Source organism: Pseudopipra pipra, chromosome 26 (genome assembly GCF_036250125.1).
Source record: "Pseudopipra pipra isolate bDixPip1 chromosome 26, bDixPip1.hap1, whole genome shotgun sequence".
Taxonomy (NCBI): domain Eukaryota; kingdom Metazoa; phylum Chordata; class Aves; order Passeriformes; family Pipridae; genus Pseudopipra; species Pseudopipra pipra.
In genome coordinates, this window is record NC_087574.1 from 3,011,746 (window position 1) to 3,081,072 (window position 69,327).

A 69,327-nucleotide genomic window follows, 5' to 3' on the forward strand; every position below is an offset into this window, starting at 1 on the left:
CAGAGGGAATCTGTTCCCTCCCAGCTGGGCTATGGAGCTGCTGCTGCCTCCTCCTGCCAGGCTGTGCCAGCCCAGCAGCCTCACCACCCTCTGCTGGTTCTCTGGCACAGGGGGGGCATCAGCTTTGCCCCATTGCCTTGGCTGTGGTTTGCAGGGTCATTGCAAAGGGGGTTTTATAGAATCACTGAATATCCTGAGCTGGAAGGGACCCCCAAGGATCATCCAGTGCAACCCCTGGCCCTGCACAGACACCCCAACAATCCCACCCTGTCCCTCAGAGTGTTGTCCAAACCCTCCTGGAGCTCTGGCAGCCTTGGGGCCGTGCCCACTGCCCTGGGGAGCCTGGGCAGTGCCAACCACCCTCTGGATTTCCAGCCCCCTTTAGGATTTTGCAGAGTGGAGAAGCTGAGAGTGACTGAGGGGGTTGAGCACGTGCAGACCCCAGAGCAGAGAGGGAGCCCCAGTGCCCCTCAGTCCCCACACTCCACCCCTGGGGCTCAGGAAATGACCCACAATCTTCCCCAAGGGACTTCCCCTCCAGCCTGGCAGAGAAACATTGAGGTGATGGGCCCAGAACTGCCTCACTCAACTGCTCCCACCATCTCCCTCCCTCCAGGTCTGCACTCTCCCTGCTTCTCCCTTCCTAGCAGCCAGCATTACCTTCACTGGCTTTCCCCCACCCTCAGCCTGCTGATGCCAGAGATGTGGGTCATTCCCTGCTGCAGCCCTACAGAAAAGCCCCACAAGCTGGAGAAAAGCCCTGAGGAGCAGGGCAACCATGGAGCTTTATTGGGAACCATGGAGCTTTTTTGGGAACCATGGAGCTTTATTGGGAGCCACGGAGCTTTTTTTGGGAGCCACTGGCCCTCCTGTCAGCTCCTGCCTGAGGCTCCCAGCCCCTGCTCTCACACATCTCCTACACCTGCTCCCTACTCCACTCCACGGAATCATTGAAGTTGGAAAAGCCCTCTGAGATCATAAAATCCATCCCTGAACCCAGCAGTGACAGGTCCACCCCTAACCCATGGCCCTCAGCACATCTACGTGTTTTTGGAACAGTTCCAGGGCTGGTCATCCCACCACTTGCCTGTGGGCAGCCTGTGCCCCTGCCTGACCACCCTCTCAGTGAAGGAAGGGTGTTCAAGCATTGGAACACTTGGCTCTTCTCCCTCTTCTCCCCTCTCAGGTGTTTCCCAGGATGCTGTGGATGAATCCCACTATTTCTTCCTTTGTTGGGCCTCAGCAAACAGCTGCCAACCCAAATTTCCTGGGAACTTTCTTGGGACACCTTTGTGCCCCTGAAACTACTGAACACGAGCCTGGGGAGCTGGCCCAGTGCCCTGCTCCGAGTTTGCCTCTTCTGCACCAAAAAGCAGAACAAGCCCTTCCTCCTCTTGCGTTTTGGATCCAAAACTTAATTCCCGCTGACAAGAACCTGTTCCCGGTGGAAGTGGCAGCCTTCCGCACGGCACTGCTGCCCTCTCCTGGGCTCTCCAGCAGCCGCCGGGCTCAGAAAACTTCCAGCTGCAGGTGCCAACCTCTGCTTCGAGGCCAGGAAGGTGGGAATCCTTCCCCAAGTCCCCACGTGGCTCTGAAAAAGAAGAGATTTCAGGGCGCACTTTGTCCTGCTCTGTCCTGTATCACCCTGACCCCAGGAGATGCTCTGGCTTCCCAGGGGCTGCTTTTCCTGAGATGGATAAAAAGTGGTATAGGAAGGAAATCAAGTCATTCCTTAGTGCAAGACTGACTGGGAATGTTGCCTCCCACCACATGGTTCCACCTGTGTGGTGGGTTCCCCCCTGCAGCCCCCAAATCCTGCCGGGTCTGGAGCAGCCAGTGCTGCAGAGGTCAGTCAGAAGCCAATCCTTGGCAGCAAAAGAAGTGGTTGTGGCCAGAGCCATTTGGGAAGAAGAACTCAGAGGGAAGAAGGGTCTCCCTCTTCTTCATTGCTGGGTGTTTCAGCCACTGTGAGGTGCTTGGGGACACAACAAAATGGGCAGAGGTGGCTGGAGGGACGCTGGGTCTCAGGAGATCCCCGTCTTCATGTGCCCCTCACCTGCTCCACAGCCCTGCTGCTTTTTTGGGGGGCTGTTTCCTCTCCTACCCCTCTCTTCCCTCACAGGAGCAGAGCCAGGGCCCCCCCTGCCCTGTCCTGCCCTGGCAGCAGGTGGGATCATCCTCCTCCATCCCAAAGGTTTTTGGCAGGGAGCACAGGCTGCTCCCTGGGGATGAAGACACGGGGTCCTTGGCCACAGAAAGAGAGAGAAAATCTGGGGACACATTGGAGGAATTCCAGGGCAGTGCAAAGAACAGGCCTGGAGCCCAGGGGAGAGGAGGGTTGGGAAGCCACTGGGACAGGCTGGGAACCTGGGTGGCACATGGATGGACCCAGCCCCACCCGGGACCATCCTACGGGAGGACTTGAGGTTGTCGAGGTGCTTAGAGGACAGAAAATGCCAGGAGCTGTTGGAATAAGAGGCAGGAGGTGAGGCTGTGGTGAGCAGGGCTGGTGGAGAGCACAGAGTGGGACACCTCTGCTCCTGTTGGTGTGACTGGGAAGCCACATCCTCTGCCCAGGTCACTGGCAGAGTGGGCAGAGAGGGGAGGGTTCTCTCAGCAGCACCTGGACACAGGCTGGATGTGGAGAGCTCCTCACCCAGGAGAGAGGGGCTGTGGGTCAGGGAGGTGCAGCAGGAGAGCTCTGCAGGTCTCAGCCCTTGGTGTCCCCAGCTGGAGCTGCCTGGCAGGTCCCCAGGCAGGGGCAGTGGCTCTCCCAGGGGCACAGCAGAGGGGCAGTGCTCAGGCTCAGCTCAGAGGGTCCTCACCTCACTCCAGCTCCTCTCCAAGGCTCCCATCACCCTCCAAGGAGTCAGAGCAGGACACATCCTGGGTCCCCCCGAGGTCTGGGAGCACGTGGAGCATCCTGCCCCTCTGCACAGCGTGGAGCATCCTGTCCCCATGGCAACGAGGAATCTGCTGCTTCTCCCTGTCACCTCAGGGATGCCACCAGGCTGGGCAGCCTCGGGGCCCTGCCCACCTCGGTCACACCCACCAGGTCTGGGCTTTGAAGGAAACGTGGCCCTGGGAGGGATCTGGGAAGAGGGAATACAGCTGGGGATGTCCAGGTAGGAGAGGTGTGGTGGGAGGGATGATCAGAAGGGTGGAAAAGGGTGTGAGTGCTATTCAGGGATTTTTTGTGGCAATCCCAGCAGACCAAGAGACAGGGAAAACCCAGAAAGCCTGGATTGAAGGGGAATTTGCCTCTCAACTCCAGAGGGAAACTCCAGGGTCTCCAGCTGGGGAGGGTGCCTTGAACTCACTGTGGGTCATCTGTGAAAAATTAAGAACATGATGGAGAAAACAGGGAATTACACTCACCAAAATCCCAGAGGGAAAAATGACAGAAGCTTCTGAGCAAAGAGCAAGATGTGGCCACTGAGCAGGGAGGACTTTCTGCCAGCTTGGGTTTATCCTGAGAGCACAGCAGGAAGTTTGGATTCCAGCCTGGGATACTTCAGGCAGTCACTTGGTTCAGATCAGAATCTCTTTTAAAAAGGGTGTGTTTCCTTAATGTTCCTGTTTGTCCTGGAAAGGGGGTTCGAGTTCCTACGATTGTCCATTGAGAACTGAAAGAGAGCAGTTAAAATACGGAGACAGCCAGAAACCTGGGAAGGGTAAAGCTAAAAAACTCCTTCTCACTTGTACTGGGGGGTAACAGAAACCTGGGAAGGGTAAAGCTAAAAAACTCCTTCTCACTTGTACTGGGGGGTAACAGAAACCTGGGAAGGGTAAAGCTAAAAAACTCCTTCTCACTTGTACTGGGGGGTAACAGAAACCTGGGAAGGGTAAAGCTAAAAAACTCCTTCTCACTTGTACTGGGGGGTAACAGAAACCTGGGAAGGGTAAAGCTAAAAAACTCCTTCTCACTTGTACTGGGGGGTAACAGAAACCTGGGAAGGGTAAAGCTATAAAAACTCCTTTTCACTCGTAGCAGAGTTTCTGGAGGAGGAGTGTGGGGGGAGGGAGAAGTGCTTTCAAGGTAAATGTGTTCAGATCGTCCTGCTGGCTTGTTAAAAAAAAAATGTGTGCATGAGAAAACAGCACAAGGGAGAGGAAAGAAAAGCAGAGAAATCTGAAAACACCCACCACTTCATTTGAGATACAACAGAAATGTGGTGCACACAACAACTCAGAGACAGCAGGACACACCAACAATTATTCTTGGGGAAAATCGTGCCAAGCTAAGGCAGCTCTTCCCCCCTTTCTCCCTCCCTCCTGCTCTCTCTCCTCCCAGAATGAGGAAATAATGAGAAAATCCATGAAAAGCCTTGCACTTCCCAGCCCTGGGGCCGGGAGGGGTGGGGACCAGAGAGCAGGGCAGCCTGACCCCTCATCCTGGCAGGAGCCAAAGGAAAGGGCAGGGCTGAGGAAGTGTCTCCCGAGGCTCTTTGTTTTCCAGGCTGTGCCTGTGGAGAAAACTTGGCCCTGGTGAAAAATGGAATGAATGAATCCCTCGTGTCTCTTTAAAAAGCAAAAAAAAAAAAATAAATAATATAAAATCCCACTGCACCCCAGCTCTCAAGTGTTTTTCTGACAGTTTTAGCACAAATAAAGCAAGTCTGGTCTGCAATGGCTTGGGGTAACACCAGGCAGCAGGAGGGGGAAGGTTTCCTTGCAGTTTGGGGCACAGGGATGTGCATCCCTGGTGCAGGCTGAGCCGTGGGGATCCCCCTGATCACTTCTTCTTCCTGAACATTCAGGAACTTGATGGTATCTTTGAGTTCTCCATCAGATTGGAGTGAAACTCGTGTCCAAATCTATCCTGAAGAGGCAGCCAGCCAGGCCAGGCTCTGAATGACTCCCCAGAGCTCATTTCCTGAGGGAACCAGGCTAAAAATATATATATGATCTGAGGCAGGTGCAAGATTTCTGAAATTCCCTGGCTTTGCATTCATTTGAACTCCTCAGCTCATTAAGGGATTTGTTTGTGAGTCCTCAGCAGATGAGTTCAGCAGTCACTGAACACGTGCTGTGCTGGCAGGAGGAGGGATCCCCTTCCCACACAGCCAAGAGTTTGGAGCCCTGCTGGAAATGCAGAATTCCAGCTCACGTGGGAAGCTGAGCTTGGGCCATCCCACAGTAAAATGGCAAGAATACAGATTCACTTCCTTAGCACATTATAATGTTTGTTATTCCTGTGCTTCCCTTGGAGTGACACAACCACTGCCTCAGGAAGTACATGGGAAGATCATCCCTGTGTTGCTCTGACTGGGAATTAACCCCCCTGTCATGTGAGGTGCCCCCATGTGCAAACTCCATTTGCAAGTAAGAACTGATCCAGGAGCAGTTTGTGCATCCCTACACAGCTGGAAATGAGGGATTTGGGCTTGGGGGGGGTGTTTTGCATCGAGGAGGTTTCATTTTCCTTTGGCTTTTAGGAACTGCAGCAGTGCCCAGGGATGGGGGAGCATCTTGTGCTGTACAGACACAGAGCTGCTCCCTGCCCCTGGCACTGCCCCCCTGTGTCCTGCTGGCACATCTCACAGGGTCTCAGTCTCACACTGGTCCCCTAAAATTTTCTGGGGGTACCTGGACTTCCAGGAATTGATTTAAACCTGGCTAAGTTAATGTACATCCAAGCCCAGGTTCCCAAGGAGACAGAGGTGCCCACGTTTGATGCCTGGTGAAGATTCAAGCTGTCAAACAAAACAGTCCCCAGGTTCAGCTTGGAGTGAGGAGGTGCCCCAGTCCCTTGGGAGGTCCCAGTGGCACCCAGGGAACCACTGCAGGAGCACCAGGGGAATGGGAGCTTTATGGACCTGGCTGGCTCCCAGCTGAGAGATCCTGAGCCTTGTGCCCCTTCCTGCAGCCCAGGAGGGCCCAGGGAAGCCAGAGCTGGATCTCCTGACAACGTGATGCCTCCTGAAGAGATCCTTTGTGCTCTCACTGTCCCAGAGCAGCTCCCAGTCTGGATCCCAGAGGTGGCACCAGAGCTGCTGGGTCACTTGGTTTCAGAGTAGGACTGATGATGTGGTGACTCCATCCTGCCCTGGAGAGAAAGCCAAAGGAAAATGAAACTTCCCTGATGCAAAACAGCCCCCCAAGCCCAGATCCCTCCTTTCCAGCCGTGTAGGGATGCACAAACTGCTCCTGGATCAATTCTTACTTGTAAATGGAGTTTGCACGTGGGGGCACCTCACATTACAGGGGGGTTAATTCCCAGTCAGAGCAACACAGGGATGATCTTTCCATGTACTTCCTGAGGCAGTGGTTGTGTCTCTCCAAGGGAAGCACAGGAATAACAAACAAACTCTCTGATCAAGGCAGCAACTCTGGTTGTTGTAGGTGAGCAGCAAGTTGTGTTCCCAGTGCAGGCTCAGGTTTACCTCCCTGTGAAACCCCCATCCCTCGGGAATTCACACTTCAGATCCCAGCAGGAGCCAGCTGAACATGGCTCATTAGGAAGGAATTATGCTCTGATCTCTCTTCTGGTGACAAATAATGGTGGTGGTGATAAATGTTCAACAGGGGCACAAAAGCACCGAGGCTGGCATTTATCCCTTGGCTTGTTTTACCCTGGGAAGGGGCAAGGGCTGTTAATAAAGGCCCCTGATAACACCCAGGATTAACCCTGGTGATGCCAGACCGTTTCCTGAGCCCTGCAGAAGGGTTTTGATGTCTGGTGAAGAGCTCCCATGGGCTGGTTCATGTTCATGAGCAACACGGAGGGGCAGCAAAAGGGAGGGACAGGAATAGGGGGAGCTGAAAGAAGAGTGTGACAGAGCAGCCTGAGGGGTGGAGGGCAGCACAGCTCCCCTGTGGTTTGGATATTATAACACCTGGGAGATGGTCTGAGCGGTCTGGGGGAGCAGATGGTTGAGGGGGGCTCAGCCCGAAGGCGCCTGGGAAGGCTGAGCGTCCTGTGATGGTGATGATGCCCCCGTGGCAGGTGACACGGGGACAAGAAGGAGGGAGGGAAGAGCGGTGGCCGCTGCCAGAGGGAGGTGAAATAGCGGTGGCAGGACAGCAGAGGGTAGCAAAAGCCTGGATTCCTCTGCCGGGCTCGGCTGGGTGCAGATGCGGAGCGCACATCTGGGCAGGTTTTGTTTGAAAAGAAAAGAGGGAGCGAGGCGTTTTGATGAGATAGAGATGTTCCCGCCACAAAGGCTCGTTCTGAAAGAACGTCTCCTTTAGAAATTTCCTGCCGAGATATCCCCGGTGACCCCGGCGCTGCCAGGGGGAAGGCGAGGCAGAACGGGAGGCTTTGATTAGAATCAGAGGAGGTTTTCACCGAACGAAAAGGAACTTCTCTCCGCGCGGGGATTTCATTGCAGCGACGCTGCATCTTGGCTGCTCTTTGGGCAGCTGCTTCTTGACTTTTTAAGGTCTGAGCTTCGCCCAGCTCTGCTGTGCCTGTGGATTGTGAGGATGGAGATGCCCATTCCCGTTCCTGGGCAGCCCCCGAAGGTCACTCTGCTCTCACTGGTTCAGAGGGAAAACAAGTTTCCTTTCAGACAAAGCCAGGTACAGAACCAAAACTCCAGCAGTACTTTGCACTCATACTGGGGGACCTGAAGCCTTAATCCTTCTTAAAATCTTCCCATTGCAAACCAGCCCAGCTGGTCCTGCTGGTGCTTCACCCCCAGCAGGTTTTCTGCTGCCCTTTGCCTACTGCAGGTTCCCCATTTAACACAGGGGACTGGGCAGAGGGTGATCCTGAATGCTCTGAGTGTCTCTGGCAGCCCAGGGCTGATCACTGGGCTGCCTCCCTCCTTCCCTGTGGATTCAGACTCTCCATGGCAGGCTCAGTGCTTTCCTTTGCCCTTCAAGCAGCTGGGACATGGCCCCAGCTGCTGGCTCGTGTCACCACATCAAATAGGATCATTCATCTTCATGAGGGAGCTGGCTGTGTGTGCCAGGCCGTTCCCAGGCTCTGGCTGGGCAGGGATTGTGATTTTTAGATGGTGGAAAAGGGCACAGAGCCCTGGGGGGGGAACAGCTGCAGCAGCTGGTCCTGGGGGGTGTCCCAGAGCAGAGCTAAGGCTGCTCCCTGCTCTTCACAGGGCAGCTTTTAATCCTCACTGAGTTATTTTAGGAAGCCTGTGGATGTCTCTGCCGAGTGAAGGAGCAAGGCTTTCTCATTAAGTTTGATAAAATCACTTTTCAGGCTCGTGTCATCTGCCCAAGAGGCTCTTGCAGAGACACAAGAGCAGAATCTTCTGTGTTCATGGGTGGCACTTGAAGAGATTCCCCACAGCTCAGTGCTGGGATGAGTCCTTAGCACAGCAAATGAGTTCCAGATGGGAGAGGAGCACTTGGGAGGAAGCCTCTTCCACGCTGCTCCCCTCACTACAAGGCTCCACTTAAATTCCTGGGGTCTGGTGTGTCAGGCACACGGAGCAGGAGGGAGGTCCCAAATCAGAGAGCAACTGGGACGTGCATTTGGGGCTTTAGAGGGTCCATATTCCCCATTTAGGCTCGAGATTTACCATCCTGCCCTCCCTGCACAGGAACCCACGAGCCAAACACGACCCCCTGGCCTTGGGATATGGGAAAGTGTCATCTTGAAACATCACCTGAGGCAGGAAAACAACTGTGCAGGTGATTTTCAGAGCTGGTTTATCCATTTTCTGATTTACACACCCCATTTTACACCCCAACAGCACCAAGTATGAGCACTTAGAGGGAGACAGTGATAGGGCTGGGACCAGGTACTCAGGAATATTTTCTCTGCAGTTTTTGCTCTGAATTCAATCTAATATTGCAGAGCTTTCAGTTCTGTTTTAAAGACAGATACATCTCTTTTTCCCCTTGAACAAAGGAAGAGATTTTCCCCTTGGTTTTGTATTTCTGAGTCATTCCACACTGTAGCAAATCACTGGCAAAGCTGCAGTTATGGCTAAATGGTCACTTAAAATTTAAGTCTCCCTTCCAGCAGCTTTATGCCTTTTTTAAAGCAAACAATTGCTCTTCTGGGATGAAAATTTCTCCTCATTTGGTCTCACTCTGATGTCAAAATATTCTGGAACAGGGGAAGAAAAATGGCCCTGAATCCCTGACATAGCTGATAACACCTTTTCCTTTGCAGCTGCTTTCCCCAGTGCTGGTGGCTGAAGAAGACACAGCTCCTCTAATTTCAGTTGTAATTAGGGGTAATTTAGCCTCCCTCTGAAAGCCAGAGCAAACAGAACCACAGTGGTTGGCAGAGTGGGATGGTGGGACAGGGCTGGGAAGGGGGATTTTCCATCTCTGCTGGGCTTCACACGACCTGGATGGTTCCAAGCAAAGTCACTTTGCTGTGTCAGTCCCTCCCTCCACAGGGTGGGGGTGAGGGTCCCGTGTTCTGCCAAAGCCAAGCACCAAATCCTGCCCTTGGGGCCAGTCCAAGGTGCAGCAACCCCCAGGGAGGGGGGAGAGGAAGACTTTGGCCCCAGCAGCCCAGAGAGGGGCAGGGGGCAGTGGTGCCACTGGTTCTCAGACCTTCCCCTGCCCAAAGGAGGGATGGGAAGATGGGGAAGGATCTGGAGGGGCCACAGGAGGAGCAGCTGAGGGCACTTGGTGTGTTCAGCTGGAGAGGAGCAGACTGAGGTCAGACCTCACCAGGGGCTGCAGCTCCTCCCAAGGGGCAGCTCCAGCTCTGGGTGAGCAGGGACAGGACCAGGGAAGGGCTGGAGCTGTGCCAGGGCAGGCTCAGGTTGGATCTCAGGGAAAGGTTCTTCCCCCAGAGGGTGGTTGGCACTGCCCAGGCTCCCCAGGGCAGTGGGCACAGCTGGAGCTGTGCCAGGGCAGGGTCAGGTTGGATCTCAGGGAAAGGTTCTTCCCCCAGAGGGTGGTTGGCACTGCCCAAGCTCCCCAGGGCAGTGGGCACAGCACCAAGGCTGCCAGAGCTCCAGGAGGGTTTGGACAATGCTCTGAGGGACAGGGTGGGATTGTTGGGGTGCCTGGGCAGGGCCAGGGGCTGGACTGAATGGTCCCTGTGGGTCCCTCCCAGCTCAAGATATTCTATAAGTCTGTGACCTTCCCACATTCCACCTCCCAGGCAGCCCCCAAACCTCTGGCTCCAGGCACAGCAGGAGGGGATGGAGCCATCCCAGCTGCAGGAGAACACCTGGAAGGTGCAGAGAATGTGGTGCAGCCCAGGGACAGCGAGGTGGAGGAGTCCCAGCAGAGTGGCAGCAGTTTTATAGCCCAGAGAGGACCAACAGCCTGTGCTTTCCCCAGCAGGGAGCTGCAGGTGGATCTGGGAGCAGTGGGAGGGCTCTGCCCAGCTCAGCAGAGTTGCAGTGAAGCTTCTTTCCTTCTGTTGCTTTTTTTTGGGAGGGAAGTTGGCAGCCCAGCAAAGGGCATCTTCTCCTCCTCTGCTCCCTGCAGGCCCAGCAGTCAGGACCTGAGTCTCTCATTTCCCTGCCTTTGGATGGGGAGGCTTTTCCTCTGCAAAGACTTTTCACATCTGGCAGTGCCCAGCCCATGCCAGCCTCCCTGCTGCCCACCCCAGAACTGCTGTTGCAGTCCTTGAGCTGTTCAGGGAAAGCTTTGGAATTCATTTTCTGGCTCCTGACAGGCACATCTCCAAGCTCCTCTGGGAATTTCTGGCTCTCCCTTTCCTTCCCTGCTCTTTTTTTACCCATTGCCCTGATAACACAGTGGTGCCAGGGCAGGAGTGGTGCCAGACAGCTTCCTGTGCCCTGGAACAGTCAGGGTTGGAGGTTCCTGCAGGCAGGGGCAGTGCTGGGATGGCTGTGCCCCAGGGACACAACGTGGGGCAGCCTGGGAGGGGGATGCAAAGGCTCTCCCTGCTCATCCCAGGGACCACAATGTGCATCTCCAGGGTGGGCTGAGAGCTGGGCAGGCAGGTGACAGTGGCAATCTGGACCTTGGGGCCCTTCCTCCATGCTCTGCTGTGAGGTTTGGAGCCGGGTGAGCTCACAGCAGGTTCCAGGTGTGTCGCTTCCCTGGCAGCTTCTCTGGGGCAAAGGTTTGCTCAGGATTTTTTTCCAGATGACCAACTCCAAAGCTGTTCAACCCCCAGAGCTGCTCCTCCATGTTACACCTTCCAAGGGGCTGCTGGTGCTTTTAATGACCCCTGTGCTGAGCACAGGGCAGGCAATGTCAGCTTGTCCCCAGAGCACTGCCTGGATCCCTCACTGCCAGGAGCGCTCCTGGATTCCATCAGACCACGGAAAAAAGGGATGAGCCCAGCACTGCTCCAGTTAATGAGTCTCTGGAGGTCAGCAGGGCTCAGTTTGGGCCCCTGCAGCCCCCAGCCAAGCCCCTGGGGCTCTCTGGAGGGCAACAGGTCCCTTTACAGGTGGTTGCAGGGTGACCTCTCCCAGCTCCTGCCTGGTTTCAGTGTGTCCCCTTCCAGCCATTCCATGTCTTGCCACAGCTTTGCTCTTCTGGATAAAAAAAGCTTTTCAGAATCTGGTATTTTCCCCTTTGAAGATGCTCATTTGCTGTGTGCAAGTCCCCTCTTTGTCTTCTGTGACAACTAAATTGTCTGAATCACAACGCCTGGAACCAAAGCACTTCTGCTCCTGACAACAGGTACAGACCCATCGCTCTCCTGCACCTCCTGAGCTCTCCCAGGGGCAAGGGGTGACAACAGATTCATGATGGGCTCAGTCCCACCTGTACTTTATTCCACAGCCCTGCTTTTGATGATCTTCCTTGGCTGCTTCCTCGCTGGGGTCTGAGAGGTCTGTGAGCCCTGGCAGAGCTGGAAGGGTCGGGCCAGATGGATCCGTGGAGGTTTGCAGATATTCTGGGTGGTTTGTAAGGTACTTGTGTGCTAATAAAGTGAAAGTCAGGTAAAATGCAGTATTTTGTGAACTTTGAGCATCTCCTGTTGTCAGTGGTTGTGGCTGTTCTGGGTGGGTGACAACAGCAGTGACTGGGAGATGGAAGCTGGTGCCAGGCTGTCATTACACAGTGAGCAGAAATGCTTTTGCTGGATGCTACAGTCAGATCCTTTGTCCCACAGCATGGATTTAAAACACTCCTTTTCTTCCCTCTGGAAAAGGAAAAAATCCCAGTGGGTGAGTGCTGATGCTCTGGGTGGGATGGGATTCATCCTCAGGCTCCCCAGGGCTGCCAGAGCTCCAGGAGGGTTTGGACAACGCTCTGAGGGACAGGGTGGGATTGTTGGGGTGTCTGTGCAGGGCCAGGGGTTGGCCTGGATGGTCCTTGTGGGTCCTTCCCAGCTCAGGGTATTCCATGATTCCGTGGTGTCCCCAGACCCCTCTGCTGCCGGGGCAGATCCAGGCAATGGATCTCTCCCGAGTTTTACCCACTAAACAGGTCAGAGGAGCACACAGGTGCCATGGACCTGTTGTACAGGGATCCTTGGGATGGGGGGACCCTGCAACTGCCCTCAGTGCTGAGAATTTGACTATCAGGGACTCAGTATTTCCCTGAATCCCCCTCCCTTTCTTCAGAGAAGTGTCCCACGCACAAAGCTGTGCTCACTGTTCTGTGCTCCTGAGGGTCCAGCAGCACAGCCAAACCCAAACCTTGCCCTGGAGAAGAGCCCAGCACCAGCACACCCCGCTCTGCGTGACATTTGCTCGCTTGGCATCACCTTCCCAGGTGCTTTAAAGCCCTTTTTTTGCACAACGGAGACATCTCGGATTTCCTTGGATTTGTTTGTGGAGCTTTTATTTGTGGAGCTTCCCTTTGAGCTGCTGCAGCTCGTGAGCACCTGTCAGCCCATTGCCAGGGGCTGATGGGTGCCAGCTTGGTTGTGCACAGGGTATTTTTAGCTCCTAGACACCCAAAGGATGGCAAAGCTGGCAGCTGAGATGCTTCCAGTGGGATCGAGAGGCAAACTCCCTCAGGGGTATTTTCTCCCTGGAGAATGGTGCCAGCCAAAAAAAAAAAATCAAAAAAAAAATCTCCTCCTTGGAGGATTTGTTTGCTAAAAAAAAAAAAAAGAATAGTTTAAATAACCTTCAGCTGAAAGTTTGTGCTGGAAATCACATCCCCAGGCTGCAGTTGCTGGTGGTGGAGCAGCAGGACAGGACCCCTGGGCTCTGAGAACCAGCTGGTCTCCAGTGCCAGGAGTCAGAGAGAAAAAAAACCACCTTTAATATCCTGCTTTCCAGCTTTGCCAGCCCCACACTCACACCCATCACACCCTTTGCTTCCCATGTCCAACCTGGAGCTGAAGTTTTCAGGAGCTCGAAGAAAAAACAGATGAAAACTTTGGGTGAAGTTCATGTTTGTTTGGTTTTTTTTTACTGCAGAATCAATAAAGGCAGAGAGAGAGAGCCCTGTTATTGTACAAAGCCTCACCTAAGCTCGAGTCATTTTCAGTTCATTTTTGGAACTTCCTGCAGGAAATAATTGAATTCTTTTCAGTCTTCAGCCTGTCCTCAGACAACCTGCTGTGCTGCTGGCCACCCAGCTGCAGCCAGGGTGGGACTGGGGGTGCTGGGGAGGGGAGAGGGGCATTCCCACCCCCCTGCTGCCAAAAGCACCACACCACCAGTTTGGTGACACTGCAACAGGAGCAGGGGCTGCCTTAAAATCCCTTTTGGGGGTGGGTGAGAGAAAAGGATGTGGGGAATGACAAGGGTGGGTGGCTGGGATTGGATCATTGTCAGCATCTGAGCCAGCTTGGACAGGGATGTGAAGTCTTGGCTGCCTTATTTGGGGCAGTTTCTGTCTTTAAGTCCAAGCTCAGCCTCGAGGAACAGGGTGGGAGTCCAGGTTCATCCTCATCCAGGCCAGCAGTGACAGAAGTTATTGCCACCTGCCAGTGCCTTCTAAGCTGCGTGAAATGAGTTTGGTGGAGCTCAGTGACCCTTTAAATGAGTTCCTGGACAGCACACAAAGAGCCACTGCACTATTTGGCCTTGGACAGCACAGGGTGGTGGCCAGAGAGGACTATCTGGGGGTACCAGGGTGTGTTGGGTGCTCTGCCCTTGGACCTGCCCCACAGCAGCTGGAAACGGTTCAACAACCCACCAGTGAGGGAAAAACACACCCCAAGGAGAGCAACTGAGGGCTGGAGGAGAGAGACTGCAAATAAACCATCATCCCATGAATAAGTGATTATAAAAACATGGAATGGTTTGGGTTGGAAGGGATCTTAAAGCCCATCCAGTGCCACCCCCTGCCATGGGCAGGGACACCTTCCACCAGCCCAGGTTGCTCCAAGCCCCGTCCAACCTGGCCTTGGACACTTCCAGGGATCCAGAGGCAGCCACAGCTTCTCTGGGCAACCTGTGCCAGGGCCTCCCCACCCTCCCAGGGAAGGATTTCTTCCCAATATCCCATCTAGCCCTGCCCTCTGGCAGTTTGAAGCCGTTAATCCACCAGTTTAAAGTCCTTGATCCACCCTTGTGCCTGCACAGAGATGGACATTCCAGCCCTCCAGGGTTTTGTGTTCCTGATCCCTCCTTGGGGACTGAGGTGGTGCTTGGGGGCAATTCCCCACCTCTCTCTCTCCCTTTATCCCTCCCCATGGCTGCACAGGGTCATGCCAAACTTCTCCTTTCTCCACAGCTCTCCTGCTTTCTGGGTGTTGTGTGTGAGCACCTGAGAGCTGCAAACTCTGGGTCTCGGTGCTCTTTGCTCTGGGGGGTGTTTGTCCCCTCACCCTCGTGGCTGTCTGGTGGTGCAGGAGCAGAGCAATCCAGGGGAAGGTTTGTGGGCACAATATTGCTGAGGAGGACTTGGTTGCATCAGCAGATTTGATCCTGAAGAGGCACTTCCACCCTGGGAGTGTTTTTCCTTAATGGAAGGTGATGAACTGAAATGTTCCTGTTGAATGAACTCCCCTTTGCTGCCGAGACTCCTGCAAATAAAAACCAGGAGAGGCCCCTGATGTGGCTTTGATTTGGTGACTTTTGCAGTGTCCTTGCACTGAGGGAAGTCAGGGAGGTCATTCTTCATGTGCATCACAAAAATCCCCCTCTTTCCATAACTGTGTTTCCTTCAGATGTTGTAAATCTTGTTGTCCTGTGCCAGGAAACCCTAAGGAAGGGGCAGGACAGACCAGGAGCTGGTGAGGATCAACTGCACCATTGGCATGAGCTGGGAAATGCTGATTTATTGCTGTGGTTTCCAGGAGTGCAGGGAGGAAAGCTCCACACAAAAATAAAATTCAAAGTGAGTGCAGCACTTTTAACAAGGAGCAGCTGCTGCTGAACAACCTCCAACTTTATTGCCCAGGCAGGTAAATAAAGCAGAACCTCCTGCCATAAAGAGCCCAATCCCCAGCAGCTGTTTGCTGGGAGCAGCTCTGGGTCCACAGGAGGGTGTTCACATTTAAACAACTGTTCAGTGCAGAGGGCAGACTTTGCAAATGCAAGATTTCAGTGAAACTTTGCAGCTTTTCCTCTTGCTGATCCCTGCCCACGGCAGAGAGCTGGAACTGGAGGACCTGGAAGGTCCTTTCCCACCCAAACCATTCTGGGATCTTCCAGTCCTAAGGAGGAGGAAATGTTAATTTTGAGCAGGGGACAGCAGGTGAGCTGGGGTGGAGTCAGCTCAGGGCTTTGGAGGCTGGTTTTCCTGGGAGCAGCCTGATGGAAGGACCAGAATGGTTTCCACTGACAGGAGCTCTTATTCTGAACCCTGTTAACCCCCTTGGTTTATCAGGGAGTTGTCACTGGTGCACACTCCTGTGAAGACTTGTCCACCAGCTTCCTGCAGTGCTTCTGGAGCTGCATAGAGGAGCAGGAAGGACAGGGACACACAGGGATGTTGTAACCCATGTGCAAAGTGCTGGAGGGCTGGGGGAGAAGCTGTGGTGTGGAAATGGTGTGACAGGAGCCAGGGAGGGAGCAGAGGTTGTGCAGGGCTGGAGATGGACAGGGCAGAGCAGGAGAGGCTGGAGGGGCTTGTCCAGACTGGTTGGGTGACCTGGTGTTTTCCTGCCCCAGTTCCTGGTGTCACACTGGGGCAGCTCCCAAAGTCACCCTTGCAGAGTGGCCCTGCAGAGCTCGAGGGTGAGGATGGTCCTGCCAAGCTCTCCTGGCTCAGAGCCTGCCCAGAGAGTTCCAGGTCAAACCAGGGGTTTGCTCACTTCCCCACAGCACCTGCTCACCCCCTTGGGGTGTCCAACGGGGCTCCTTCTCAGCTCGGGACAAGCTGGTCACCAGCAGCAGGAGAGCTCATCACTGCCCATTGGCATCCTGGCTCCCTCCAGGCTCCCACCTGGTGCAGGCTGGCAGAGCAGGATGTTTGGGATCCACAGGCAATCCCCAGCCCCATTCCCGGCTCCAGGGCTGAGCAGGGAGCAGATTTCAGGGTGCTGCTCTCAGCCTCACATCCAGCTGCCCCCTCTCACCCTCGGTTTGTGATTCACGAGCCCCCCCTGCCCTCCTCCCCCTCCTCCCCGTCGCTTTGTTACCACCGAACTGTTTCCATGCAGATTTGATTGATGTCAAAGGCAGGCTCGGGATCCTTCTGCTCCTGCTCCTCACCATCTCCAGCAAGAGAAGAAAGATTGATCCTGTCTGTCTGAGTTATTACCCTGATGCCTGAAGGGCCATTAACAGCGGGAGGGGGGTGCTGCTGTCACCCCTGAGCCTCCACAGCGCTGTCAGAGATGCTCCTGCATCCCCTTCCTCCAGCAAACACGGGCTGCAGTGACTCCTGCAGCGACTCCTGCAGCCACACAGCTCCAGCCTGGCTTTGGGATTGAGCTGAGCTTTGGGACTGAGCCAAACTCCAGCTTGGCTTTGGGATTGAGCTGAGCCAGGAGCTCGGGTTGCAGTTTTGGTCCTGCCCAGTGTCAGAACACCCTCAGGGGTCACACTGCAGCTCCTTCCCACACGGCTGGGGGGGAAAGCAAGTGCTGGGGGAAGAGCAGCAGCACGCTGAGGGGTGTTCCTGGCCCCCAGCTGTTCGTGGTTTAGGGATTGGTGAGGCAGAGGGGCTTTCTCTGTGCAATGACTCCGCAGTTTTCCCTTCCACGTGGTTTTCTGGTCCCCTCACACTCCCACGGCCGCAGCTGCATCTCCTCGCAGGAGCTCTTGGGGACACCCCCCTGCCCTCCCCCCCACACCGACAGACTGCAGGACACACATTTGATGAGATAAAACCGAGCTTAAGCTCTGTGCGAGGCTTTGCCCTCGGGGGCACCGGTCTCCTCTTTGGCAAAACCTTGGTTTTCCAGCCGGCAAAGCCCGGTCCCTCCCGGCCCCTGCAGCCACCCCTTGGCAGCGGGCGAGCAGGGTCCCCGAACGGAGAGCAGCAGGTCCTGGAAGGCAATAACACCGGGGAGGGTCTGGGTTAGGCAGGGGTTTAGCCAAGATCAGCTGTGGGAACCAAATCCTTCATTCAGCCCCGCAGAGAATTCCCTCGGGCTGCGATCTCGGGGCGGGAACGGGGCTGGCTGAGCAAGGGGCTCGCTCGGGTTCCTGGACACGGTTTGTGGTGTTTTGAGACCCCTAAAAATCCAATTTCCGAGTCCAAGCCCCCCTCCCACATCTCACCCCAGTGTGAGAGGGGTTTTCCAGACACAACACAAGACTCAGTATGGGGGGAAGGGAATTATATTACAATCACTACACAAATAAATATTATAATACATTATACACACAATCTTAACTATTTTTCCTATGGCAAAGCAATATTTACAATGGATCAAATCTCTTCTCCCTCCCATAAAAGTCCAGAAGGGAAGAAGGAAAAGATCCTTTCCACTCTCAGAGCAGCAGTGTCTCTCCTCTTCCATGCAGCAGCTGTACCTGGATTGTTGTAGGTGGAGGTTTTCAGAAGCACGTTCAGCTGATTTTGGAGCTGAGCACCAGGAACTGGAGCCCCTCCCAGAGGCAAATCCCACAGCTTTGAAATCAATTCCCGCTGAAGTTCATGGAATACTGGGAAATGGGCCAAGGCAGCTGTTTGGAGTTGAACACCTGCACATGTGACTCTTTAAGTGGAGCTTGTCTGTAGCAAGATATTTTGGTGCAATTATTTAAAAGCAGCCTCTGTCCAGGGGCTGGGGGCTGAGGCCTCATCCCAGGGACCAGGGGAAGGCTCTGTGCCTTCTCCAAAGGATAAAACACCCCAAACACTGTCCCTGCCTCCTTCCCACCACTCCATGGATTTTAAATGCATTTTTTTCTGAAGTAACTCACATCCTACGTCAGGGCACGACTGGAGCTCTGTCTTCAAGCAGCAGCTCCTCTGGCCACGGAAAAATCATTATTTAAGTGGGACAGTCCTGGACAACTTAACCTTGGAAGCATCACATGTGCTATGAATTCCTGGGTATTTACTGCTGTGGGATTCCTTGATGGACCTTTGGGAGTGGAGGAAAAGGGGAAGAAGGAGTAGAAGTAGTAACAGGAGGAAGAAGAAGAAGAGAAAGACCAAGGGAAATGCTTGGACTTGATGATCTAAAGGGTCTTTTCCAACCTAAATAATTCTATGATTACTCTTGTGGAATCAATTCCAGTTTAATCCAATTTGTGAGCAGCTGGTGGGCCCTTTGTACCCTCAGTGAAAAACAGGTAACAGGGCACAAATTAGGTAGGAGCAGTTATTTTAATTAACATAGAAAGTATAGCCAGGGAAGCACACTCCTGACAGAGAGGAAGATAAGGGCAAATTAAATCTCTTCAGCCTGCTGCTGCTCACCTGCTGGAAAAGGAATTGGCACTGCATTAAATGTGTTTGGGGTTGTAGCAGATGAGGATTTTTTTATGGGTTTATAATTGAACAAAGACTCAAAGGAGAAAAAGAATGTGTAAGTCAGGAAGAAGTTCATGCTTGGGTCTAAATCCAACCTCTGGAAGTGTCCAAGGCCAGGTTGGACAGGGCTTGGAGCAACCTGGGCTAGTGGAAGGTGTCCCTGCCCATGGCAGGGGGTGGCACTGGATGGTCCTGTGATTTTTATGACTCTAAATCATTTGCATCCCAGGCAGGAGAGGGACAGCAGCCTTGGGAAGGGCATTTCTCTGGTCACACTGTGTTCCTGCTCCTTCTCCATCCTGGTTAGCATCTGCCTGAAGGGTCTGGCTGAGCATGTTTTAAAGATAAACTTCAGCTGGGAGGAATGGGCTGGGCTTTAAGGTCCCTTCCAAACCAAACCATTCTATGGTTTTGTAATCCCTGGTACATGGGATGAGGGTTTATTTGCAGTCTCTCCTCCAGTCCTCAGTATCTGTCCTTTGGAATTGGAAATGAGCAGGGGTAGTAAGTTAATAAATTCAGTAATTACTAGAGGAAGCTAAAGGGAGCAGTAAAATGTCCTCAGGATCCTGCTGTGCATTCTGAGCCTGGCTTTCTGCTCCAGCTCCTATTTATCACTCGCCTAAGAGGTGTTTTAATGCTCTGTCACACTCACCCATATCTCTCTGCAGGCCAAGAAATCCTCCACCCATACAACATAAATTCCCAAATGGCTTTTCACAGGTTTTGCTTTCAAGCAATGGCAGGGCTCCATTTGCAGATCCCTGCAATTTGTTATATTTAACCTGCTGTTAAAGACCCTGCAGCCTCCCGGGCTTCTCCTGCCTCGGGGAAGGGAAAAGCCAACACAGAACAGCCCAGCAATAAACCCTGTGCTGGCCCTGGGCAAACACCAGCACTTGCTGCAGCAGCAGCTTTTCTCAGCTGTCAGCAAAGTTGTCACAGTCAAAGGAGGGGATTGTCCCTCTCTGCTCTGCTCTCATCTCGAGCCCTGGGGGCAGTTTTGGGTGCCACGATATAGGAAGGATGTAAAGCTATTACAGAGTGACTAAAAGGGGGACAGGAAGATGGTGAAGGGTCTGGAGGGACCATAAAGGTCCCAAAAAGGGGGGGAGACTGAGGTCAGACCTCACTTCCTCAGGAGGGGCAGCTCCATCTCTGCTCTGTGTGAGCAGGGACAGGACCCAGGGAACGGCTGGAGCCAGGGCATCAAAGGATATTATTGTATATTGTGGTATTGTACATGAATATTATTGAACTGCTGAAAAAAACCCACTCCTCTGGGTAAAGGAAGAGTTCAGGTGCTTTTCAAAGTGCCTCTCTTTGGAAGCAGGATGGGCTGTTGAGGGGAGCAGGGGGTATTAGGGACAGGCACAGGGAACATCAGCCAAACCCCTAAGTCCACATTCATAAAAGCTCCTACATAAATACACATGACAGGTATTGATTTTCCTTTGCAAGCTGAGTGCTTTCCCCCGGCTAATGAAATGCAGCCCCTTCCTTAGCCAGAGGTCACAAAGTGGTGCAGCCACGAAGGTTTAACGGGTGGGAAAATAAATGATGCTCCTCCGAGGGAAAACTGCTCTGCTCGGGTTGTACCCGCTGGAAAATGTCTCTTCCAGCCTGGAAATATGAGTTCAGACAACAGCATTTTGTGTTCTGAGCAGTGCTGGCACACACCGGGGTGTGTGGGGCTTCTGGTGGAACTTGTCAGCCTCCCCTAAAATCCAGAATGTCCTTCAAGCTTGAAATGTTTCTCCGTGATATTTCAAAATTACATGTTATGGATCCCTTCCAGAAGATTGATTTGGGTGGAAATTTACTTCAAAGCCTTCCCCCTCCCCCCCCCCCTTTTTTTTTTTGGACAGCTGCTCTCATCCAGTAAGGAATTCCTAACCCCAAAACAGATTCAGTGCTGGGGAAGGGGGGGGAAAAATGCTTTACTTGACTCAGCAACCTGGTCTAGTGTAAGGTGTCCCTGCCCAGGCAGGTGGAACAGGATGGTCTCTGAGGTCCCTTCCCCCCGAACCATTCTGATATTCCGTGATTCTGTGATTCTACAACTTCCTGCCCCTCTTCTGAACCCCGGGTGTGTTCTCTCGTGTTCGGCAGCATCGTTCCTGCCCCGAGACAAAACCCGCTGCCTCCGCCCCGGCCGTGCCCCTTCCCGCAGTGCCCGTTCCCCGGGAGGGATGCTGAGCTGACAAACGCTGCCGCAGCTGCTGCTGTGCCATTAAAATTCCTCTCACGCCCCGCGATCGCCCTCTCCGAGCGCGCTGCGAGCCCGGCAGGGCTTTTTCTCCGCAGCCCCGGCTGCTCTGCCCGCGGTGCTGCTGCTGGTGTTTGATGGAGAACCCCCCTCTCCTGTGGGTGATTATCCTCCTCCCGCTCTCGTTTTGCTGTGATACATCTCACATTTATCGTGCCCCGTGCCCTGGGAAGAGCCTTGTCCAGCCCCTTCCTCAGCGCATCTTTGCCCCCATCAGATTTAACTAAACACGGTCTCCAATTGTCTGAAAATGGTACCTCTGAATGCAGCTTCCCCCTCCTTCCCAAGCACATTTGACTTTCTCAAACAGGCTCCCCGGTTATCTGAAAATGTTACCTCTAAACCCAGTTTTCCCCTCCTTCCCAAGCACATCTGACTTTTTCAAACAGGCTCCCCAGTTACCTGAAAATGTTACCTCTAAACCCAGTTTTCCCCTCCTTCCCAAGCACATTTGACTTTCTCAAACGCTCTGTCCCATCACGGGGCAGAGTTGAGGGTGTTCTGCTGCTTTGATGGGCTGATAACGGTGTCTATCAAGACACAAACATCCCCCGAGTGACTCCGCGCGGTGCCACGGGCGGGGAAACGACCTTAAATTCATCCCAAAGCCCGAGAATGTGACTCAGTCGCTCGCGGCTGCGTTTTGAAGCCACGCGTCCTGACACGCGGCTGCTTCCAGCTCCCCCTCCCTGTGCCAAAGCTGCTGGAGTTTCTCACACCCATAAGATAAGAGGCACTAATTCCCCTCCAGCGAGGCGGAGACGGGCTCAGAGCCCGCGGGGAAGAGCCCGGTGTCCGTCCTGCTTAGCACCGGGCTGTGACACTGCTCGGGGAACAGCAGCCGTGCGAATTTTCCGGCTCAGTTTTCCTGTGCCCGGGGCAGGAGCTGCGGGAGCCCCAAGGGAAGGGTGTTAGCGAGTGGTTGTGAAGCGCAGGGAGCGCGGGGCCGGGAATCGGGAATGGGAACACGGTGCAAAACTCGGCCTGGCAGCACCCGAGCAGCCCCCGAACGGGGTCAGTGCCTCCCCCAGCTCCTGCTTGCTCCTTCCAGGCAGGAATAACCCGTTTCCTACATTCCTACGTGTCCTCAGGGTGTACCCACTGCCTCTGGTCGCACCCAGGGTGCTGGTGCCCTAGGACAGGGCAAGACCCCGATGGACACTGGCAGCACCTTCCCCAGGGGTGATCTGGGTACACAGTCACCTCTGCCACCCAAACACACCTCCCTGCCACGCGAGAGGCTTCATTTGCCTCGGGAAGAGTCAGCTGAGGCACGAGGGGGCTATTCCTGCTGGGGGTTGGGAGCAGACATATTCAAGACCACACCGTGGTTCACCTCCGCCCGCCCCGAGAGCCCCGGGGCTGCCACAGGGATGATCCCGGGATCAGCAGAATGCTCCTGGGATCAGCAGGATGCTCCCGGCATGAGCAGGATGCTCCCGGGATCAGCAGGATGCTCCCGGGATCAGCAGGATGCTCCCGGCATGAGCAGGATGCTCCCGGGATGAGCAGGATGCTCCAGGGATGAGCAGGATGCTCCCAGGATCAGCAGGATGCTCCCGGGGTCAGCAGGATGCTCCCGGGATGAGCAGGATGCTCCAGGGATGAGCAGGATGCTCCCGGGATCAGCAGGATGCTCCCGGGGTCAGCAGGATGCTCCAGGGATCAGCAGGATGCTCCCGGGATCAGCAGGATGCTCCCGAGATCAGCAGGATGCTCCCGGGATCAGCAGGATGCTCCAGGGATGAGCAGGATGCTCCCGGGATCACCAGGACCTGCTCCTCGGAGCCGGCCAGCTCCGCACGGCGCACGGTGTCACTGCAGAGTAATTAGCTGCCGCTTATCTCCGTTAGGTGTGCGATTAGTCTCTCATTAATGCAATTAGCGCCGTGGCGCCCGTGGAAGGCTGTAATTGGCACCGAGGCAGCTGCGGCTCAGCTGCTGAGCACCGAACGGCGCCTCTTTGGGGTTTATTTGAGCCAGTGGTCACCTCCCCAAGGGCTGGTTTTTGTGTGCAGCCCTGGCTGGGCACCCACAGCCGCTCCCCGCTCGCTTCAGCCGCGATAAAAAGTGATTTTCTACCGTCTGTTTTTTCTTCAACCCCCCCGAGCTGGTTCAGGGAGGTGATGAGGGGTGTCCCGGCTGCTCCCCAGCGCTGCGGGGCGGAGGGAGCTGCGGTTTATCCTTTTAGGGGCTCAGAGGACCAGGTCAGACCTTGGCTGGATGCAGGTCCTTCCCAAAGCCTTTTACTCTCCGTGCCAGAGGTGCCCATCCACCCGATCCGTGCCGGGGGGGTGAGGGTGGGCAGGGGGAGCAATCCCGGGGATGAGAAATAAAAATATGATTTTTTTATAGGCGTATGGTGAAGCTGTAAGATATTCAAGTCCCAGACTGGGGCTGGGTCTCAGGGACTTTTTCGGCTGGATAAGGGAAAATATAAAAATTCCTAAAAAGTAAAATATTTCGGGGCCGTGTAAGGTTTTGGTACACAGGTTTCTTTTCTCCCTTTGGGCTAAGAACAAAGGAAGATCCATCACTTTTGACAGAGGATGGCCAGTGGCCAATTAGAAAGAAGGGAAAGCCCCTTTTCCCATAAAAGTAACCTTTTTAGGCGAAAATGAATATATTAAGCTTATCTGAAAAAGGCGAGATTTTGTAATACTATAAAATACACGAAATTTAAACCCACGGGGTCTTTTCTCCCCGAAGAACTCGGTGTGAGCCCGGACCCAGTGCGCTGAATAAATTCTTATAAATCCTTTCTTTTTGTTTCGTGACTTTTTGCCGTCTTTCTAAATTCGAGGGAGACATTTTTTTTTCGCATTCCCGACCAGGAGTGTGAAACCCCCCCAGCCCTTTTCTGGAAAACCCACCACCCCACGTCCCTCCTGCAGCCAGCGCTCGGTGGCTGAGCAGAGGAAACCGCGGCACGAGTTCCCTGCCAGCCCTGGCTCCTGCCTTTGGCTTTGGGAGAGCTCCTGACAATCCTGATTAACAACCTCTCCATCCATTCACCGGTGATAAGCCCCGGGAGCTCTGGGCCGTTGCAGCTCTATAATCGAGACGGTTTGAAAGCAGCGATTTTCTCCTCCCGCAGCCCCGGTTAATTCTCTTTTAATTGCTTCCCATTCTGCCCCGATTTCCCCTGGATTGGCTCCGCTGCTTCCTCCTCTCCAGCGGTGCTTGACTCGCGCCTTGGTTTTGCCAGGCTGGGATTTGGGATGGTTTGGGTCGTGCCAGAGCCTTCCAATCCCTCCCTGCAATTTCGGTGGAACGTGCCCTGAAATGCAGCTTTTAGAGGAGCAAATCTCTGAGGACTGGGCTGGTTGTTGCTATTACACAGCGTGTGTGAGCACTGCTCTTGGAAAAAGAGATGGAAAAGCACGGGAATTAGACACAGATGGGCAATTTTAGTGGCAGGACAAACACACACCTTCTTTACAAAAAAACCAACCAACCAAGCAGAATTTAATGTTTAAGCAAAATTGTTTACCCAGAGGCGAAAAGAGATGGATGAAGCCTTTGTAAGCTGAATTAAAATATGTAGGTTTGGTCCTTTTTCAAGGTGGGTTTGAAGCCATTCCCTGTGTCCTGTCTCTCCATCCCTTGTCCCCAGTCCCTCTCCAGCTCTCCTGGAGCCCCTTTAGGCCCTGGAAGGGGCTCTCAGCTCATCCTGGAGCCTTCTCTTCCCCAGGTGAACCCCCCAGCTCTCCCAGCCTGGCTCCAGAGCTGAGGGGCTCCAGCCCTTGGAGCATCTTTGTGGCCTCCTCAGGACTCTTCCCAGCAGCTCCACATCCTTCCAGTGCTGGAGGAGCTGGATGCAGCACTCCCTGTGTGCAAAGCTCCATGGAACGAGCCACACCTCGCTGGGGAAAAAACCCAAACTACTTTATGTGCTTAGTCAGTCTGTGTCTCTAAGCACATCTGAATCACAGTAATGCAGTAAAACACAGCTCCCATCAGCCACCCAAATAATTGTCATCAGAAACCTGAGCATTTCTATTACCATGGCTTTGGGTTAGTGGTGGAGCATCAGCCACACTTCAGTCAAGACTGAACCCTTCCAGCCTGTAATCCAGGGCTTTTCCTGAATATCTGGTTTCCCCTCAAACCATCAGGCACAGTCACTCTGCTTTTTCCTGGCTTCTGCTGAGCTCCCACTTGTGTTTGCTGCTTGTTTCATTCGCAGGTGATTTGCAGGCAGCAGTTTTCCCTCTTTGTGTCCCTGCAGGTCTCTGGCTCCTGCTGTGCCAACAATTGTCCCTCTGCAACTGCTGCAAGTGCTTAACCCGGGGCTTCCCTTTTCATCCCATATTTCACACCCCCACAGGCTTCTCCAGAGCCACCAGTTCCCTGGGATTCTCCAGCCTCCCCACTGAAGTCATGCTGCTGCAAGAAGGGCCTCACCCAGCCTCCAAGACCTCACCCAGCACCCCCAGAGCTGCAAGCACGGGACAGGAGACTCTCTTAATTGCAACATCCCTGGATCATCTACTCTTTCAAAGGCTGGTTTCATCCCAAAAAGCTGACTTGGAGATGCTAATAGGCCCTGGCAGCCACAGAAGATCCCTTGGGACCGAGCCAGGAGCTCTGACACCTCGAGCCAGGAGCTCTGACACCTCGTGCTGGGGGCTCAGCCACACTCAGCACACAAACCCTGAAGACTCTGTGCTGGCTGAGCTGTGCCAGCCCTGTCACCCACCCCATGGGCTGGGAAGGGCAGGGAAGGACATGTCCTGGGGGATTTGCCTCCCTGGAAAACGGGGAGGCAGCAAATGAAGCAGCCAGGGAAGGAGCAGGAGAGGAGCTGGGCATCTGCCTCTCAGGCACTTGCCACTGGCAGTGCCCAGCTGGGTGTTTGGGCCCCATGGGGGAAGCTGTGACTCTTCTGCTGCACCCAAAATGAGGGTGTCCTGCTGTGAGGGGCTGGCAGGGCAGCTGGAGCAGGAATCTGGCTGGAAATGGATGTTCCTTGGAGCAGAAAGCAGTCGTGTTTGAGGGGTGGTTGGCTGGGTCGGGGTGGGGTGCTGGGCACATTCCCAGGGGCAGAAGGAGGCTGTGAGCTGCTGAGGAGGGTCCTGAGCCCCCAGTCACACTGATGGCTCCTGAAACAGGTCTCAGAGCTGCAGGATGTCTGGCAGGGTGGTGCTCAGCCAGCAGAGCCCAACATCTCCCTGTCCACCACGGAGCAAATCCGTGCCTCTGCTTCCCCTGCTAGCAGGAGGCTCCGGGTGGATTTGAGCAGCCTCAAAGCACCACTTTCCCAGGGAAACTTTGGCCTAACAGGGTTGGGCTGGTTTGCAAGGGGCTCTCCTGGGAGCAGGTGGTTGGGAACTGCAACTACTTCCAAAGAAACCTGGAAAACCTGGGCAGCCCTGGGTGCACATCCCCGTGGGAGCATCACCGAGGGCTCCAGCAGGAGGATGGGTTTGGAGGCTGGTGGCCACAATCAGCTTTTGGTTGTGGGATTAACCCACCCCTGCTCCTTGCAGGAGCCAACTCCAGCTCTTGTGTGATTCCCACACCTCTGCTGCCTCGGGGCTCCTCGAGGAGCCTTTTTCTCCAGGGCTGGATGGAATCACTTGTGTTCTCTGAGCTTTAGTTTTCCTCCAAATTGGAAAAATAGCCCTTTGAAATTTTCATGAGGGTGGCAGGGAGCTGCCCATGAAAGCCACTTAATGTGACTGCAGTGACAAATGTCAGTGGGAGGCTCGTGCTGGGGGGAGGGCAGCGAGGGAGAGGGCACTGGAATTAAAGGATGAAATATTTATTTGGGAGTTTGGCAGCACTGGAAGGGCAACACACCACGGGCCAGAGGCACCTTGGGGCAGACAGAGCTGGGAGCCACAAATGGGCTGTAAAATGCCACCAGATTTCCTCTCCCTCCCCACCTCCCACCCCTTCCAGGGTCGTTGCCAGCCTGGGAAGGCACAAAGGGGGTTAAACATCCAGGACTGGCCCAAAGCTGTGGACAAGCAGGCAGAGATGTGGGGTGTGAGCCAAGGTGGAGGATGGGGAGGGATGGTCTGGCTTGGCTGTAAATCCCAGCTCTGACTGAGGGCTGGAGCCTCATCCCTGGAACTGGGAGCTCCTGGCTCTGGCAGGGGGGGTTGGCACAGGGCAGCCTGGCTGGAAGGTGGGATGAAAGCTCAGCTCAGCTCCCTCCCCAGGGAATCAGGATCATGAGCTTTCCTCTGCCTCCAGTCAGGCTCTGCATGGGAGATTTTCTCCTCAGGACCCCCAAACTGTGACCCTGGGGGTGACCAGGGCTGGGGACAACCCCCCTGGTGGGCTGGATGTGTTAACCAAATAAAGCAGCTCAATAAAAATCCATCTCTGTGGGCTGGAGAGGCCCCTGGGAGTCCCCTCATCCCACTGGGATGTCCCACAGCACCACGAGGTCCCATCCCTGGGGTCCCACTCTGCTTTTCCCAGCCCTGAGAGGGGCCAGAATAACATCAAGGGTTAACCCACAACGATCTCAAGAGGCTACAGCCTCGTGGAGAGCACAGGATTGGCAGGTCATTAATCTCAGAGTTACTTGATAACTTCAAATACAATCATGTAATCAGCAGGAACCTGTAATTATTATTTATGTGCACGGTGCTTACTAAATTACAGCTCTCTCCAAGGCTCTGTGTGATGAACAAATTAATTCTGCATCGGAAGAGCTTGACCAGAAATCTGTTTGTGTCTGAATTTCACTTGTAAACATTGATGTATGAAATGAAATCCGGGTTTAATTGGCCCTCCCTCCTGCTGAGAAGCACATTATGTTTTTATTCTGCGTTAGCTGAGCTGGGGAGGGGGAAAATTTGGAGGAGTTTCTGCAGCCCTGATGGTGGTACTTGTGTGGGAGACCCGTGTGGGATGGTCCTCACGTCCCTGAGGTGAGATGTTGTTGATCTCCATGCCCTGGGCCTGTGGATTTGGGGTGGAAAGGAGACCAAAAAAGCCCCCAGGTGCCTCTGGAGCAGTGGGATGCTGAGCCCACTGCAGGGTGAGGATGATGCCGTGGAAACCTGGGCAGGGTTGACTTTTCCAAAAGATAAACGTGCCCCAAAAAGTCCTTGTGAGAGGAATCCAAGTAGTTTTAATCAAACAAGACCGAGAACACACACACACACGTTTCTCCAGCTACGGAAAGCAAAGTCACATCAGTCAGAGCAAACCACCCAGAGGAGAAGGGAAAACCAGGGGTGTGAACACAGGTGCTTCTGTTTGGGTTTCTTTCTTTGGTTTTTCGATTTCCAGCTTCTTTCCCCCCCCAGATGTGGACCTTGGCTCTAGAAAAATCCAAATTGAACACGTAGCACATCATTTTTTTTTGGCACCATCACTTGTGGGGACGATGAAAAAAAAACTCCCTGGGGCATTTCCCCTTCTTCAGACCCAGCAGATCTTTATTAACCTGCCAGAGCACCCAGCAGAGAAACCAAGATAGGAGAGAAGACACAAGTCTGCTCCTTGTAGGAGCATCTGCAGAACTGGGAGGTGCCACTTTTCCCACTGCATAACTCTGGGGGGGTCTTTTTCTCGCCCATATGTTGGATTAAGGGCAGTTTTTGGGACTGTTGGTGATGGATGAAGTTGTACTAAGCCTAAAACCCGCCCCATGTGCAGGGTGTGGCCCTCACGTGGTCACTGGGTCATACTGGGAGCTGTTGCTTCTCCCAGTGCATCCCTGGGGGCAGTGGGATATTTCTGGTTTAGCTGCACTGGGGACATGCAGGTGGGAAACCAAAGCAGGAGGGAAACATGAGGAATTTGCTTCAGACTCCTGAACTCAAGAAAGATCTAGAGGTTTTTTTTTTTTCCCCTATGATTTCCTTTAAAGAAAACAAACAAACAAACAAAAAAACCACAAAAAAAAAGGGAAAGATTTTTCCTCCTTTCTGGTGGTGTATCCTGAGGAAATCACAGAGCACTGCATTTTCAAAGCTGCTTAAATCTCCCCAGGGCAGGACACACTTAGGCCTGTTCTTTATTGGGGGGAAACTGAGGCACAGAAGTGTGAAGGGGCTCCCACCACATCCTGGAGGGCCCCTGCTGGAAAAATCCCTGGGATGCAGAGAGCAGACTGGTCCCATGATGCCCTCCTGGCATCTGTCCCTCAAACCAGGCATCCCCAGACCTCATATGGGGCAAGGAAAATGTGGCTCCAAGGAGGTCAAGGCAAACCCCAAAGCCCTCCACTGGCATGGGCCTCTCTGCTCAGCTGCTTTCAGTGAGCACATGGAACAGGGAGTGGGATCAGGGACAAGCTGGAGTCTCCAGCGTGGGAAGGGAGGGAGGCAGGGATGGAGGGAGGGATGGAGGCAGGGAAGGATGGAGGCTGCTGCTCCTCCAAGGCACTTAACCCCAGCCTGGGGATGGTTTGGTGCCATCCCCTGTGCCAGAGCAAGGAGCAGCTTTGGCACTGGGCCCACCTGGCACGGGGAGAAGCAGGGCAGGGGGAAGGGGAGCAGAGCCACAGCGTGTCCCTGTCATAGCTGCCTTTGGGGACCTCAGCCACCCCTCCACCACAGGGCTCCCCCAGCTTTCCCCCCCTGAGCAGGGACACGGGGTCAGCCTGAGGGGCAGGGGCTGTGCAGGGACCTGGGGATCCCTCTGGGCTGCATCACACCACAGTTACCTCACTCCTGTGCCTCCCTTCAGCCCAAACCCCTCTGTGGGGCTGTTCAGAGTCCCTGGCACCACCCCTGTGCTCTGTGTGGTTCCCTCCCCTCTCCCACCCCCCATCCTTGGGGTCAAGGTGAGCAGTGACCTGGTCACACCAAGCAGCAGGTACAGGACATCTGAGGACCCAGCACGGGGCAGGGGAAGGGCTCCAGTTATCCCAGTGGCAGAGATGACCCCAGGGCTCAACTGAGAGCCCCCTCAGGGCTTGAGTGACCCCAGTGGTACAAAAACACAGCCACATAAAGCAACGTCTGCCATCAGTCCAGGGCTCTCCATCCACCCCCTGCCAACACAGAGGGCTTTGGCCCCTCCGGAGGGTTTTCCCACACCAGCAGCATCCCAGCAGGTGCTCACTGGAAGGGCTGACCCAGCTTCCCAGGGATTAGCCCCATCAGCTGTCCCAGTAGTGTCCTGGTGTCCTGTCAGCTCAAAGCTGTGTCAGCTCACAACTCAAGCCGGGCAGCGACGAGGGGCATCATGCCCAGGCTGGAGCAGGCAGGGAGGCTGCTGCGACCTCTCCAGCTTCCTCTGGCTCCTTCTTCCATCCCAGCAGGTCACAGCAGTGCCAGGGAGACGACCAAGCAGCCTCTCAGCTGTGCTGTCCCGCAGGTCCAGGCAGGAGCTGGGCAGGTCTCCCGTGGCTCCCGGGCGGCGCGGGCAGGACCTGCCCTGTGCTGTGCCCCCTCGGGGCAGGGCCATCACCTCCCTCAGCCCCTGCAGGCCGTGTCCTGGGGCTCTCCTGGCTCACACAGCCGTGGATTGCTTGATGCTGTGGAAGCTGACCCTGGTGGGGGAGGTGGGGATGGACATGGCCCGGGCCACGCGGGCGCGGATGGAGTGTTTGTCCTGCCAGCGGTGCCAGCGCTTCCGCACGGCCGAGCGCACCTGGGGGCACGGGGAGAGAAATCATCTGGGTTTATTACAAGCAAAATGAATTTAGTGGGAAACACAGAGGGTGCTGGGATTTGCTTAGGCGCCTCGGGGAGGCTGTGAGGTGGGAAGGCCCCGTCCGGGCCTGGCGCCAGGGAAACGTCGCGGTCGGGAGAGGGAAAAATATAAACATGGAAAAATATCCCCTGGCCACATGGCTGGCCTTTGTACATTACAGGGGGTCATCAATCAATCAGGAGGGAGGGTGACACCCCCTCCTGGGTTCGAAAAATTACCTTTTAATGAAAAATACCTGTCACCTGTTGAATATTTAACAGAGAGTACAAAAAGAGCGCGTTTTTCAATGGGATGGTGCTTTTTCCAGGCCATGGGACTTGGGGTTGCACCCAGCGCTGCAATAAAGAATTTCTTGCTGCAGTTTTCCTTGTCCTGCAGGTGTTTTTTGCTGTCTCATAAATTGAAAGCAAGGGTTTTTTCCGGCAGTCACCACACAGCCATCCAGAGCCACCAGCCACCCTCAGCCCCAGGGCTTCCCACCAAAAATGCTGCTGAAACCCTGCTCAGCCACCCCTGGGGGTCCCAGGAACCCCTGTCACCTACCCAGGGCACCCAGACTTCTTTGGTGCTGGTGAAATGCAGCCCTTGCACCAACCAAGGGAGATGAACCCATTAATTGTATTAATTAACACAGCCTTAAGCTGTGCTAGGGGAGGTTTAGGTTGAACAGAGGAAGGAATTTTTTCCAGAGAGAGTGATCAGGCATTGGAATGGGCTGCCCAGGGGGGTGGTGGAGTCACTGTCCCTGGAGGTGTTTAAGAAGAGAATGGATTTGGCATCAGTGCCATGGGCTGAGTCACTGTCACATGGGTGACAGGGTTGGACTCAATAATCTCAGGGGTCTTTTCCAACCTGGTCGATCCTGTGATTCTGTAACATCAACTATTAAGAGAGATGGTGCCTTTGAGCTTAAAATGGAAACAAGAGGGAGAAATAAATCTGAGCCAGGGGCTCTGTGGGAGAGGCAGCAGCTCACACCTGCATTGGTGCTGTGAGGGGCTGGCAGAGCTACAGGAGCAGTCAGGGAGGTTTAATGGCTTGTCTGGTTCGTGCCAGTGGCATTCCTTGGACATTAATGCCACCCTCCAGCAGCCCAAGTGCTTTGTGTGGCAGGTAAATGGTGAAGAAAGGCCTGGGATGGCCCTGGGAAATGGGGGCTGAGGCTGAGGTTGGGTGAGCACCACAGTCCCCAGAGGTGAAGGACCATGGTGTGATGTGTTCCTGGGTCACCAGCCAGCCCTGCTCCACTCCCTTTTCCTCCTGCATCAATTAGATGTGATTTGGTACCAAAACAAGCTCATCTGGGGCAAACTCTCCTGAGCCAGCAAAGGTGCAGGAGGGTTTGGAGGAGACAGAGGAAAGAGGTGCCCAAATAACTGGCTGCAGGATCAGCCTCTGCTCTCAGCTCCTTGGCTTTCTGCTGCCTGTGTTTTGGGTCAGAGCCCAGGAGGTGCCCTCACCCAGGAGCTGGGTACCCACCTGTGTTTATGGGGTCACCCTGGGGATGGAAGCCCAGGACTGGCAAAGCTGAGCTGTTTTCCAGTGCAATCCCCAAGGGACTGGGCTGGTTGGAGCACTGAGCACCTGCTGTGGTTCCTCCAGCCAGAAAAGGGCAGTGGAGAGCAGAGGCCTGACCTCGAGCTGGTGTGAAGTGGTTGGGAAGGATTCCCCAGGGATGAGGGGACCCTTGGCTCTGCTGCACCAAATCCCACAGGGGCACCCTGAGAGCATCTGTTCTGGGGGGGTGGATTTTCCTCCTCCAAAGGCAGGGGCTGACAGCTGCCATTCCCATCTGGGGCTGCAGATGTGCCTGGGGCTGGAGGTGAGGCACTGACTCTGCTCTCCTTCAGCTGGGGAATTGGGGACCAGCACCCTCCAAACCCTGGGCAGGGGCAGAGCCTCAGGCTGAGCTCGTGTCTGCAGACCCCCCAAGCACCCCCCAGCCCCCAGTGCTCACCTCACTGTTCAGGAAGCAGTAGAAGACAGAGACAAAGAAGCCCTGGAAGGAGACAAACAGCAGAGTCACCTCCAGCAGGCACCCCAGGACTGGGAGCTTCGGAGCAGCCCTGGGGTCTGGGGGTCTCTGTTTTTGGGAGGGGGCAGAAGCTGGGGGAGGCATCAGCCCCATCCCTTGGTGGGGGGACTGGGATGAAAGCCAGTGCTGAGGACCATACCTGGAAGGACTCCAGGAAGGAGTTGAAGTAGATGAAGACTATCCTGGAGATCTCATCCTCCCCTGGGTTGACGAAGAACAGCATGTAGGTGATCCCCAGCAAGGGCAGCAGCACCAGCGTGGCCTTGACTGCTTTCCTGGGGAGAAAACATGGACCTGAGCTGCTGCAGGGCAGCCCTGGGCACGAGGACTCTGCCCATCCCACTCTCAGCACCAGCATGGCTGGGACTGGCCTGCCTGGGACTGGTAAACCAGGGGAGGACAGAGCAAAGCTGAGCTGTTTTCCAGTGCAATTCCCAAGGGCCTGGGCTGGTTGGAGCACTGGGACTTGCTGTGCTTCTCCATCCAGAAAAAGGGCAGTGGAGAGCAGGGGCCTGACCTTGAGCTGGCGTGAAATGATTGCTTGGCTGATGCAGGGCTCGATTAAAAAGGAATTAAGGAGGGTGTAATAATTCATGCCCTTCAACGTGGGTTTATGAAAACCTCATCTCAGGTAATTAATTTGCTATCTTGACTTGATGAGATTACAAGTGTGGTTTGTGAAGAGCCAAAGTGCTGATGCAGGGAGTGTGGGAAGGCCCAGGGCTTGGCATTCCTGTGGATCAGGGGACAAGAACAGTGCCAAGCCATCGCTTTTTGCTTAAACATCCTGTTAATGGACAGATTCCAACAGTAGCTGAGATGGGAAAGTCTTCCCTGGTTGGTCTGGGCTGGGTCTGTGTTACATCCCAGACCTGGAGCAGAGCACAGCCCCTGACACAAATGGGCTGATGACGTGGAGGAACTGGAGGAAACTGAGGACAGGAGCATCTTCAGGCTGGAAAACAATGGGAAACCACGTTCTTCTCATGGGAGCAGCCATGGCAGCATGGAATCCATTCATTTTTTTTACCAAAAGCCATCATCTAAGGTGAGCAGGAGCCCCCTCCAGGGCTGTCCCTTGCTGGTTTAAGCAGGACTGCACAGTTTAGAACCTACCAAATTCTCCAGGTTTTCTTGTCCCTTGAAATATTTCTGGGAAATGAACACGTTCTCCTGCCCAATGGTGAAAAACCTTCCCTGCCAAAATCAGGCAAATACCAGAAAACCAAAAGTCTCTCGAAATTGCTGGCTGAGGCCAACCAGCCTTTCTCAAGAACCTTTCTCTTTGCTCAGCCCCAGCTGAACCATCCAGCCCAGCTCAACACTCCGTGAGGAGGAAAGCTGGTATTTCCTCATAACCCAACCAAAACTTTTCCATTCTTGGCTGAAAAAGCCCCCCCTCCACCCCAAACCTGTTTCTCTTGAACCAGCACTCGCTGAGATCCCCCAGTCCCTGGCCACAGAATGCTCCAGAGAGAAGCACTGATGAAGAGCAAGGTGTCTTCTCCTCTTCCAGGCACTTTGGAGAGCTGCTCTGACCACACACCTCCCAAGCTGCCTGCAAAACATTCCCCAGCAGGGAAGGAAGGGTTAAAATCCTCCTGCCTTGTGCTGTGGGAGTGCTGCCTTCTTCTTCACAAGGAGGTGTCGGGGTGGCATCGATTCCTCACTCCTTCCTCAGCCTCTGCTCTGCTGTCAAGCAGCGATTTAATTCTCACCTCCGTGCCAGGATTTGCAGCTCCGAGCCTGGAGAGCTCATCAGGTCCCACCAGGACAGGCTTTTTTATTTTTGCAAAGAGACTCAAATCCCAAGGGCTCCCTTCCAAGGCAGATCCAGCCATCCACGTTCTCCCTCAGCAGGTTCTCACTGATTTAATGGCCGTGTGCCTCCAAAGAGCGTTTGAGGTGCTCTTGGGTGTCTCCCCGTGCTCCCATCACCTCAATGCCCGGCTGCTGGGGTTGTTCCCATCTCCCCTGATCCTGGGGGAAGCCAGGTCTTGCTGCAGGGTTGCTCATGCCCTTTCTTACCTGTACTGGATGGTCTCTGAGGTGGTGGAAGCTCGGAGCTTCGTCATGAGGATTCGGACGATGTTGAACAGAAAGATGAAGTTGATCTGGAAGGAGGAGGGTCACTGCTTAGTGTCTGCTGCCCCAACATTCCCTCCCATTTCCTCAGCTGTGCCAGGGGAAATGGGAATGTTTCCTCCTGCACCTGATCTACTGCCTTCCCTGTCCTGTCCCAGGCATGCGCATTTATTGTTTTTAAAGCACTTCAGCAACAAGATTTAGGAGTTTGCTCAAGGGATCAGGGCAGCAGGGCACGCCAGGAGACTGGTGAGGCAGGACAAGTGTTAGAGGAAGGGCTGAAGGTGAAAAAGTTGGAGGGAGAGGAGGAATACAAGGCTGGGAGTTGCTGCCAGCAGCTGCTTGGCCACTCTCCCTCTGCAGAATCACTAATGAGGGCACGGGAAGGTGGCCCTGGAGCTGAGCACAAATGACATTTATTAGCAGTGGCCTGGCTACCTGACAGGCTGGGAAGTGGGAAGCAGGATCAATTGTTCCAGGAGGCTGGTGATCAGTCCTCCCTTGGGTGGTTTCAGCACTAGGCAAGCAGGGAGGGATGGTTTTGGGACCTCGTGCATGGCTGTCCCCCTGCAAACACAGGTTGGACCCCCAGGTTGTGACCTGCCACCACTGCTCTCCTTTGTCCCTTCCCAAAAGGACAAAGTCCCAGCAAACTGTGCTCCCTGTGACCCCTCAGTCAAGCATCACTGCTCAGCCAGGAGCAAAGAGAGGTGGCTCTGGGAATGGAGTTGAGGTTCCCAGGCTTCTGCAAGTGCAGAGCACCCCCCTGCACCCAACCAGTGCCAGGGTAGGGATGGAGGGGCTTCCTGATACACGTGGGAGTCTGCTGATGGGACATCCCTGTCAGAGTGAGGTCTCCAGGCACATTTGCAGCCCATCCCAAGCCCAGATTTTCTCAGGGGGCAGTCTGGGTGAGGGCAGTGCTGCTGTGGGGCAGCAGAACCAGCCACAGCAGAGTGAAGCTAAAGGAGGGGGCCAAGCCCTGGGCAGGAGCAGCTGCATCCCACCTGCAGCTGGAAGGACTCTGTTCAGCCCAGGAGGTCACTTTGCTCTTACCAGCAGCACCAGGATCATGGGGCCTTGGTAAATGTAGTCAGTGTAGACTCCTGCTCGCTTCCCAAACCAGCACCTGCAAGGCAAGGACAAAGATAAGCAGTGGTGGGGACAAGCCTGACATGGGGGTGACCTGGAACCCAGGAAAAGGAGGTGCCAAGGGTTTGTGGGGGTGGTAACAGGCCCCATATGGATGTGGGAACTGGTTATTGTAGGATAAGCAGGGACTGACCCCTTCATGAAGGAGGGGATTGTCCCTCTCTGCTCTGGTGTGGCCTCGCCTGGAGTCTCAGGGGCAATTCTGGGCATCACAATATAAGAAAGGTCTAAAGCTCCTAAAGTAGGGACAGGAGGATGGGGAAGGGTCTGGAGGGGCCACCCGAGGAGCAGCTGAGGGCACTTGGTGTGTTCAGCTGGAGAGGAGCAGACTGAGGTCAGACCTCACCAGGGGCTGCAGCTCCTCCCCAGGGGCAGCTCCAGCTCTGGGTGAGCAGGGACAGGACCAGGGAAGGGCTGGAGCTGTGCCAGGGCAGGGTCAGGATGGATCTCAGGGAAAGGTTCTTCCCCCAGAGGGTGGTTGGCACTGCCCAGGCTCCCCAGGGCAGTGGGCACGGCCCCAAGGCTGCCAGAGCTCCAGGAGGGTTTGGTCAATGCTCTGAGGGACAGGGTGGGATTGTTGGGGTGTCTGTGCAGGGCCAGGGGTTGGATGGATGATCCTTGGGGGTCCCTCCCAGCTCAGGATATTCTGTGACCTTGCCCAGGTCTGGGTTGGCTCTGCTCCCAGCAAACCCTCTGGGGTCCCTGTCCTGGGAACACCTTGCTGGGGTTGTTAAACCAGTGCTGTGTGAGTAGCACAGGGCTGCTGAAACTGGGGAGCAGAAAACCAGCTGTGGAAAACAGGACAGGCTGCCTTTCATCTCAACAGGCTCCTTTTAACTCCCCAGTCCAAGGTATGAACTCTCAGGTGCCTGCTAAGACCTTCCTTTGCAGGTGCCTGTGAAAATGGCCCAGGTGGGGGTAGTTCAGATCTCTGCTGGTTCAATCCCAGCTCCATTTGGCAAACCCATTGTAGGAGCTGTGGCTTAATCTTGCCTTTTTTTCCCCCTTAAAAAAGATCTCATTTGCCTTTTGAGAAGAAACAAGCAGGGGCAGGGCTGCAGAGAGACCAAAGGCGGGATAAAAGAAAGAATGGAAGAAGAACATCCTTTTTTTCCTCCCTGCCAGAGCCCCTGGCACAAGTGATCTCTGGGGATTTGGGACAGAGAAGGGAAAGGGGGACAAAAGCAATCAGGCTCACTTCTCGTTGTCGTAGTAGAGCTTCCCAATGGCCCAGGCCACGATGATGGGGAAGGGGATACCTGCAAGGGAACACCCAGGTGAGTCTCAGGGGGTGTCAGGGTTGACAGCAAACCTGTCAGCAGCCTGGCATTTATCAGTGAAGCAGTGGACACCAACAGGATTACAGCACAACCCTGAAAGGAGGAGAACACAGCATGCAGAGGAATGTGGGCAACTTTCAGAAAGGAAGAAGATGGAAGGCAGGAATGGACCTCCTGTACTTTTTACAAGTCAGGATGACTTGACAAAATCTGTGTTTGTTAGTTTGCAACCAATCCTGGTGTGGGTATACATGAAAGTACCAATGGCAGGTTGACATGTGGATGGCCTGATGGCCTGATCTATGTGTACCAATAGCAGGGTGACATGTATGTGACCTGATCTATGTGTACCAATAACGGGATGACACGTATGTGACCTGATCTATGTGTACCAACAGGAGGGTGACATGTATGTGACCTGATCTATGTGTACCAATAACAGGGTGACATGTGTATGGCCCGATCTGTGTGTACCAATGGCAGGATGACATGTGTGTGACCTGATCTGTGTGTACCAATAGCAGGGTGACATGTATGTGACCTGATCTGTGTGTACCAACAGGAGGATGACATGTATGTGACCTGATCTGTGTGTACCAACAGCAGGGTGACATGTGTGTGACCTGATCTGTGTGTACCAACAGGAGGATGACATGTGTGTGACCTGATCTGTGTGTACCAATAGCAGGGTGACATGTGTGTGACCTGATCTATGAAGGCACCGATAGAAAGTTGACATGTGTGATGTGTGACAAGTATAAATGTTTGCAACCTGTTACAATAAAGTGATTACTTGTAATCCTGTCCCTGCTTTGGAAGAAGATTCTGTGTCACATTGGCCGTCCCCGACACGAACAGCGACAGGGGGGGCAACACCACAAAATCCCGCTGTACCAGGGGCTCCCTCACACACATTTGCCAGTGCAAATCCCACCCTCCTGCTCCTGGCGGATATTTGGGTGCAAGACCAGGAGCAGGGGGTGGAGGGGGCCCCCTGGGACTCACACCAGCCGATGCAGATGAACATCCACTTGCGCAGCTTGTCGGTGGAGTAGGTGAGCACGATGGCCGTGTGCAGGTAACAGCCCTCCCCGAACATCCAGAAGAAGTTGGTGACGTGGAAGTAGTTGTAGGCAGCAGTGACCAGGCGGCACCAGACCTGCCAGGAGGAGATGTGGAACCTCCAGAGCTCTGGGTTGCAGTGGGGAAACCAATGCAGCAGCAGAGCAGCTGAAGGTGTGATTCTCACACGCCTGGGTTGTCCTCCAACCACCACACAGCCCTATCTGCCTCAAACTGACAGAGAGGAGGGTTAGATGGGATTTTAGGGAGAAATTGTTCCCTCTGAGGGTGGGAGGCCCTGGCACAGGTTGCCCAGAGAAGCTGTGGCTGCCCCTGGATCCCTGCAAGTGTCCAAGGCCAGGTTGGATGGGGCTGGGTTAGTGGAAGGTGTCCCTGCCCAGGGCAGGGGGTTGGATCCTTCCAAGCCAAACCACTCTGTGATTCTCTGATCTCAGGATCTCTCTACAACTACCTGAAACCTCTCTACAACTCCCTGACAGGAGGGGGGAGCCGGGGGGGGTTGGTCTCTTTTCCCAGGCAGCCATCAGCAAGACAAGAGGGCTGGGTCTTCAGCTGTGCCAGGGGAGGTTTAGGTTGGAGATTAGAAAGAATTTCTTTGCAGAGAGGGTGCTCAGCCATTGGAATGGGCTGCCCAGGGAAGGGGTGGATTCTCCATCCCTGGAGGTGTTTAAGGACAGACTGGATGTGGCATCAGTGCCATGGGCTGGGAACCACAGCGGGGTTGGATCAAGGGTTGGACTTGATGGTCTCAGAGGTCCCTTCCAACCCAGCTGATTCTGTGATTCTCTGATCCCCTCACTCCCCCCCAGCTGCTCAGGGCCAGGCTCAGCCCAGCAGAGCTGCACCCACCACGTTGCTCTCGTGCACCTCGGGGTTCATGGTGAGCTGCACCACGAACCAGGTGGCGTTGCGCAGGATGAACGCCGTGATCAGGTTCCAGTGGATGATGTTCCTCAGGCACCGGATGCTCCTGGACAGGGGTGGAACGAGGCACCATCAGAGCTCGGGGACAGGGGGACAGAGCTCTTTGTGGGGCTGAGTGTCCTTGTGGGACCCCAAGGGCGACCTGCTGGGGCCATGCCCTGGGTGAGGGGGGCAGGAAGGAGGCCAGGAGGGGGAAGGCACCAAGGAAGGCACCCTCTGCCTCCAAACCCAGGGGCTTTCAAAGGAGGAAAACAACCCTGAGATAGGCATGATCCCTGTGGGATTCCATGGCAGGAGTGGCCATGGGGGAGTGTCAGGGTTGACAGCAAGCCTGTCAGCAGCCTGGCATTTATCAATGAAGCAGTGGACATAAACAGGATTACAGCACAGCCCTGAAAGGAGGAGAACACAGCGTGCAGAGGAATGTGGGCAACTTTCAGAAAGGAAGATGATGGAGGACAGAAATGGACTTCCTGTCCTTTCTGCAAGTCATCATGACTCAACAGAAGCTGTGTCAGCCAATCCTGATTTATTTATACATCAAGATACCAATAGTAGATTGACATGAATATGGCCTGATGTGTGTGTACATCAAAATACCAATAATTAAGCTGACAAGTATGACCTGATCTATGTGTACCAATAGCAGGATGACATGTGGATGGCCTGATATATGTTTATATGAAGGCACCAATAGAAAGTTGACATGTGTGATGTGTGAGAAGTATAAATGTTTGCAACCTGTTGCAATAAAGTGATTGCAGCCTTCTTGTAATCCTGTCCCTGCTTTGGAAGAAGATTCTGTGTCACATTGGCCATCCCTGACTTTAACAGTGACAAGGAGGGGGAAGGCACCAAGGAAGGCACCCTCTGCCCCCATAACCAGGGGCTTTCAAAGGAGGAAAACAACCCTGAGATAGGCATGATCCCTGTGGGATTCCATGGCAGGAGTGGCCAGGGGGGAGGATATGGCAAAACACGGGGGCTGGGTCCATCCCTGCCTGTTCTCCTCCTTTGAAAGCCCCTGGTTATGGAGGCAGAGGGTGCTCCTTGGTGCCTTCCCCCTCCTGGCTGCCTCCCTGCCCACCTCACCCAGGGCATGGCCCCAGCTTGTCGCCCCTGGGGTCCCAGCAAGGACACTCAGCCCTACAAGTGACCTCCCTGGGCTCGTCCCCCCGGCAGGGACACGTTTGTGTCACTCACCTGAGGCGCATGAAGAGGACAAAGGCCACCAGGAGGGCCCCCAGTGAGACACAGTGGCCCAGGTAGTTGATGATGACAGCAATGTGGTAGTGCAGCTTGCTCTTCCTCTGGGGGGGGACACGGGGAGGGGGGTCAGAGCAGCCCCAGCAGCCCCACAAACCCCCCTCCTCCAGCACGTCACCCGCGGGAGCTGCGCTGCCAATTTGGGGCCCTTTTTCAGAAATCCCCCTCCCTGGGGCAGGGCAGGGATGGAAGGGGGTGGGGGTAATGTGGGCAGGGGAGGCACCAGCCTGGTTTCACATCCCAGTCCTGCCCCCTGCTCAGAGCTGGGCCATCCCCAGCCCATCCTCTGGGGAACCCCTGCTGGAATGGAGCTGAGCTCGCTGCAATCTGATGTCTCAGTTCATCCCCCCCTGCCCTGGGGGCAGCTGAGAGGCTGGGATGAATTCGGGCAGAGGGAAGGTGTGAGTGGTAATTAAATTAATTGATCACTCCTGCTGTTAGGCACTCATCCAACCTGTGAATTAGCAATTAACTGAGTGAGAAAACCATTCCTGGCAAGAGATATCAGCATCTTAAATACCAGAGGTGGTATCAGCTGCAAATGAACAACCCTTATCTCTTCCCCTCTGCTCTGAGGGGTGGCTCGAACCACTCAGGGGCTTGTAATTCTTGATCCCTGATTTTTATACCTTCCAGCTTCCTAAATACCTCCTTTATTTCACTGCCAGCAGGGCAGGATGGGGTTTGCCCTTAGTGCTGTGTCAGGAGGGTGATGGGGCTGAAGAACCTGTATCCAGATGCCTGGAGACCTCACACTGCCAGTTCCCTGGGATTTTTAATGGGGATGGAAACAGGCTTTTCCTTCTGACAGGGAACACAAATCCAAGTGAAGGAGGGGGGTCATCACTGCCACACACAGCCTCAGATCCCAGAGCTCCCACTGGGCATTCCTGACCTGGATCTGCCTCCTTTCCCAACTCATCCCCAGGGAGGGCTTCCCCAGGTCCTACCTCTTCACTGAGGATCTCCTGGCACTGGGAGTAGTTGACCCGGGCTGCCCAGCTCCCGTTGGCGAGGCACTCCCTGTAGCCATTGTCTGGAAGAGAGGGATGCCTTAAAGGAGGAGGAAGAAATCCCTGGACTATTTTGAGTATTAAAAGGCAAAAAGCACCCCTTTATTATCGAGGATGCACAGGAATAATTTGCACACACCCCCTGAGCTGCACAGGCTTCACAACTTTACACCATCATCTAATTCCAGTATTCGGATCCTAATTACAATATTCAGATTCTAATTACAATATTTGGGCATTACCTCAGCTGTTACACCCACTTCCAAAACTGTCCCTCCCGTAGCACCGCCCTCACCACGTCTCCAAAATTTGAATTAGGATCTTCTTGACCCCCAGCAAGGACAGTGAGTGTCAAAAGCTGAGTGGGGAGGAATTCCAGGAATTCCAGGAGGAGCCTGGAGCAGCCTGTGCTGGTGTGAGCAGTGGGGTGATGGCAGAACTGGGGTGATGCTGGGCTTCCTTCAACAGGAGAGCCCCTGAGCCTCATCAGGGGGATGGGATAGGACAGGAATGGGAGGGGTTGGAGGCAGGAACAGGTAGGGATTAGTGCAGAGACACCCCTGCAATGGCAGCAGAGGCACCACAAAGCAGGAGCCCCGTGCATGTCATCCTGCACTGCTGCCACAGCATGGGGGATGGAAAAAGTGATGGTTTTTGTGGCAAACAAGATTTTTTTTTCATTAAAAGCAGCACTTGGGTGGGCAGAAACTCCACTCTGTGTTAGGAATGGCTTTGGGCACTTTGTATGTGCCTTCACTTCATCCCCTGCTCCCAGCACGTCCCTGGAAGTGCCAGTGCAGCCACCCGTGCCAGGAGGGGCTGAGCTGCAAAGTCCCACAGTCTCTGCTCAGTTGGGAGCTGCAGACCCCCTGTGCCACCTGCAGTGGCTGGGCAGGCTCACTCCTCTGCCCTGGTCCCCAGGATGGGGACAGCAGCCCCTCTCCTCCGTCCAGGAGAACCTGCTCAGGGAGCTGCTGCAGCGAAACCACCCTCCCCGAAATCCGGGATTCTTTGGTCGAAAAAGAGCTCTGTGCCCAGAGATGCTTTGTCCCCCGTGTCCCCAGCCCTCCCCCAGCATGTCCCCAGGGGTGCTGCCCCTCTTACTGGTGGTGTTGTACCGCACCCCGTAGAAGAACTCGGGGCAGGGCCGGGCCACCAGCTGTCCCACGGCGCTGCGGGGCCAGCACGTGCCGATCAGATCCACGGAGGCATTGCACTGGGGACCTGGGGGGACAAGGCCACGGGGTTACTGGGGGCTGGGGGCCACCAGGGGCCACCTCCAGGGTCAGGATTTGCCTGGAGAGCTGGAGCTGCAGCGTTGGATGAGCCCAGGAGCTCAGCCCTCAAACATCAAACAGGGTCTGTGCCAAGGCTCCTGCCCGTGGCTGTGACCCTGATCTTGTCTAAATGCCCAGATTAAGCCCAGTTCTGGCCCAAGTTCTGGTTTTAGGCCTGGCTTCACATCAGCTGGAGCTTCCCTGGCTCTGGTCTCCCAGCCCTGCTCCTTCCTCCACCCATCCAGCCCCACAACAGGCAACGAGCCAGAGTTTCTCTTCCCCAGTGGTGACTCCAGCCTGGTTCTGCTGGGATGCTCCTCAGAGCCCCTCCAACCCTCCCACACCTCCTGGCTCCAAACCCTCCTTCCCAGCCATTCCCGTTGGTCTCTTCCAGCCTTTCCCGGGAAAAAGACTCCAAATGTGCTGCTTCTATTTCAGATTCCAAGAAGGACTTGTGTGCTTTTCCCAGCTCCATGAGTGTGCTAACGTAGGCATTAGGTAGGCCAGATTGCAGGCTTTTTTATGTATAAATTGTATATATTTAGAACAACATGTCCTGAAGCTAAATATGTCCCTGCTCCATCTCCCAGCGAGGTGGGAAGCACAGTGGCTGGAATATCCATAGAATATGATCCCAGACGAGCAGCAGATGGATGGGCAGGAGACACTGGAAGGGGCAGAGTTCAGTCCAAACCACTCCTGGGTAGCAGAGATGTTTGTGCTGCTGGCACAGAGACAGGAATTGCCGTTTCCTAAGGCAAAACCACCCCAATTCACAGCTCCTTGGCTGCAGGAACACGGCCTTTCCTCTCCCCCAGAATTCCTGGCTGCTGTTTGAATGCCTTTCCCAAAAAGTCCTATGGAGGGAGCTGGCTGAAGAGTGACCAAAAAAAAAATAATGCTGTGTTATTAATACGATGGAGGGTTTTATGGAGGAATATTGTTATTTTTGGACCTTCTCAGAGGAAATTTGCAGCGCTTCCAGTGTTTTCCTCAAACAACTTCCAAGCATGTGAGACAGGGAAGCATCAGCGTGGTGAGTGTTACCTTCTGCCTCCCAGAGCTTGTAGGGAGAAATTAATTTTAACAATGACCTTTGCTTTTAGCTTTGCTAATGTGTAGGGTTGCTGTGGCAACCTTGCCTTTAAATTAACTGTTTTAAGCCTCTATTTCATGGGAAACAAGGTGCCCTTAATCACGTGTGAGTGTCTCTGCCTTTTGCATCCATCTGCATTTATTGAGCTCCTTCGTTGTTTTGACCCAAATTTGACAGAGAAATGGAGGGTCACAGAGAAATGAAGGCCCTGTTTAAAATTTTATGATTATATTCAGCCATGTAAAGAAAAAACAAGCAGTAATTGCTTCGACTGAGGACAAAGTTAATTTGCAAGTGCTCTCCCTGGGAGCCACCCAGGTGAGGAGCTGCTTGAGGGTCTGGAAAGGGAAAAGCTTCACTTGGAATAACCCAGCCCGGGAAAGTGGGGATTGCACAGTGCTGATGCCCAGAGCAGCTCATGCAGCCACCAAACCCTCCCAGCCTGGCACTGGTGGAGCTGAGCACAATAAAACTCTGTTTTTTCCACATCCCCTCGTGCCTCAGCTTCCCTCCTGCATCCCAGGGGCTGTGCTGGGGCACAGCTCAGGGAGGAGAGTCAGGAATGAGAAGTCAGCAGGGCCAGGGAGCAGCGAGGATGATGTTCTCCAGCAGCAGGGCCAGGAATAACCAAACCCAGGCTAAACCCCCGGAGATGATGTGGCCAGACAGAGGTGGCGTCACTCGCTGACACATCTGCTCCAGTCTGGCTTTAATATCTCCCAGGTGCTTGATTTAAGGCCGGGTGGCACTGGCAGAGTGTGACAGACACCCACCCACCAGGTGACAAACCCGGGGGGTCCCACCGGTCCCACTACGGGGGAGGTGGAGCAGCAGCACCAGGAGCCCAACCCCCTCCTCATCCCACGGCTCAGGGCTGACATTTGGGGGGACATTTGGGTCAGGGGGTGCAGTCAGGTGCTCACCAGGCTGTGGGTGCTCCGGGGACCTCACCCTGTGCTCAGCAGGCTTTGCCCCTGCATTGATTTCTGGGTCTGTCCCACCAGTTTTTAATCCAGTGGGTGGCTGGAACACCTTTCCCAGGCTCACGCTGAGAGATGCTGGATGAAGAAAAGCTGCAGAGAGCAGAGGCTGCTCTTCCTGCTCTTCCAGCACGTGGGGAAAGGGAAAAAACCCCTCCTGCTGGGGAAGGGTTAAGTAAAACAGCAAAGGCAAAGAGCGCCGTGAGGGCTGCGAGATCCCCTCTGCTCCAGCTGCTCCCAGGGGCACACGGCTCCCAGCACTCGGAGGGCTGTTTAGCATGGAAATTACATGTATCAGTGCTAAATGCTTCCCTGTCTGCTCGGCAGCCCATCCCTGTTTGCAGGGGGATTATCCTCCCCCGTTCTCAGCTCTGGTGGCTGCACAGGTCTGGGCTTTGCAGATTTACAGCAGGAAGGGTCAAATGAATTTCCTACCTGCACTAAATCCCCCTGATTTGGCTTCTTCCCGCACAAAAACATGGGATTTTGGTTAGGAGGGAGCTGTCCTGCTTTGAATTCCCCTGCTTTTTGGGGAATGTGGCACAGGGGAAGTCACTCCAATCCCTTCTCACCCCATTGCCTTTGGAAGTGCTGCAAGCAGTATAAAGCATTTACTTTCTTCTGCAGGAAAAACGTGCCTGTCCAGGGACTTACACCGAGACAACTGCATCACAATAACTGTCTCAGGATAACTGTAGCAATATCCCATCCGTTTATAGAAAACATCCTTCTCCAGCCTGCTCCCAACACTGGCAGAGGTCCCCCCGAGATGGCTGCGAGCTAAAGCCACACACCCGAGTGGATCCTGGCAGGGCAAAGCTCTCCAGCCCCGGCTTCACCTGCCAAAAGATTTTGAGCTAATGTAAAGAGGATGGAGAGGGTTTATCCCGGACCAGCACCACCAGACGCGTGGCCACGGTGCTCCTGAGCCGGTGCCAGGAGGTCTGAAGGGTTATTGTACCACCAGAGGAGGAAAGCAGAGGTTGTGCTGATAAAACAGTGCTGGTAAACACGCCCTCGTCTCCCCTGGGCAAAGCTGTGCCCCAGTGGAGGCTGTGCCCCATCCCAGTGTGCTGCTGGGCACAGACACTGCTGTGATGGTCCGAGGTGACGCCTCCCTCCCCCTCTGCAGCGCAAAGGAGCGGGCAGAGAGGATGAAATCTGAACCACAGGAGTGACGGGGTTATTTATCCGAGGTGTCTCCAGAGGCTGAGGAGCAGCTGAACGTTGTTAACTCCTATCACTACCTGTCCCCAGCTCTTATTCAACCTCAGTTCTCTCTGCCCATCTCTGATGTCCCCTGTGACTGCCCTGCTGCTGCCTGAGCCCCTGAGCGTGTCCCCTGGGTGTCTGCTGCAGCGTTTGCATTTGGCAATCAGGGCTTCATCTCCACATCTAATCAAGACACACTCACTGCAGGCACAAAGAGCTGCTCGGCCCTCCCCGGCAGCTCCACCACCCTGGGGGAGCGGAAAGAGCCCTTTCACACCTTGCTGCCCCAAAACAAGGGCCTTTTTGGGGAGGGATGTTTTTATTTCAAGGTGCTGATGTGCCAGGGTGGGGCGGCTCCGGTGTTAAATGCTGCACAACGCCTCGAGGCATCGAGGGAAACGGCACTGGGGGACAATTCATGTTAACGTGGGGTAAGATTGGGGTGGTGGAGCTGCTTGCCCTCCCTCTGAGGTCTCAGGATGGCTGGGAGCAACTCTGGTTGCCTCAAAACACGTCCCTGCTCACACTCTGCTCCCAGCACTGCTTTTGGTGGCGTTGGGTGCCTCTATTTACCTTTGTCAGACTCCAGCCCTTAAAAAAATCCCCAGTGATCCTCACAAGCATTTCAAGTCCCACACTTCTCCATGAAAAATAATTACCCAGGCTAATTAAATGTTATGATAGCAAAGTGTCTTGGTAATGAATTTTTGGCTTGTTGCTATTTACCATCACTGACTGTCCCCTCGAGTCTTTGCTGCTGCTCTGGAGAAGAATAAATAGGAGTCACCAAGCCTGGCTTGTTGTCACTTAAGGCTGATCCATGAACAGCTTTACAGCATGTAAATTTACAGAATATAAAATGTAGAGGGTTGGGTTTGGGGTGTAGCACGTTCTCCTGAGATGACCCCCGTGGTGGTGGGATTTGTGTTATAACCAAGTGTGGCAGCAAGTGGTTCATTCCCTGGGTTTGGCTGGGGTTTGGTGGTGGGTGAGAGAAGCAGCACAGTCCCTCCCTGGCAGAGTTTTCCTGACAGAGCCTTCTAGTTTGGCTACAACTGCACAGAGCAGCTGGCAAGGACTTCTCTGCACCCCCTGCAAAGTGCAGTTTGACTGCTGGGGCTGCTGCTCTGTGCCAGGACACTGTTTCCTACCAGGAAACCTCATCATCTTCCCTCCTCCACTACAATAAAATCTGTGAATATGAGGGAGTTGCTGTTGACATCCCTCTTTCCCAGATGATGGAACAGGATGGCTTTATCAATGCCAGGACACACTTAAACCACGATGGTTTTCCATATAAGGTGATTTCCCATTTTTTGGTTCCCAAACCAAGTATCGTGTCTCTCCTTCCATCCCTGCCAGGACTCACTGCTGCCTCTTTAGCCCCTGCTCAGCTCCTTTATTAATATTTCTGCCTTGGTGGGAGAGATGCCAACGAGGCTTGAAGGGAAAAGAGGCACTGCTGCTGTTAATTTGACCTTTCTGAATTTAAATTCCAGTCTCACCCCAGGGGAGTCAGGGAGTGGATGGAAGAGCAGTGGCACGAGAGCTGCTGGAGCAGCGTCAGCGCTTTGGGGAGCTGAGCTGGAGTGGGTGGAAAAGCTCTTGGTCAAACTTGTCACCCGCTGGGAGAGGTGTTACCAAACCTGTCTGATAAAGTGCCCGTGAAAGAATTGTTCTCATCACTCGCTGCTCCTCAGCCACAGGGTTTTGCTGCATCTGGACCAATTAAATTTGCTTTATTCAATGCAAAGCTACGCTCCATTTCCCCCTCGAAAAAACCTCCAGTTCAAAAAAAAAAAAAAAAGGAAACAAAACCAAAAAACCCAATCCAGACATTTCTTTTCAGTTCTGCCTCGCCCTGGTGTCATTTTTCCTTTGCTTTAGGTGAACTTGCAGTGGCAGGAAACGTTTCTTTGCTGAGAAGGAATTGCCTGCACTCCCCTCTCTCTCCTGAGCACACACACGGGATTGAGGATAAGAATTTATTGTGGTAACAAGCTGAAGGGAGTGGACCAGACAGGGATATTGGCAGTTGGGTGGCAACTCCTTGGGCTGATCCCAGGCTTGAGAGCTGCGAGCAGCAAAGCAGCCGCACGAGCCCTCCGAGCTCGCTCCGCTCGGGAAGCTCCAGTGCTTCCCGCTGAGCTGCTCTGGAAAAGCCTCGGTGTTCATGAGGAAGAGGCTTTCCCATCTGCTCAGATTCCCCCTCCCTTCCCCAGAGAAGCCATCCTGCAGCTGCAGGGGGATGCTTTGCCCCTCGGTGGATGAAAGGACCTCCCCGGTGGGTTTTGCGTCAGAGCGAGGACCAGCCGCGCACAGAGCCCGAGCTGAAACCATCAGCGAGGGAAATCCAGGGAATGTGTGGGCTGGGAGCCCTTGGGACAGCACCCATCCACCCCAGACAAGGGCTGCTGATCCTCACTGTGGTCCTTTTCAGGCCTGAGCTGGGAATTTCTTGGCTTCCAGCTGCCTGGGGGTGCAGCAGATCCTGCTTTCCGAATGCCCCATGCTGGCCTCGAGTCCAGCCTGATGTTCCTGCTTCACTACTCCTGTGGGATGCAGCCTTCTGAGGGAGTGTCCAGCTGGATGTGGGTGCCCTGGCCAGGAGCAGGGGCTCATCAAGGGGTATTTTGATGGATACCTAAAATACCAGGACCATCCCACCAGTGCAGGCAGTCCAAGGGGACTCGGAGGGCACTTGGAGAAGGTGGGTAAATCTGTGGTGATAAGAGGGCAGGCCAGGGGAGCTCTGTGGGGCTCAGCTGCTCCAATTCCTGGGATGAGGGTTTGCTTGCACTGCCCGAACCTGGTGAGCACCACCCCAGCCTGCCCCCACCCCACTGCTGTGGCAGAGACCTTCCCAGCTCAGTGCATGTGTCTCAGGGAGCGCTGGCACCCTGGTGACATCACTGGCCGGCCACACATCCTCCTCAAAACCTGGGACAGCAAGTAAGGAAGGGGCTGGTGGCCTGGGGGAGGAGAAGAGTCCACGCTGGGCTGTTTTTCAGAGGGGGGATGCTGCACACAGGCACAAGGCACTGCCCCTGTGTGCATCCAACAGATCCCCCGCCGAGCCCTGCGCAGGGGGAGCCCTGGGCTCGTGTTCTCAGCATGTGCCATTTCCCAAGGGCTGCGCAGGCACTCACAAATTAAGTCTCCCGGCCTCGCTGCAATTCTCATTAGCATCATCCCAACAGCTCTCCATGTTAAACAGCCTCCAAACAAAGTTCCCAGCTCTGTAAACATCCCTCGGTGGGAATCGCTGCCTCCACCAGGCTGGGCTTAAATGGACCCCAAGGAGCGGGGCTGGCGCTGAGCTCCGCTTACCACGCAGACAGAAGACAATTAGTTTATCTCTGCCTCTTGTTCTAAGCCCCCTCCTGCGGCTGGAAGTGTCTCTCCTGTGTGCCAGCCCCATCCCAAATTAACGAGCCGCTCGGGGATGGCAGGTCGGGGGGGTGGAGCCGACGGACGTTTTGAAACGTGACAAGTTGTCCCCTGTGCCAGAGCGATGGGCACCGAGGGGCACTAAATCCTGCCTGGAATCACGCTGAGAAATCCCCGCTGAGCAAAGCCCAGTCCTTGCAGAAAGCAGCTCTCACCGCTTGGGGATGGGGGTGATTTTTGCAGGGCACATCCATCAGCAAACCACGGCAGAAATTCTCCCCCGTCTCTGCCCTCTCCCCTGGGCTCGGGAGGTTCCAGCAGCGGGTGGAAAAGGCCACGAGGATTCTCTGGGACCTGCCTGCTGCCCTGGGTCAGCATTTATCCCAGCCTAACACAGCCAAGCACAGCACTTCAAGGAGCAGAGTGATGAAACCTTTCAGGGAGCAAAGCACATGAGTGATGACCGGGTCTCCTGAGCAGACACCCGGGCACTGCCATTCTCTCCCCACCTCTTGGGATTTGGGATGCTCCTTGCAGGGCTCTGTGGTGGCCTGGGCTTGGCCAGGCACTGAATCAGCTGTGCTTTGTTAGGAAGGGGTCTGTAATGCTGCTGTTAACGGGAGCTGGGTGGTGGGCACCCATCCATCAGGGCTGGGTGCCCGTGGCCATCCCTCACCCACTTGGCCCTGGGCTTCATTCAGTCATGGGAAAACAAAGCCTGCAGCATCCCTGAGCTGGGGAGGACTTTTCTCCTTGTCCCTGTGAGCTCCTCTCTCTCTCTCACACCTCTCCTCCCCCGAAACCTGTCACTGAACCAGACCTGTCACTGCTGAGGTGACATCCAAGTCATGTCCCGAATACAGGCTAAAAGCCACTTTTGGCACAAGCCCCGACCTGATTGGATGCAAACCCATGGACAACGCTGAGGAGGGGTGAGCTGCTCCTGACCCTGCTGCTGCCACCCAGCTTGGCTGAGCCAGCCCTGGCCATGGCCACGTCCCCAAAAGCTCCTCGTGGCTGGTGACCTCCCAAAGTGCTCAGTGGCACATGTCTAGGAGTGCTGGGGATGGAGGGTGGCACTTGGTGGCCACACTGTGCTGGTGACACGATCTCCACAGAAGGTCACAACCTCCAGCCACCACCCCTGGGCAGGGGGATGGCAGAGTAGACAAAGGTGTCCCTGGGCATGGCAGAGAATGGGCACTGAGGGAGCAGGGGCTGGACAGATGTCTCTTTGCCCACTTCCCCCCAAAGCCCAGCCCAACAGACACTTATTTCCCCTGTTTTTAGCTCTCCTGAGCTCTGCATCCCCCCCCTGCCTCAAGTGTCACCCCGAGAGGAGCGACACGGGGCTGTGACAGCCTCAGCACATCCCACCTCCCCAAAAAGGGTCCAGGCAGCTGCACATCTGCCCAGAGACACCCCAGAGACACCTCTGGGGGGGCTGGGGGGGCTGGGGACGGGGGGCACTCACCGCTGTGGTTGGTGGCAGGTGCCAGGCTCTCGCAGTACTGCTCCTGGATGGAGGCTGCAGCCCGGCTGGCCCAGAGGAGACACGCCTGCATGGGGAGAGAGCAGACCCCAGGCAGGGTTAGATGGGCAATATGCTGCTTCCCCAGCCCCACATCCCTCCTCGGGTCGGATCTGAGCCTGGCTTGCTGGGTGCCACCCCCGCAGTGGACACGTATCCACGTGCAGGATGGATTCCCAGGGCTCCTCCAGCTCTCTGCCCTACACACCCCTCCTCAGCAAACCCTCCTGCACAGCCCCTGCTGAGTGGTGGTGGAGAGCTTGTGCTCTTTAGCATTTTAATCAGCACTGTTGGGTTTTGCATCTCTGAATCCCGGGAGCAGGAGGGGGAACATGACGAGCCCGGATTTGCAATCCCTTATTGAAATCCCAGCCTTGTAAGCTGTCAGTGGGAAGATGTTCATACACGTCCTTAAGGAGATCAGATCCACAGACAACCAGGGCTGGTAAAGGCTTTTTTCCCCAGGAGAATTGTCAGCAGACACCAAAATCCCATTGTGTCGGGAAGCACGGATCAGGATCTATCCCTGCTGCTCTGCTGAGAGTGAAAACCATCAACTCTGTGCACAGGGAGCTATTTTGGAAAAAACAACTATTGAATTATCGTGCCTTTGCAGGAGTTTGGGGAAATTAAAGCAAGAAAGGGAATTGCAGGGATGCAGGGATTGCGAGGGTGGCACAGGGATGGTGCTGTGAGTCCCAGATGGGGGAGGGAGGGGACCTGGTGTTTGGAAGAACACAGATTTCTACCTGACCAGCTGCCCACTTTCTCCTCTGGCTCAGAGACAGGTTTGTCCCCTCTGCTCAGGGGATGGGGCTGATGGATGAGGCTGAACTCCACTTCTTTCACCTTCCCTGCGAGGACTGACCAAACCCCCTGGAGAAAGCCCACAGACTGAGAGGCAGAGCTGTGCCCCAAAACACACCACACACAGATCCCTTGGGAAAAGCCCCGAGCCTGGAGGCAGGAAGGGCTGCACCTCCTCTGCTTGCAGGTGAGCTCCCATCTCCTTGGGGTGGGGGGTTGGATGTCATCCCACATGGAACCAACGTCATGAACAACAACCTTCACCTTCCCCACCAGCCAGGCTGGTCCCTAGTGCCTGATCCCCCTTCCCAAGTGCCATTTAACTCCCAAACTGCTCTGAGCAGGGAGAAGACATTCCTCCTCTTGCCCTTCAGCCTTAAGAACACTATCTGCTCTGGCTGGCACACCCAGCCTTCCCCGGGCCTTAGGAAGCATTAGCAGGATTTATTCAGACACGCAGACAAGCTCAGCACCCACTTGCTCTTTTCCAAACAATTGTTTAACTGCCTTGGGAAGCTGGTTTTGACAGCAAGAGAGCTGTCAGGTAGAACTGGAGCTGAGAATAGCTCCCCTGTTGTGACTGCTCCAACTGGCACAGGGGATCCAGGAGTTGAACCTCACCCTGGGAGCTGCATGGAGCTCCTGGGGGGCTGGTCCTGCAGGAGCCCAGCACCTCCTGTGTCTCCTTTCTGAAAGCTGAGACCACCCAAACTCCAGAAGTGGAGTAAACAAGGTGTAGGGGGTCTGCACCCCTCTGTTCCCCCCTGCCTGGATGCCCAGAGCTCCTGCCCGACTGACCTGGTGGCTCTTTGCACGGGTGGCTGGGACAAAAGGGTTCATCCCCAAAGGGGCTGGGATGCTTTGCCTAACTGAGCAGGCTCTCAAGTGTTAATTGGATGGGTTTCTCCTAATCACAGCCTGCTCCAGCCTGGCAGTGTGGCAGTGCCCGTTCTCCTTCCAGACCCAGGGAGAGGTCTTGGCACGGAGCAGCACACGGAGCAGCACATGGCCCGAGCTGCAGCTCGAGCGGGGTGTGGATGGAGCGCAGTCCTGGCTCCTTGCAGCCTTTGCAAACGAGCTCAAACAGCTACAGAAGGCAGAAAGAAAGGGAAAAAAAACCTTCCCCCGAACCAGAACAAACGCTGAGAGCTTTTTCTGCCAGGCCCTGAGTCTCGTCTCGCTGCAGTGTGGCCACAGCCCTCGACAGAGGTTTTGTCCCACTCGTGCCAGCCCGTGGAGGGGGATGAGCTGGGGGGCAGTGGCAGCTGCAGGGGGATCTGCCCCAGCCAAACCCACCCTGAGCTGGCACCAGCCGGGCGGGGGCTCGTCTGTTCTGCTCTTTGTGGGTCCCTGCAACCCCTCCCCAGGCTCTGCAGCGAGAACAGGTCAAAGCTCTGTCCTTGAGGAGCTGCTCCTGCCAGGCCATCGCTGCCGTAAGATGCCACCTGGCTCCCAGCAGGGCCCGGCCTGGCCGGGCTGAGCCAACCTCACCTCACCAGCCCCGGCACGGCGGGGGGACCTGCTCGGGCCAGAGAGGGGCCGTGTCCCTCTGCCCCCCCAGCCCCCCAAACCCTGCTCTGCAGTGGGGAGAGCTCCCCCACCCCTCCCAGGCTGCCAAAATCCCAGGGAGCTCCAGCTGAGCGCTCGGCTGCCTGGGAAGGAAGGCAATCTGCTCCTCCAGGAGCTTTGCACAAGTCCCAGTCAGCCCTGGGAGCTGCTCCCAGGGGGATGGGGGTTCTGCTGGGACCTGCACTGGCCCCATGAGGGCCCACGCTGGCAGCAGCTTCTCCTCCATCAGGAGCCACCAATGTCTCTCCTGTTGGTGCCTCAGCACCCACCCAGCTCCCCTCCAGGCTCTGCTGACGTCCCCCTTTCACACGCAGCAGATGCTGAGGGTGCTGGTTTAACCTCAAACCTCGAGGAGCACCAGCTCCTGCCTTTCAGCCCCACATTTTGTGCAGCAGGACCAGCCAGTCCTCCCTGCACGGCTCAGACACCAAAATCTGACACTGCTGCCGTGTTTGCTGCATCCCACCCACGGCAAACACCCACTGTGGTCCACGTCCCACCACCCACCATGCCCAGGCTGGCCCAAAGGGAACCTGAGGCACTGAGGAACATCTGCCTCGGGTCTCTCAGCCTGTGGGGCAGGTCACTGGGATCTGGATGCACCAGCCACGTCCTGGGGCAACCAGGGCTCCACAAAACCACTGTATTTCTTGAGTTGTTCCCTGTGACTGTGAGGGGCATGGGGTGGCAGGTCCCCTGGGCCAGGAGATGCAGCACAGTGAGCTGAGACAGGGTCAGCACTGGGGGGGGTGAGCAGCACAGCACACACATGGTCTCTGTGACCTGCCACTGACCTAGCAGCAACCTTCAATTAATAACAATTAGGAATTAATAGCCCCCTGCAGTGCTTTCCCTCTCCAAAGCAATCCACGGATATTAATTAATACATCCACATCCATTAATTAACACATCCATATCCGAGTCTGGTGTCACCCCCTGGCACTGTGGTACCCAGAGCCAGGCCTGTCCCTCCCCCCCCATGTCCTGCTGCCTCAGACAAGATGGGATGTGCGTGGCAGGGAGGGCTGGCAGCTCTGAGCAGGAGAGGGATGGCTCTGAGCCTAATTAGCAATCCAGGATGGGGCTCGGGCAGTGGATGGCTCTGAGCCTAATTAGCAATCCAGGATGGGCTCGGGCTTCCCACTGCCGGCGGCGCTGGGATGGGAGAGCCCAGCGATCCCTGGGATGGAGCAGCATGAGCTTGGCACGGAGCTGGGGAGATCAATGGCACTGAGGGGGTGCAAACCAGCCACCCTGGAGCTGTTCGTGCTGTAGGGACCGTTGTCACCCATCAGTCCTGCTCCCCGGGGCCCCTGCCCTCGGCAACACTCGGTGTGGAACGGGAAAGACTTCCCGGGACACTCCGGGAAAGGGCTGAGCAGCCACTGCCCTGGGCCTTTGTGAGGACACTGGGCTGGGCTGGAGCCTGCTCTGGGCTCTGAGACTTTGGGTGTTAAACACAGGGAGTGCTAAAAGAGCTGGATGCCAGCCTGGGGTGGCAGAGCAGCACCAGAGGAGGGGGAAGGGAGGGGGCAGAGCAGGTCCTGCCAACGCCACAGCCATGGCTGGAGGTGGCTTTGAGCAGCCTCACTGAAGGGGTGCCCCTCCAACGTGCTTGGAGGTGTTCAGGGTGTCTCCAGCCCTGCCTGTCCCCTGCCTTCACTCTGCAAAGGGTCCCTTTGCCTTTGTCTCCTCTGACTTCCAGGCACCCTCAGAGAGCTTCTTCCCTGCTCCCCTTGAGGCCTTTCCCTAGGGTGAGACCCATCCTCAGTCCAAGCCCCGAGTGAGACCCCCAGGGAGCATCTGGCCCATGAAAGACCCCCTTTCCAGCCCTGTCCCAGAGCTGGCAGTGACCTGCTTTGCCCCCCACCACGATCTCAGGGTTCCTCTGATCTTCCCTCCCAAAGCCCCATCCCAAACCCTGCCAGCATCGAGGCAAAGCTCAGGCAGGGAATGAGGCTCAAAGCAAGAGCCACGGGGAGATATTCCATGGCTGATGATACTCAGGGGAAGAGCAGCAGTGAGAATGCCTCCATCTGGCACTAAAACCCCTGAGTTTATTAATTTATCCACATTAGAGGGCCTGTCCCCGTGGTGTGTAGACAAGAGGCTTTGGTGAGAGTATTTATTCTGCTTGGGAGTCTCTCTCGGAGTGTGCTGGATGCAGATCCTAACAAAAGAATATCAATCAGGGCTAAATGAATGCCCTGTAAAACCTGATTTATGAGCAATTAAAGGTTTTCCTGGATTAAGCTCTGGTCTCCCTCTCTTGCCATAAATAATTCTGACTTCATTTATCTGTCAGGAGAGACATGGAGATTTTTGGGGACAGGTGGAAAAATGACTAATGGCATTTGGGTATTGGAAACTAATGGCACAAACACTCTGGGGAAGGGGACACAATCCAGGGGGCTCCTGTGGGATCTGGATTTTCCAGGGTGGAGGCTGCTATGGAAGAGTTGGAGTGATGGACACAAACATGAGGAAGGGCTGTTTTTCTAAGGTGGTTGTGTTAAACTCTTCTGCAGACTGTACATGTGGGACTCCTGTGCGTTCACAGTGTTTTCAGTTTGGGATTGGAGACTTTTTTTCCCCAGCTGCATCCCAAAACCCACTTCCCCCCTTCACCCATCACCCTTTTAGGGTCATACCCGGGGGGGGAACATCCACAATTTCATTCACCCCTCATTTTCTTCCCGTTTATTTGCATTCACAGCTCGGGAAAACTTGGCCACACCAAAGCTGCATCTGCCATTGCCTTTCCAGGGGGGATAGTGCAGGATTTCAGGGAAGATTTCGGGGGGGAAGAGGGGCTGGGATCTGCAAAACTCCAACCCCCTTTGCCCTCTGCCGTCAGAGTGGAGGTGACTGCTGCTGGGTGGGTGCCTGTGGATAAAGCAGGACACCCTGCAGAGAAGGAGGGTCTCTCCATCAGCTCAGAATACAGTCAGGGAGAAGGAAAAACAACAGATGGGCCCCTGGGTATGTGATTACATCTTCAGCAAGAGCCACCCGCTCGTGAGTGACAGCTCCCAGCGTTGGCCAGCAGCTCCTGGGCCCTGCTTGGAGAGGGAACCCCAGGATTTGGGGGTTGATTTGTGCTTTCTTTGGGTTCAAAAACCCTTCTCCCAGATAAACCCACGGGCTCAGCCTCTCTCAGTGCTGCAGACTCGGAGCTCAGCTCGAGCCTGTCGCTCGCAACAAACTTCTGAGCCAGCCCCGAGCAGGGTTCTGGGGGAGCAGAGCTGGATTTCAGGGCAGGGTTGGGCTGGTGGTGCAGGATATTCTCATCCTATTCCTATATATTCCTGCTCTGGTGACAGAGCAGCTATTCTGGGAACAGGCTGTGCCTTTTCCATTCACTTCTTCACTGGAGATGCGAAACCACAGGGATGATTTCATCCCCACTGAATCAACTCCAGCCTGGAAGGAGAGCAGGACTGGGAGAGATCCCCAGGGCCAGCACGTCCTGCCACTGCAGCTCCACGTCTTATGCAAGGATTGGAGCAGGGAAGGGATCAGGGCTGGGTTTTGGGCTTCTTGCTGCTGGAGGTGATCAAGGGAGAGGGGAAAACCATCCCACCCCCAGCAGCAAACTCTGCTTTTGCATGAAATGCTTCTGCAGTTTTTTTCAGCCCCAGAAATGTCATCAGCTCCTGGCAGAGCTGCAGGTGAACTGGTTTATTTTAATCACTTTCTGAGTTTGTTTAAATGACTTGCAGGGTGCCAGGGAGCGTTTTGCAGCACGTTTGGCTGCCTGTCTCCTGCTCTGACTGTCTGATCCCCCCCCAAGGGATGCCCACCCAGCAAGGCAAGGTGGGCAATTTGATGCTAAACTGGAGCTGCTGGGCAGGTGAATGGGGAACACCCAAACTGTGCCAAGCAGGATTCAAAATCTGTCCAGGCAGGGGAGGTTTGTCCCTGCTGAGCTCTGCTGAGCTGGAATGCTGCAGGTCTCTGCACTCCCAGGCTGGAGGCTGCTGCAGGTACACCTGCCTGCAGGGCTGTGCTCACTGAAGGCTGGAGTTCCGAGCTCCTTCAGCCCCACTGTCCCCAGGAGAGGGCTGGGATTGTTCTGGAATAGGGTCTGAATTTTGAAGCCTTGCATTTATGGGAAAAAATAGACAGCTGGTCTTGCAAGGGGGGGTTTTGGAGATTGGGTGTTTCTTTTTGGAGCCAGCTGGGAGAGGCTTCTCTTCGCTTGGGCTGATTTTTGGGACCCCCTCCTGGCCCCAGCCCCAGCACAGGGATGGTTTTGTCTCAAACTCGGGAAGCTTTTGGAGGATTTGGTGCTCCATCTTCCCAAGGAGCCCGTCCTTGGGGAATACCTCGGGATGCCCAGGGAATCCCCCGAGCCTGAGGAGGTTTGGCAGAGGTTGGGAGCTGTGTCTCAGCACCTTTGGGAGATTTTAGGACCCCTTTTTTGCTCACCCAGAGGCTGTGAGGAGCTGTCAGGCTCTCTTGGCTCTCCCCAGGAGACCCTGCCCCTGTTGCAGGTCTGTGCTGCCCCACAGACCGGCCAGGAAGGACCAGGGGGGGAAGAGATTCTGCCCTGTCTCACCTTCATTTCTTGCATCAGAGCCAAACCAAACCTGAACAAAGCCAAACCAACCAACCCAGGGAATATAAACACAGAAGAGCTCCCATAAATCAGGCTTAGGGGGTTGCAGTGACAGGAGGGAGCAGCTGCTCGGAAGAGGAGCTTTTAAAAGCAGCACCAACTTGGCAGGGATGTCTCCTGGTGCTCATCAGCTCCTCTCATCACTCGGGTGAGAACTTTCCTGTCCCAGAGGGGCAGTTAATGCTCCCTCTGCTCCTGCTGCCAGGGATGCCCAGCGGGCTGCACAGCCCGAGGGGTGGGAGCCACGGAGGGCTGACCCTCTGCTTTTCCTGCCCTCCTAACTCTGCAGCCACAGCTGGGCCACTCAGACATCATTCTGCAGCCAGCCAGGCAGGTTTTCTCTTTTAACCCCCTTTAACACAGAGGTTTAGTCAAAAACCTGATCGTTTTTGCTGCCTCCGTAGGTTCGTTCAAATAATATTCAAGATTTCACCGGAAACCTCTTCACCTCCTTTGCCCAGGCTTTGGGATTTAAACGTGCTTTGGGCTGGCAGCGTTTCCTTTCCTGATGAGCCCTGGAGGAGGAGGAATATCGCTCCTGACAAAGCATTTGCATGTTGTGCAGAGCTGCAGAATTAGCAGTGGCTGCACTCGCACAGCGAGCAAACGAGAGAGGAAAAGTCTTGTGCTCTGCGGCTGCGGGGGGAAGAGGAGAGGTTTCCTTAGAAAATCGGTTACGGGGGGCACAATTAGACCCCGCCTTTGTGTCGTGCCCATCCATCACCCCCTCCCAGTAGCCTGGCGGCAGCTGCTTTCCCTGGGAGGTGCGAGGCGGGAGCGCCGGGCTGCGCTCGGGAGGACCTGCCTGCAGTTCTTTTCCCTCTTAAACGAAATCCTTTCGGTGACTTCGGCCCCCTCCCCGCCAGTTTTGGGCATTGGCGAGCTCTTGCCGAGCCCCCCAGAGCCTCGACCGGGGGAATTCTCCCGAGGGGGGCCCTTTGTGTGGTGGTTTCTCCTCTTACTTTTCCCTTCCTTCAAAAGGGATGGAGAAGTCCCTGCGGGGAAGGCGAGCGGAGGGTGATGGGGAGGGGGCAGAAGGGCCCTTTCTGGGAGAAGAGAACTTAAAAGCGCCTTACCTGCAGGAGGAGGAGGAGGGCAGGACGTGGGCCGGGCACCATCCTTAGCTGCCCCTGTGCCCAGCTCCGCGGGGCATGGCTGGCACCGGCCCCGCTCCCGCCGGGCTCCTTCTGCCGTCGGGGGGAAAATCCTCCGGGCTTCGGGCGCAGGAGCGTGGAGGGTCCCTGCGGAAGCTGCGGGTCCCTTTGGAGTCCCCTCCGCTCAGCGCCCCAGCTCCTGCCTTTTATCACCTCCCCGGAGCCGCTGCTCCCGCTGCCCACCTTGCAGCTCGCCCGCCGATGGGCTGCATCCCTCCTCGCCAGCCTCCCACTCCCCCCTCTCTCCCTCCTCCTCTTCCTCCTCCCCTTTTCCTTCCTCCACCTCCCTGGTGCCTTCCAAGTCTGTTTGAATTTTTCTTTTTTTTTTTTTTTTTTCCCTTTCTGCTTCCCTCCCTCAGCATCTTTAGCAGCAGAAACTTCCCTCCGGCCCGGGAACCCCCCCCGGCTCCCCCTGGAACGGGGTGTCCCCTCTCTGCCCCCGCACTCCCCTCGTGCGGCCGCCGCGGGGTCTCTGCTGCGTGTTTGGGGCCGCAATTTGCGAAGGGGGGGGGTTGTTATATATTTGAGGATTCGGCTCCAGGGCTCTGGCAGAGGGACTGAGGGAAGGGAAAGCTTCCCCTGGCAGCCTTTGCAGCCCCTTTGCAGCCTGGCTGGTGAACACGGAGGGAAGGGAGAGCTCCTTTCCCTTCCCACCGGGATGGGTGGAAGGGGCTCCGGACCTTCCTGGGCTGAGGGAGATGCTCCTGAGACAAGGAGGGGGGTGTGGGGCAGGGGGACGGGTCGTTTGATCATAAAGGGGGGAACTGAGCCGCGGGAAGTGGAGGGGGCTGCCGGGAGCGGGGTTTGTCTCCGGGGGTGGTGCTGGGAGGGGCAGGGGCGATGGGAAGGGAGCAGGGGGGCTTGGACTGATAGAGCAGAGGAGCGGTGTTTTGGGGGACACGTGTCTTGGGGAGAGTGGGAAACAGCAGTGGGTGATGTGGGGGAGCCTGGATGATGCTCCTGAGGTCTTGGATGATGAGATTTCCCCTCCTTCCCCAGCCTAACCCCCAGACCTTAAAGGATCTCCTGTCACACCTCCGTGTCTCAGTTCCTGCCATGCCCTGGCAGCCTCCCCCCTGGGCTCCTGGGGAGGGATCCCCCACATCCCGTGTCCCTTGGGGATGCCATGGCCAGCCTTGGGGCCATCCCTGAGCTGGAGGAACCTCTGGCTGGGTTAAACCTGCTCCCCCGTGCCGGGGCAGTTTCAGGGCATCCCTCCTGCACCCCCTGGGGCTGGGGGGGCTGTGCCATCCGTGGGTGCTGTGCCCACCCTGGGCAGTGTGGATTGCTCTGCTCTGAGGGGAGCTGGCAGCAGAAAGCTGGACAGCACGTTGTGGTTCCTTCTTTCCTGGAGGAAATCAGGAGATCCAAGGTGTGTTGCTGGGAAGGGGAGGATGGAACACATCACCTTGGGGTCACCACCCTGGGGGAACCTGAGTTGTTCCTTATCCTGGGGGAAGGGGGGGGGGGCAAAGGTGTTTCTCTGCCTGATGCTGGTGCATCCACAGGGAGCTGGATCAGGCTCCCAACCACAGCCTGTGCCTCTGGAATGGCTGCATCCACAGGGAGCTGGATGAGGCTCCCAACCACAGCCTGTGCCTCTGGAATGGCTGCAGCCTAGGGAAGGTTGCAGACAGATCGATAGCAGGGCAGTGTCCCTTGATGGATTCCTGGCCACAGCCTCCATCCATCTTCTGGGAGCCACTTTGTGTCTCTGAAGCACAGGAGAGGGCAGGGGGGGAGCAAAGTCCCTCCTGATCTGCTGCACCAAGGCCCAAGAACTGCACCCCAGCACGTGGGGGCATCCACTGACCCCCCCAAGGCCCCACAGGGTAAATGTTCCTCACCCAGTAATGAAAGGGAACAAACAGCACAGCCAAAAATCTTCAGGCATTAGCTGGGTTTAATCAATTGTGTCGCTGCTTTGGCAAAGGAGTTTGAAAATATGTGAAGATCTGGTAAATTTGGGAAACTCTTTGTTCCTTAGGTCTCTTAACACCCCTCCCCTGCCAAGTGATGGGATGGGACGGACTCCAGAGCCACCCCTGTGTTACCTTTCCGTTCAAAAAGCCCAATGGAAAATGGAAAACCTTCCAAAAAGGGCTTGAGAAAGCCCCACCCCTCCCCCCCTTGAGCAGCCTGGATTCATCCAAGTAAATCATAGGATGATGGAATGGTTTGGGTTGGAAGGCACCTCAAAGATCATCCAGTTCCAACCTTCTGCCATGGGAAGGGACAACTTCCACCGTCATGGGTTTAGGACACAGCTCCACACTCTGCTTTTGGGGATCTGCTCAGGGCTTTGTGCACCCCAGGGGACAGAAGGGACCTTGCTAAGGGAGACCCCACTCCCACACCAAGAGCTGAGGATGATCCTTCACCATCTCAGCCTGCCCGTGGCCACCAAGTGGGACAGGTGTGGTGGCCACACTCTCCTCAGGTGCCCAAAGTGGGAGGTCATGTGGGAAAAGCAAAAGGGAACACCCACTATTTTTAGTCAAGGAATTGGTTGCCGGGGACATGAAGGTAATTCCTTCCCCACAGATCAGGGAAAAGGCTGCAGTGCTGTTTGAAGGGCCTAATTGAGGGGATTTATAGTAAAATGCAACTTGTCAGATGTGGCAAAGGAGAAATAAAACAGTCCCTGAGACAAGGAAATCAGTCCATTTGTCATGGTTAATCTCCAACTCCTCAGTGAGGAGCAGAGACAAACGTGGGAGATGGGGATTAGGGACAGGGAGAATGAAGAGAAATATCAGATTTTCAGGAAGGAGGGAGAGGAGTGATTTGCTCTGACTTATCTGCCTTTGCTATACTGTTCTTATTTTATGTAACTGCACATGGTTTGTGTCTGAGCTGCTCTGTGGGGCCCTTTGTGGGACTTACACCAGTGCCCTGCTCCCACCCTGTCCCTGCAACCATCCCCTCCTTTTTTTTGGGATAGACTCCACGTGTCCATCCTGCACAGTGGGGATGAGACTGGGCTGGTCCCTGCACTGGGGGAAGGGGGCACGTGTGTCCCCACTTCCCACACCTCCAGCTGGGACACCTGCAGGACAAAGTAATCCTGGATGTCATGGGCATGTAGGTCAGGTTGGTGAGGAGTGGAATTTGGCTTCTCAGCTGGAATCACACCTGGGATCAGCAGCTGCCTGTGTTTCCCCATGGGTGTTGGGGCTGTTCCTGAGGTGGAAGGTGCTCTGGGCCCGGGGCAGGGAGGGCAGCACGTGAAGCTGCCTCAGCAAGGGCAGGCTGAGCAAAAACCCAACCCAACCCCGTGGGTTTCTCCTGGGGGACTTTGCTTTTTTTGCCCTGGTTTTAAAATTAATTTTCAGGCTTTCTGTCCTGTGTCCTTTTCCCTCCTAAACCCACTCTCAAAATCCCTCTGACAAAAGGAGGTGGTTGCTGGGGTCGGGTTTCCCTCGTTCCAGGTCACCACATCACATAATCGTGTCCCAGATTTGGGCAGCCCTGTTGTATTTGACTGCTCTGTGTCTCCTGCCTCATCCCTGCCAGTCTTACATCTGCTCTGAAAGGAAGAGCAGGAAAGCTCAAACCTCAGCCCTGCTGGATCATTGCAGGGAATGGAGCCAAAGGCTTGTTATTCCATCACCAGGCTCCTTTAGTGGGTATCACCTTGGAGCTGTGCTGGCAGAAGGTTTTCCTGAAGACCTTGTGAGAGGCTTGGGTGGCCCCTGGACCCTCCAGGCACCTGCTCATCCCCTCAGACCCTGCTGGAGATGCAGGAGTTGGTTGTACAGGGAGAGAAACCAGCGTCCTCCTGGGAGAAGCAGAACTCCCACGCAGCTGGGGCTGGGTTTTGCTCTGACTCACTGCTCCACGCAGCAAACAACCAATTCCTCCAGCACAGGGATAATTCCCTCCTGCCGCTCCTTCTCCCCCATCCCACGTGGTGTGCACTGATGGGAGATCCCACTTCAACAACAACATGGGAGCTGCAAACTAAAACAAGCAAACTCCAGGAAAGCCACACAGATCTGGGATGTAACTGAACCTGCCCTTTGCATCCCAAGTTTCTCCAAAGACTTTGCCATGTTTTTCAAATTGCTTTCGGGAGGGTGCATCGATTTTGAACAGAAAAGAGAGACACAAAAGCTTTTGTTTTGCAGCTAATTAAACCTCAAGGCAGAATGCTAAACTAATCACAATAACAGTCATAATTATTATTTCTCTCCTTCAGAGCTGAGCCAACTGAAATTTTCCAAGCAGCAGAGTGGCATTTCCCATCAAACACAACGCCCGTGGTTTGTGGTTGGGAAGGACTCCATGGTTTTACTCTTGGAACCTGATGCCATCGATCCACCAGCTGAAAGTGGCTCTGTTGTCACTCCCTGTGTGACAGGGACATGCAGGGCCCTGCCAGCCTGGAGCCTCCTCAGGGCTGTGTCTGCAGGAGCAGCACAAGGACCCAGCACAGGGGGTGCAGTGGGGGTGAGGCTGTTGCACAGATGGACAGGAGTTCCATGGATGGACACGAGTTCATGGATGGACCTGAGTTCATGGATGGACAGGAGTTCATGGATGGACAGGAGTTCCATGGATGCACCTGAGTTCCATGGATGGACACGAGTTCCATGGGTGGATCTGAGTTCCATGGATGTACATGGGTTCCATGGATGTACCTGAGTTCCATGGATGGACATGAATTCCATGGATGGACAGGAGTTCCACGGAGGACATGAGTTCCATGGATGGACATGGGTTCCATGGATGGACCTGAGTTCCATGGATGGACCTGAGTTCCATGGATGGACACGAGTTCCACGGATGGACCTGAGTTCCATGGAGTACATGAATTCCATGGATGGACCTGAGTTCCATGGCTGTACTTGGGTGTACAGCTGCTGTTGCATGGATCAAAGAATCATAGAAGGTTGGAAAAGACCTCCAAGATCACCCAGCCCACCCTGTGCCTGATGCCCACTTTTCCCCCAGCCCAGTGCACTGAGTGCCACATCCAGTCCTTCCTGGGACACCTCCAGGGATGGGGACTCCAAACCTCCCTGGGCAGCCCCTTCCAGTGCCTGACAGCCCTTTCCATGAGGAAATTCCTGCTGATGTCCAACCTGACCCTCCCCTGGCACAGCTGGAGGCCGTTCCCTCTCCTCCTGTCCCTTGTTCCCTGGGAGCAGAGCCCGACCCCCCCGGCTCCCCCCTCCTGTCAGGGGGTTGCAGAGCCAGAAGGTCCCCCCTGAGCCTCCTTTTCTCCAGGCTGAGCCCCCCCAGCTCCCTCAGCCTCTCCTCCTCTGCCCCACTCTCCAGCCCACTGGCTCTGCTGACACAGGGACATCCCTGTGCCCCTGGGGATCTGCCAGAGCAATGGCCATACCCAGGGTGTTGCACACTTGCAACCAATGCCCCCTTCCTTTGGGCACGACCCCACAGCACCACGGGCATGGACAAGCCATGGCCCATGGAAATGTCCTGCAGACAAGGGTTGTGACTCCCTCAGAGTGGCAAAAATACCTCCCTGCTCTCCAGGTCTGTAAATGCCCACGAAGGCAAGGAGAGATTCTGGCTGTCTCTCAAAGCTGGTTATTTATTCGATGAAATATTAATCTCCTCATCTCCAAAAGGCAATCAAATAAAGCCCAGCAGCGCTGACGCACCGGGGCCTCCGCGCGGAGAACAAAAAAAAACCCAGCAGAGTGGAAATGAAATCAGAAAATCCAAACCTGATGTCAGATTCTATAAAACACGTCTCTGTGGTGGCACAAAGGGCACAGATGAAGTGACCTGGTGTCCTTGGGCTGGGCAGGCCGAGCAGGACCGAGGGGGTGAAGAAGACTCGGCTCAGGGGATGAAGAAGACTCAGCTGCCTGGGCAGGTCTGAGGCTTCTCTGTGAGGGCTGGTGGTGGGATTTCTTTGAAGGTTTCCCTTTCCTTCTCTGCTGCCTTAATTAGAGGGTGGGTTGATGCCAAGGCAGCAGCCAGCTTGAGCCCTGCTGCTGGGTGGGAGGGAGGCAGGCGGGGGGTGTGTCGGAACTGGCACCGGCTGCTCCTGGTGGCACAGGGACAGGAGCCTCCTGGGGAGAGAATTCCATGGGGGATGTCCCTGCTTCCGTAGGGGATGTCTCCCTGCAGAGCTCAGGGCTCATATAAGGCCCTGTCTCCATCTGCTCCCAGGGTAACACAGCCTCCAGCTGGGCTCAGCCACTGGTTGAGGCATTTTGTGTGTCCTCCAAAGCCACACTCCTCTGTCTTCCCCAGCCCAGGAACGTGGCTCTTGGAAAACATTCCTGGCTGCTGTGGGTGGTGCTGGTATAAAAGGGTTTGCACAGGCAGTCAAAAAGAATCTGGCAAAGTGTTGTCCAGTTTGTGACCTTTGTGTGTTTGGGGCACATCTTTTCCTTACAATAATCTCCTGAGATTTGATGAGTCCCAGAGCTTTCCACCATCTCTGTTTCTCGGGCCGTGGCAGCTCCCAGATGTGCTGGGAGGTGGTGGGAGCAGCTTGCCTGCCTGTTGCAGTGATAAAATAATTTGACCACTTCGATAAAAATCCCGTTTCTGTCAAATTTTTCTCTCCAGGCACATGTTAATGATGATCCTGTAGGTCCTCACTGCCTCGGCTGGGGACAAAGGCCAGTCATTTCTTTATAAATTTATATCTCTTCTGGTTTGCTCTCTTGTTCTATAAAGTCCCTCAGTCCATGAGAAGCCCAGAGATTATTAATATATCTGTGATGCTTCATCCCACAGAGTTTCAGGTCCTTGGCAGTTTGCTAACTGTATTCCTCATGCATATTTTACTCCATCGTTGCTCAGCCAGGAATTTTCATTCCTCAGGAATAATTAAGTGCTGGATGAGGGTCACCCAAAGGGCTGCAGTTTGTTACAGGGGGGAAGAGGAAATCACAAAGCTGCTCTGCAGAAAGGGCTCCAGGTTGGGCAGGGATGTATTTCCCTGTTTGGAATATGTCCTTGGATGAACTGGTGGCCCTGGGGGGGAGTGGATGGGAGGGGAAGGGAGGGTTTGGGAAGGTTTGGGAAGGGAAGGGAAAGGAGGGGAAGGTTTGGGAAGGTTTGGGAAGGGAAAGTTTGGGAAGGGAAGGTTTGGAAAGGGAAAGGAAAGGAAGTGGAGGGGAAGAGAGGAGAGGAGACCTGCTTTTCCTCCTTTCCCACCTCCCCACAAATCAGCATATCCCACTTGCAGATCTCTCCTCGTCCAGCTCCCCTGTGCCTGTCCCAGGCTCTCTGGGGTGGAGCCAGGTGTGAAGCCAGAGGCATCTCCCACATCCAGGCTTCTGCATGGGGAGTGTTTGACCTCAGGCCAGCAGGGAATTCCCACTGTCAGGAATGCTGCTCACTCAGCCTGGCTCAGACTCCATCTGTGCTTTCCCAGTTCTCCATGGGCAGCTCCAGACTGTGCCAGGGGCCCTGTCCCTGCTGTGGTTGGGATGTGCACTGGGGAGGACACTCCTCCTCACCACATCCCAGCCCTGGGTGTGCTGAGCCAGGAGCCAGGACATCCCTGAGCCCTCAGCACTGCAATTCCAGCGGCAGCAGATCCCTCTGGATGCACTGCCAGATGTCTCTGCTCCAGCTCCTCCCTCCCTCCCATCCTTCCCCTGGATTTTCCCTGCCTGCAGCACAGCTGACGGGGGGCTGGGACCCCGGAGCAGGGCCGGGATGTGCAGCTACAGCCTCAGCACCTCATTCGATTCTCCAATCAATCCTGCTGCTCGTGTCTGGCCAGTTATCCCGGGAAACGGCTCCGGGAGCAGCGCCCGGATAACTCCGGTTACATCTCCAGCACGGGGAGGAGAAGGGAAGCAGCTGGAGCTGCCTCTGCTCCTGTGCCAGGGGAAGGTGCATTGGCAGCACTTTTACCTGCCAGCAGGTGACACCCACCCTGAGCTCTGCTGTCCCAGCTCCTGAACTTTGCAGGAACTCAGCCCCGTCCCCTCCGGAGCAGGGCCGTGCTCTCTGGGGCTGTGTCTGCTCCTGTTTTGTTGCTGCACAGGATGACTCAACGCAGCTAAAGGCTCCACGTTCCCATTAACTGGAGCATAAGCATCTAATTTAACTAATTTGACAAGGTTTGGCTCCAGCTTGGCACTTCAGAGCTCTGCTCTGCTCCAAGCTGCCTCTGGCTGCCAGGTGTGCTCAGCACTGGGCAGGATTTGTCCATCCCGGGCTGAGGGAGCTGCTGCCTTTGGAGGCTTTGCTGCTGTCCTTGAATTCCTCCCACGTGGGAAGGGACTGCCTCTGTTTGCTTTCTAGGCACAGAGGCGTTTGTGCTGCTCCACTTTACTCTGAGTCCCAAAAATGCTGGTCTGTGCTCAGGTTCCAGCTCCTGAACCTGCAGGAGTGGTCACCTCCCATTCACACAGGAAAATCGGGAAAGGAAGGCCCAAAGTGGCCCAAACCCACTCAATCTAGGAGGGTAAAAACCCCGAAGTGGATATTTTTTTATTATTTTTTAATAAACCACATGGAAATTTAGGCTCTTTAATAACTGGGACCTTACAGTCAGGGGGGGTGGCTCATTCAGCACCAGGCAAGAGGCTCCCTGGAAGCTGAAGATGCCAGAGCAGGTTGAGTGAGGCACAGAAATGCCCTTTGAGAAGCTCTGGTCCACTAGGTATTTTCCCTGGGCACTTCCAAGGGCAGGTTGCAGGAGCTCTGTGGGAATCTGTCACTTCTGCCACCCTCAAAAACCCTGGATTATTTCCCTCCAGGAAGACACAGGGAGAGACACTGTTCTTCCAGAGTGCCTGGAGCGTTCCTGAGGCTTGGCAGCTGCTCAAGGGCCTTTAACCTAAACTGAGCTGTGTGGCAGCAGGAGAGGAGAGGGCAGGGGGAGCAGGTCAGGCCAGGGGTGCTCCCCTGGCTCTCAGTAACATCATTTGTGGTTCTCCTCAGTGCCCGGCATTTCTGGGGCTGGTTCATCTTTCTGGCAGCTTTAAAGCCAGCCCAGAAGGGCACCAGCTCTGTTAGACCCACCTGCCCTGTGAGCTCAGCTCAGTGCTGAGGGAGTGCTGGGTTTTCCAAGAGGCCTCTTTTCCTCCCAGTGTGTCCCTCACGAGTTCATTTTGCTCCTCTGGACCAAGTCACACTCACAGGGGGGAGCAGAAAAGCCACCCTGGGCTGCTGGGGTTTAAATGGGAGCCTGGCCCAGCCTCCCAGGGCTGCTCTAAGGCCTTGGTGTCCTTACATGCCTGGTAAAGGATCCCAAAAATGCCTCAGCCAGGTGATGCCTTAAGATTCTTCTAGTTTTTTGTTTTTTTCTAATTTTTATAAGCTTTGTAAGTAGTTATACAGTAAGAAGTAGATTTTAGAAGCAGCAGCCCTTATTCCTCTACCCTTTGGCACAGTAGTTTACACATCCCTCAACCCCTACATACCCCATTCCATGCTCCCAGCTCGATATCCCCTGAATTCCAGTAGAAAATGTTTAGTCTCTCTTTAAGAGCAGGCCCTTTTGTTTAAGGACACTTGTGCCTTGGCCTGAACCACAAAAGTACAGTCAAGAACTGGGTGTACCCTTTGTGCTCTGAAGAAGATGATGAAGAAAAGCCCCCAGCCCCAATTCCAAGGGGGTGGGATGGGGGTGGACCAGGGCAAAAGCTATGGGGTGGAAACACTTGGGATTGACCAAGCAATATTATGAATTGTAATCATAATTACAATTACAAGATGCCAGGGCATCTTGTAATCTTATGTCCGGGCACAAGTTAAACCCTTTTCTTATCTCATCTCCAATTAAACTGCTCTGGAGTTTTTTTCCCTCAGCTCCTCCAGGCAACACAGGTAACACTTTTGGGAGGAGGAGGCTGTGCCCTTGTCCTTGGCCGAGTTCTGTGGAGTGGCCTCACTGGGGCTGAGTGCTCAGCTCCCCGTGGGCACAGAGGGCACAGCTGAAGGAGTCTCCAATCAGTCACTGCCTCTGGGCACGGCCTGGACATCCATTATCCCGGTGGCACAACTGCAGGGAATGTGTGTCCTGGGCTCCCAGCAGGCCCAGCAGCACGGGCAGGGACAGGGGATGATTTATGGTGTGCTGCCAACGTGCTGAGCCAGCTGGAGGGGTGCTGGATCCCACAGCCCTCCCCAGGGCCCTGCACTGCCTCCCCAGCACAGCCACACGTGTGCTCCGAGGGCAGCACGGCCCAGGCAGCGTCCTGGGGGAGCAAAGTAGGTCAGGGAGGTGCTTCTCTGAGGCACCTCCATCCCTTCAACCTCCTCAAGTAGGGGAGAGGACAAACTCCAGGATTATTGGCAGGGCCCTGCAGTCTAATCCCAGAATCCCAGAATGGGGTTGGAAGGGACCTTCAAAGA

At 55.0% G+C, this 69,327-nt stretch overlaps 1 protein-coding gene across 3 annotated transcripts; it reads right to left on the reverse strand.

Moving 5' to 3' along the window:
• Positions 1-27,987: 27,987 nt before the first annotated feature.
• CRHR1 (corticotropin releasing hormone receptor 1) lies at positions 27,988-59,248 on the reverse strand. 3 transcript variants are annotated; one of them, XM_064636504.1, is made up of 13 exons: positions 58,945-59,248; positions 50,815-50,899; positions 42,490-42,609; positions 41,323-41,408; positions 40,310-40,416; positions 39,032-39,152; positions 38,105-38,258; positions 37,018-37,078; positions 35,724-35,796; positions 34,611-34,696; positions 32,722-32,857; positions 32,505-32,546; positions 27,988-30,484 (listed from the first exon to the last, which is right to left on the reverse strand). In XM_064636504.1, the coding sequence occupies exons 1-13, from the start codon at positions 58,984-58,986 to the stop codon at positions 30,344-30,346; spliced, it is 1,254 nt and encodes a 417-aa protein (XP_064492574.1). In that variant the 5' UTR covers positions 58,987-59,248; the 3' UTR covers positions 27,988-30,343. The 3 variants fall into 3 exon arrangements, with proteins under 3 accessions (XP_064492574.1, XP_064492576.1, XP_064492575.1); XM_064636506.1 differs by having other exon boundaries at positions 42,509-42,609; positions 58,945-59,146; XM_064636505.1 differs by having other exon boundaries at positions 41,323-41,425; positions 58,945-59,146.
• Between the last annotated feature and the right edge of the window lie 10,079 nt (positions 59,249-69,327).

Bases quoted from the DNA above. Each gene is read 5' to 3' on its own strand.
- CRHR1 (XM_064636504.1), bottom strand. From the start codon at position 58,986: ATGGTGCCCGGCCCACGTCCTGCCCTCCTCCTCCTCCTGCAG. The intron at 37,079-38,104 runs GTGAGTCCCAGG...GTTCCCTTGCAG, and splicing joins GTTCATCTGCATCGGCTGGT to GTATCCCCTTCCCCATCATC. The intron at 35,797-37,017 runs GTGAGCCTGATT...CTTGCCTTGCAG, and splicing joins CTCTACTACGACAACGAGAA to GTGCTGGTTTGGGAAGCGAG.